The 72089-nt window shown below is 32.3% G+C and overlaps 2 long non-coding RNA genes and 1 pseudogene across 5 annotated transcripts; 2 read left to right on the forward strand and 1 right to left on the reverse strand.

Moving 5' to 3' along the window:
- Window positions 1-21084: 21084 nt before the first annotated feature.
- Window positions 21085-30213, forward strand: LOC105767522 (uncharacterized). 4 transcript variants are annotated; one of them, XR_001125500.2, is made up of 3 exons: window positions 21085-21134; window positions 21599-21665; window positions 29917-30213. It is a non-coding gene; the product is annotated as an uncharacterized LOC105767522 (long non-coding RNA). The 4 variants fall into 4 exon arrangements; XR_008196023.1 differs by lacking the exon at window positions 21599-21665 and adding an exon at window positions 28028-28094; XR_008196024.1 differs by lacking the exon at window positions 29917-30213 and adding an exon at window positions 23480-23814.
- Window positions 30214-40785: 10572 nt separating this feature from the next.
- On the forward strand, window positions 40786-42534 carry LOC128040991 (uncharacterized). The gene is made up of 2 exons (XR_008195784.1): window positions 40786-40917; window positions 42321-42534. It is a non-coding gene; the product is annotated as an uncharacterized LOC128040991 (long non-coding RNA).
- A 3201-nt stretch (window positions 42535-45735) lies between these two features.
- LOC105766970 (laccase-12-like) lies at window positions 45736-53268 on the reverse strand (annotated as a pseudogene).
- Between the last annotated feature and the right edge of the window lie 18821 nt (window positions 53269-72089).

Raw genomic sequence — 72089 nt, forward strand, 5'->3', positions numbered from 1 at the left:
TTTGTTCAAAGTGTCGATTTCTTCTCTTGGGAAAGAGGTTCTCATAAGCCATTGTTGAGAAGAAATTAAAGCATTCATAATCCACCTTGATAGCCGAGGACAACGGAGAATCAAGAACGGAGAAATCAGTCAAGCCACAGAGAAACACTGGATTTGCTTCTTGTTCCTTATCTCTTTAAATTTCGTTGTTGTTTTGACAAGCATGTTTATGAATATTTCTGCTATTGAAATGGTTATTTTAATCAATCTAGCTTGAATTTAATCCGTGTTAGGTTGATTATATTTTGCCTGCTTGAATTATTGAAATTGTGTTTGTAGGCCTTGGAAAGATGCTTGATTAAGTAAAATCATGCCTAAGTTATTCTTGCAATATTAATTATTAGATAACTAATGAATTAATTATTAAATCGTATTGAAATTGTAATTAATAGATACAATACTTAATCAATGCATGTTTATTCTTCTAAGGTAGCTGAAGTTAATTTAGCATTGTATTTGGCGATACATATGCCTTGCATAACTTGCAAGATTATTGTTATTAAACTGTTTTAAGGTAGAAATACTCTGTTACCTCACTTGATCTTTTATATGCTTGTGAAGGTTGATTAATCGCTTGAATTGAGATTGAAAAATGTTCAAGAGATTGATTAATTTAATAAGTATGTATGAGCAGTAGTTACCAAATTACCGAGTTGCATGAATTTGTTCGTAGCAGTATAAACATAAGTTTAGTAATTCTAAGTTAAAGGAATGTAATTAATCCAACACAATTATATCATCTTAATTAAACCTTATTTGAAACCGTGCAATAGAACCTTTTTATTTTTAATTTTTTTTACTTAGTTTTTAACCCTTAGTTTTTAATCATCTTTAAACCAAAATATTTTCCATCACCAAAGTGTTTTAAAATTAATTTCATAAATATTCTTTTTTACAGTTCTTGTGGGTACAATAACTCGACATTTACTTGTCACTTTATTACATGTTGCAATTGTGTACACTTGCACATTTTCGTCGTTCCACTTACCTTACATGAAATATAAAATAAGAATATTACACACATGGAAGTATGAAGGAACTCACCAAAAATCCAACAAAGTCTAGATGGCAGGACCTTTGCCTTTGTCACACGGACCTTTTATAATGCCTTGAGCTAAAATATGGATAATTAAACTTATTAGATCATTACACTATTGAATACAAACATGCATGTAAGAATCATTAACACATAACCCAGAATCAAGAAGTTTCCTTCCTTACATATAAATCTAACACTTATGCATGTAGAACTAACAACACATATATACTATGAAAAATAACCTAGGGTTCATCAATATTTACCAGAGAATTAAAAAAGAGCATGGGAGTTGGTTGAGTACAGCAAACCCAACTTCAGAAAGATTTCTGGACTTAAGCTTTTCAAAGCGAGTGCAGAGAAAATCAAGAAAAGGATGAATACAAAGAAAACACAAAGTGTAACGACCCGAAAGTCAGTAGTGTAAAAAATGGTAGTTTCAAAACCTCGTTCTCTATTGATCAAGTTCGTTAATATTATTTAATAATATTTATGAGTTAATTATAATATTATATTGAACATTGGTCTGATGAATTTGTTAATTAGATAATTAGTTAGGGTACAAGTGTAACAACTCGATTTTAGTAGGATCGGCAATGGCAATTTTAGTACCCTAAAATCTGATAATCGAGTCTGTAAATATTATTCAACAATATTTATGAGTCTACCATAAAGTTAAATTGAATTTAGATATGATAAAATATCTAATTAGAACCACTTGTACTTAACTAACTGTCTAATTAGATATTTTTCTCTTTTCAACTCAAAATTTCGAAGCAAAGTAGGGAGAAAGGAAGAAGAACATTTTGGGTTCTTTGATTTCAAGCTTCAATTGGTTAGTTCAATTTAGTAATTTTCTTGTAATTTTTATATTTTCAAAACCTCGATAATATAAGCTACCTAACCCATATAGTATTTTTCGTTATTGTTCAAGATTGAAGATGTTGCCATTGTTAAATAATTGAATTTTGAATTGTTATTTTGGTAGATTTTAAGTTTAGTATTGAAAAAGGACTAAATTGTAAAGTTAATTAATGATTTTGTGCAATAGGGACTAAATTGCACAAATTTCAAAAATTAGGATAGAAATGAGAAATAGGAAGTTAAATTAGGCCTGAGTGAAATTGGTATAAAAATCAGTGCTTAAATTTGAAAGTTATGTTAGTCCCGATTTTAAAGACCAAACTGAATAAAATGCAAAATTTGTATAAAATAGAAATTGATTGTGAAAATTGTTGTGTATTGATAATTTTATATGTTTATGCCAATCTATAGCTAACATTGACCCGAATTCTTCGAAAAGGAAAGGAAAAGACAAAGCCGTCAACGAATAGCTCGGAGTTTACAGTTTGTATTTCTATAACCCGAACCTTTTCAAGTGATGCATTCACAACCTGTGTACCATGTTAATAACTTAAGGTAAGCTGGAAATGATAGGACGAGCTGAGTTGAACTGATTAAAATTAGTTTTTTGTGATAAGGACTAAATTGAATACATTTGAAAATATGATATATTGTTATAATTGTGCAATTGAGTTCAATTAGTGATGAATTATGCTGTCAGATATGTGATTTAATGATTGGTTGGTGAAATTATATTGTAGAACTAAGAAATTGAGCATAAATGAAATTGAAACAAGGGTGGATAATGAATATCGGTTTATAAGCTCAAAATTATGGATTTGATATTGTACGATTTAGTCAATTCTATTGAGATAGGGAAAATGTATATGCTGCAACTATGATAGCTCGGTTTAATATATGTAAATAGATTTAATAATTAGGTGATGTAATAGGACTTGTAGATTGACATGTTAAAATGCATTATAGAATTTATATTATGTTTTAATATTTGATTATAGAAATACCACTGAGTTATACTCATTTTACGGTTATGTTTTATGTATGCAGGTTAGGTACTTTACAATTTTCTCGTCGACTTAGCATCCAGTGGCAAATTCCAAACTCACACGTTGGTGATGTGTTCATTTTGGTATTGGTATGTACCTAGGATGTCTTATGTTTGTATAATGTTTATATGGATTGTGTTGGTATTTTGAGAAATTATATATATACATATATATATATGTATAAGTAATGACAATGATCATGTTAATGGTATTTGGTTGGGTAGTTGGATTGAATAGTTCATAGCTTAATTTGTAACTAGGTAAGGTGTTATAAAATAAATGTGCAAAAAGTGAATCTTATGCCCATATTATGCTAGAAATAGTTTGGTCTTTTTGGTGCAAATAGAATGAAGTTGAATAGGAGTCAATTGGAGATTGTTTCAAATGGTTATTTTGGTGTTAATTGAATCAGAGTTTGAGGTGCCTTTGAGGGCATATTGAAATGGTATGCACATAATGTTTTAGTTTATTTTGGATTATTGATTGAGGTGTCAATTGTGGCATATTGGTTAGGCACATATGTTGGTTGTTATAAATGATTATTTTGGTTTGAATTTGATGCTTTTGAATTGGTTTTGATATGATTAAATGATTGTTTGTTGCTTAAGTGAATGTAGGTTGAATGGATTGAATTGGAAGGTATTTTTCAGGTACACAGAGCTTGGCACACAATTGTGTACCCTACACGACTTAAGACACGACCGTGTGGCCTATAGGTTTTGGTTGATTTTTGCTAGTTTGTTACACGGCCCAGAGACATGGTCGTGTGATAGTTTTTTTGAATATTCACACTTTTGACTGAGATAGCTACGACCATTTCACACTGTCAGGGAAGACGACCGTGTGACCCCTATTTTTAAATGTTTCTTAACTTATTGTTTGTGATTCAAATTGATCCTTGTTTAATACCAAATTGTTTTTAAGGTTCTGTATGCTCAATATAAACCCGAAATAGATTGAATAGCTATGTGATGCATTGATACTTATTTGAGATTTTGATAAATAAATTGCATGTAATTGTTTGAAATTTGTTCGTAGCATTCTATTACTCGGGTTCAACGACCGAATCGAGTAAGGGTTACTACACAAAGTTTATCGGTAAAGACACCAATAACCTTATATACATAAGCACAGAAATAAGGTTTAGTGGAATATTCAGATTATTCCACTAACACCCTTGATTCTCATGATTAAGTGTGCTTATCATAATTTAAGTCTTACCAACTACTGTATCATAGTTCCATTCTAACCAATTCTCACTGGACTAACTAAATAATCTTACTAAAATAATAAACAGATTTATTAAACTATGGATTTAGCGACTTCGCCAAAACATATGGGGTGGCATAAACACAATAGAAGAATTCGCCAAAACACAGAATTCACCAATTGACACATATTGTGAATCCTATACTTAGTCATAACTAATACTTTACTTACTCAAAAGTACACTTAGTACAATAAAAAATAACCAAATATAGAGACTTCGCCAAGTGGGCTGTTATATATACAACAAAACTTTAGACCTGCTAGATCTGGGATGCTATACCAAATCCAGAAACGATTTTAAGATCTATTCTACTTGGGTACTATCTAATTTACTGTCAATCCAATCCGTCATATTTAGGTGTCTATATTTTAGGAGTTATTTGTTCTAATGCTCAAGACAAAGCATCTCACTAATTGGACTTAGTAGACAACATATTAATCTTTTTATCGGTTGCTCATTTCTAATTAGACTAATGACATCTTTAGTTTCATCTACTAATATAAGTTGTCTTCTCGTATTACGACTCAACCACATTATAACACCCCAAACCCAACCTAGGAGTTATGGCCAAATCTGGCGATGTCACATTGAGGTGTTTAGCGTAAAACTTGTTGTCATTGAAATCTTTAAAATCAATTAATAATTTTGTTATTAAACGGTGATTCCAAAATGGGTTGTTCATTTCCAAGCATGCATCATTAAAAGCTAATCACTTTTAAAACGTTATAAATTTTCCAAAATCTCATTTATTGCGAAAGTTTTTTTTTTTGGAAATGTTGCGAAAACGTGGTGTCTTTGAAAACAATTGCCTTTTGAAAACCCGTCTTTTTCTACAACTAGCAGTTTATATCAGAGTAATTAAATAAAGACCTCAATTTAAAGTTTATAACTTTAAAGAGGCCTTTTTACATAAAAATACCCAAATTCAGTTACTTATAAATCAGAAGCTAAAAACGAAAGCTGATGCGTTTGTGTGGCCATCATCGAGTACCTTGCAACACCGACCCACCTACAACTGGGGATTACCTGTACAGTTAAACAGAGGGGTGAGTTTATGAAAACTCAGTCTATAATCCCCAAACAAGCAAATAGTCAATTAAACAGTAGATAAATGTAGTTTGGGCCTGAGCCCATTACAATAACAGTCCAACTTAGTGTGGGCCTAAGCCATTTCCCGTAATAGTAAACGATTGGGCTTGAGTCTATCACAATGCCAATAATCAGTAGGTCATTTGCCCAATTTCAGTAATAGTATCAGTGAGGCCTTGGCCCATAGCAAGAATGAGATATCACCATGCAAAGGAATAAAGATGTAATATCATTAATCGATGTAGTAATAGTACAAAATCATTAATCAGTACAAATATGCAATTAGAAATCCTACCCAATCCAGCCTCTACACACCACTCTGTCCCGCCAAACACACCATGTGGGGATAAAATCGACCCACCCAGCCAGACACACCAAGATTAGCACCGGTTGCAGCACTAAACAGTATTGCATTAAAACTGCCAGTAAAATAAATGGCATATAGCCACCAGTAGGTCCACAGTCGTCTTGGGAGACCCGTGCAACCTTATCAGTATGGTACACTTCCTCCAAATATAACAACCCATCCCATAAAATATATCATGACATAATATCATACGTGTATACAAAATGTCATGCTCAATCATAGTCATACATATCATTGAGCAAATCAGTCATACATAATATAAGACCATAACAATCATTTCATCTCCTAGGGGTATAAAAGTCATTTTACCCTATGGGGGTATTTCGATCATTTTACCTTATGGGGGTATTTTGGTCATTTTACCCTATGGGGGTATTTCGGTCATTTTACCTTATGAGGGCATTTCACTCATTTTACCCTATGGGGGTGTTTCGGTCATTTTACCCTATGAGGGTATTTCGATCATTTTACCCTATGGGATATTTCGATCATTTTACCCTATAGGGGTATTTTGGTCATTTTACCTATTTTAGGGTTTCGGTACAGATATCGACCTCTCAAAAGGTCCGTAGTCACCTCAAGCGACTCAGGTAACCTAAATGGTTATAATAGTGTAAATGGGCCCAAGGCCCATTACTTGGCCCAAGTGGGCCCACACGCTCGTGTAGCCCGTTCAGCCAAGATTTCACCATGGCTATGAGATCTACATATCCCAGTCCAATATTTGCCATAAATCGTGGATTTTATCCGTGTGGGGTCCACGAGCCCATTAAGCCCACACGGCCCATTTCGGCCCAACGTGACCTATTACGGCCTAAGCCCATGAAAATGCTCATGGAGGCCTCCACAGCCTATCGCCCATGATTTGTGGGTTTGGCTTTTGTAACACCCCGACTCATGTCCGTCGCCGGATTTGAGTTACGAGGCATTACCGATCAAAAATCCAACTCATAATTTTTTTTAAAAATTATACCAACTCAACCACGAAAATCTCATTCCATATATATATGTTTAATCACATAACCAATTAAAATCAACTTGCATCATTAATCAAATTTTATATACTAACCATATCATTATCATTTACCTAATCAAAATTTAATATCATTCAAATTCTTAAAACATTTCCAAACATATATTATTAAATATCATAAATCAAGCATATATCCAAACATTTATTTGTACACATATTTCATTTCAATTTACTAACTATACTATATATTACAACATAGGCAATCTACCCTATCTTGGACAGCCCTTATATGTCAATATGGACAAGATTTTTATACCAAACTAAACAAACAATTTCACACCAAAATTTGGACAAGATATATACAACAATTTAGGCAAGATATATACAACATATTGAGCAAAGATTTTTGCACCAAAATTGGACAACTTATACACAACAAATTGGACAGCAATTACACAACAAATTGAGCAGCATTTTTTTACACCAAAAATTGGACAGCTTATATAAAACAAATTGGCAGCAAATATACAATAAATTGAGCAGCATTTTTACACCAAAAATTAGACAGCTTATATAAAACAAATTGGCAGCAAATATACAATAAATTGAGCAGCATTTTTACACCAAAAATTGGACAGCTTATATACAACAAATTGGCAGCAAATATACAACAAATTGAGCAGCATTTTTACACCAAAAATTGGACAGCTTATATACAACAAATTGAGCAGCATTTTTACACCAAAAATTGGACAGCTTATATACAACAAATTGGCAGCAAATATACAACGAATTGAGCAGCATTTTTGCACCAAAATTGGACAGCTTATACACAACAAATTGGACAGCAATTACACAACAAATTGAGCAGCATTTAAGCATAAAAATAACATGAACATATACCACATTTTAGACCATTAAAGCATATGCATTAATACCGAATTCAAACCAAAAGAGATAAGCCAATTTTTTTTTTTGCATGACTTTTCAATACATATACACATTGGTTCCAAAATCAATATTTTAACTATGCTATACATGCCATATATTTGAAAACGATTTACCGAAGTACCAAAAGAAAATATCGATAGTGTGATGAGCTTAGCTGATGATCCCCGAACACGTAGCATTCACCAAAACCTATACATCAAAACAATTATCCAACACATTGTAAGCTAATTTAGCTTAGTAAGTTATAAGCAAATAAACACTACTATTTAACCCGATATCTCAAATAATATTCAACAAATCCATACTACTAAATCATCTTACCTTTAGTTTACCATATCATAAGATAAATATTCACTTATTACTATGATTTAACTAAAATCAATATAATTACACAACCATAAACATTTCTTAAAATTTAAACACAAGGCCAAATACTTTATGCATTTCCTCATCATGTAATATAAAGAATCATCTTATATATATATATGATTCCAAATAAAATCACCACATAGGTTTAATACCTACAAAGCTTAACCTTATATACGACCATAATGGTTATTACTCAAGAATTCCAAGTATTTACTCATTTTCTAATCATGATTTCTCAATAAGACAAAATACTCAATGCTAATAGTTATTCGAAAATATTTAATAAGTTCGCACACTTAGTGCTCAATAATCAAACTCGCACACTTAGTGCTTCTCCATTAAACTCGCACACTTAGTGCTTTACAATTAAACTCGCACACTTAGTGCTTTCCAATTAAACTCGCACACTTAGTGTCGAAAGTCAACAACTCAATACATCTTATTTCAATAATTTTATCACTACATGTATATATATATATATATCATTTAATTCAGCGTAATTACATAAATACTAAGCTGATTTAAAACGATACGAATATATATATGCTTAATAACTTACCTCGGATGTCGTCGACTAATAGATCGGCTACTCAACTACTTTCGATTTCCCCCGATCTAAATCTGATTTCTTGGTTTCTTGATCTAAACATATTCAAATAAATCTCATTTAAACATATTTTCATTCAATTTAGTCTAAGAACACATAAATGGGCAAATTAAATTTTTACCCCTAATATTTCACATTTTCACAATTTAGCCCTTTTGCTCAAAACACAAAATACACAAAATTTGACTACACTCCTTAAGGACCTAATATTCCTAGTGTCCATACAAGCCCAAAAATTTCATTTATTTCACATTTTAATCCTTCAAAATTTTATTTTTTTACAATTTAACCTAATTACTCAAATTCATCAAAAATTCAAAGACAAAACATGTTAATCTTTCACATATCTTTCATATTTCATCATCAACTATCACAAAGCTTAAGAATTCATCAATGGCATTTCTCAAAATCATCAACAATTCACAAAATTAAGACATGGGTTTTGAAATATTCAAAGCAACGATCTCAAAAACGTAAAAATTATCAAAAACCGAACAAAAACTAACCTTGAATTAAGCTTCAAAATGGCTGAATATTTGAAGCTTTCAAAATTTTTTTTTTCTTTTCTACTTTCGGTGAAAAAGATGAACATAAAATGGTGGGTTTTAAATGTTTTGTTTTATTATAACATATATTATTATATTATTATTATTATTTTAACTTTTATTATAAATATATATATATCACATATTATCATGATGCCATCCACTACCTATTACTATTGGCTAAATTACAACATAAGGCCTCCAACTTATAAAGACAACAACAATTAGGCACTTTCATATTTAACCACTAAATTTTCATTTTACGCGATTAAACCCTTTTCTCAAATTAAACACTCAAACAATAAAATTAATTCACGAAACTTTTACACATGTAAATTCACACATAATAAACACATAATAAAATATTTAAATATTTTTCAGACTCGGATGTGTGGTCCCGAAACCACTATTCCGATTAGGGTCAACAATCGGGCTGTTACAGCTTTCCACACGAGCGATCGCACACTGGTGTGGTCTCAAACGCCGTATTTTCGGCTTCTCAGCTTTTACCGTTCTACAGTTATAATGGGGTGTTTACACACTTGATGCGATTTGTAGATTCCCTTTGTTCCGAACACTCTTATTCTAAAAATCAATGATCATCGCACCCTTGGTTCCCAGGCAATGTGCTAATCAACCTCGACCACCACCTACACAAAAGTCACCATCTTTATATTAGATTCATACTTGACAAACCATCTCAAATGCACCCCACTTACCACTCAATACTATTTGTCAAAAAGTAACAGATGACTCATTACCATACCATAACCACTTACCAACAACAATAAAACAGATTACAGATTAGAGATGTAGCGTACAAAGAACCGAGGATCGGGATTAATCTATCAGTATTCGGCCAATGGAGAGCACTTGAGGGAGAGGAAGAGAAAAACAGTGCGCTCCCAATTGATCAATGAACCCTTGCTAAAGCCGAGAGCTATTGAGAAGATCTTAAAAAAAGAATAAGGGAGAATTGACTAGGAGAGAAAACCGAAAAGAAAAATGGTGAGGGAGGAGAGAAGCTGCATTCAGCCAAGGTTGAAAGAAAAGGAATGAAACCCGACTTCTAACTCTCATGAAATCGGTAACAACCCCAAATCCCAAAAGTCCCTCCTCCAATTCGGCTACATAGTCTCCATCCACTTCCTATCCCTTAATTTTCTACTATTATCTCTCCACAACAACAACCTCCCCAAATCCCAATATTCTCTCCTCAAATCTCTCCAAATATCCCTCCTCAATTCTCTCTATGACCAGTTCAAACTCCATTTAGCAGTATTTCAATCCAACTCTACAACCCACACAAATTAGGCAGCAAAATAAATACTCCCTTTTTGGTGTGCCACCACTCGAACCTTAGACCCTATGTACACTCCACACACCCTTTACCACTAGACCAACAACTCCTTTGTATCATATTTTAACCACAATAATTTAAGAACCTACTATCTAGATCCAAGGATTTTATTCACTTAAATTAAAACATTTGCATAAGCCAAGGCTTGAACCCCTAACTTCTCAGACACTTCCAAACACTCCTAAATCACTTACCACTGAAGCAGACATTCATTTATGTCACTTCCTTGCACAACTAAATATTTATGTGCAGTCTCCTAATTGTTCCCTTGTTCAAAACCTATTTCTTCTCGGCCCAAAATTCGGGGTGTTACACACATAGTACCGCTTAGTATTAGTTAAACATTAGATAATCAATGAGCTAATATTATCTTCTATTTTGCTTTGCATAAAAAAACCACATGAGGATAGCATACAAAAGGTATTAATGTAATTCATGAATAATTTTATTAAACCAATCTGTTCGAAAAAATTACAAGTGTGCATTAACGAATATACTACACTTAGGGCACCAGATCCAAAACTTGGGCCTTATCCAATGTACTATCAATCCAGTCAGTCACATCTATAACGCCCCAAAGTTTCTAATTTCGTTATTGTAAAAAAAATATGACACAAATATTCGTTTGCTTCAGTGGTTAAGTGTTCTGGGTGTGTGTAAGAGGTCCCAAGTTCAAGCCTTGACTTGGGAAAATTTTGGTATTTTTATGAATAAAGCCTTATCTCTCGTTAATAGGCTTATAGTTAAAAGTTGGTAAAAATATATCAGAATGGGCCTGTTGGTCTGGTGGCTAAGGTGTGTGTTGGCGGGTGGGAGGTCTAGAGTTCAAGTCCCTACGTGAGCAAGGGAATTAATTTTTGTTGCTTGGCCGTGTGGCGTGGTGGAGTCCTAGTCAAATTGAAATTTCGAGTAGTGGAGTTGTTGTGGGAGGTTAGGGAGAGAAGTAAGGAGATGAGTTACCAATTTTTTTAGGCATTATCTTTTTGTTTAGTTTTTTTTTCAAATTTTAGACTCTTGTCCACCTTTCTGATGTTTTCTCTCTTCTCTCTTCTCTCTCACTCTTAATTTTTAGTTTTCCTCTTTTTTCTAAATAATAAATCCTTGCTGCTGAATTTCCTCTGAATTCCCCTTCCGTTTTCGTTGTCTTTCTTTATCTTTTCCCCTTCGTGCAATCTTGCAATTGTGTTGTACGATAAGTTTCCGTTTTATTAAACTCGAATGTTACTCTAGATAAGGGATTAAGGGGTGTTTTGTTGACTGTTTAGGAGTCGGTCGTGAGGCTGGAATTAACATTCGTCGATTTGACTTGAAGTGGTGATCGTTTGGTAAGCGCATAAGGTATGCGTTTTCTTGTGTTGTTTGGGCGAATGGTTTTGGCTTTGAATTCGTTCTTAACTTTTTGAACTCTTCGTTAATGAGGAATGGTTAGTTTTACAGCAGCGAATCATTTCGGTTGCTATCTCCCTCGTGTTAAGTAGTGGTGGAATTGTGTGAAGTTAGAAGGTTTTTGGTGATCTCGGGATTACGTAGTGAAAATGATACAGGTGTGTACCCGAAACACACAAAATGAGATTCGGCAAAAAGTTGAAATTGCTTGCTATCGAGAAATAAGAGAAATAAGAGAAAATGATGAGAAAAATTGTAGAGAAAGGAACTAAGGGTGTTATAATCTTGGAAATCAACATTTTGCACTAAAATAGTTTTGGACAGCAGCAGTAGTCTAAATTTGAAAAATCATCTAAAATACTGGAAATTTAGTTAGAGGTTGAATAAAATATGAAATTAAATTTTTTTTAGTCTAGTTTTTCATGGAAGAAACAGTGTAAGCAATAAAGTTGTAAGTTATGAGATATAATGAATTTTGTGAGATAAGGTTAGAATGGTTTCGGGTTCCCCTGTTCTGACTTCGGAAAATCATCAAAAAATTTTAAAAAATAATTAAGGGCTTAAATTTATATTTTTAAATCCTTAACAAGTCTATTTTCAGGAAAAATAAATGGAAACAACATTCAAATTTCATACTAAGAGATAAACAATTTTTAGTAAGGAAAGGTTGAAGCTATCAAACAGAAAAATCGAGATAGATTTCAAGATTTTACTGTACTTATTTGATGAACTATAATATCTGAAAATTTTATGGTAGAAAGGTATTTGAGTCTTGTTTCGAAAACATCAACCGGATCTTAATTTGGAATTATGTAGCTTAAGATATAAATAATTTACTGACAATGACTCAAGTAGACATCTTTGAATGAACATATAAGTAAGTAGTGAAAACATATATGAATATTTAGCTAGCATGGGCTACATTAAAAATGGATCACATGGCCAAGGCCAATTTTGGCCGAGTGGGCCACACGGGCACACACGGGCGTGTGGGCCCATTTTTACCGGAATGTTTCTAAGGTTACACGGGTCGCCCAAGTCGACTGTGAACCTACTGTAAGGTCGATAAGCGCTACTTAGACCCCTAAATGTGTGAAATTGACTGAATGATATTTGTACTGAGCATGTTAATATCTTAACTGAATATATGTACTGAAATTGCATAATAGCATATCCTTCATAGTATGTTGCATTGTATTGGGTTGGGGGTTGTTATTCGGAGGAAGTGTACTGAAAGGCTTTAAGCCTAATTTACTGGCAGCTCAGCTGCAAACTACTATTTTGTGCCGCATTCGGTACTACTTGAAGTGTAGGGATGGGTTGGTTGATTGTATCCCCACATGGAGTGTAGGGTTAGATGGAGATGGCGTGTAAAGGTTGGTTGGGTAGGATTTTGCTATTGCATAGTTGTTACTGCTACTGATACTGTGATGGGCTAAGGCCCTACTGCATTCTTTTTGACACTATACTGAGATAGGCTAAGGCCCAAACTATCACTGATACTGAAAAGGGCTTAGGTCCAAGACTGTTCAACTGTGCACTGTGAATACTGATTGTTTGTTTGTTTCTGCGGGATTACACACTGAGTTTACGTAAACTCACCCTTTTTGTTTAATGTGCACAAGTAATCCCCAGACTTAGATGGTTCGGTGCGACGGAGGACTCAGCGGTGACCATAGTAATTTTTGGACTACATGGTTTTCAATTTACAATTTATCATTCTATTATTATTGATTATTTGGGTTGTAATTTAAGGGCTATCTGGGACTTTAGTTTTAAATTTTGGGTTTTTATTTATTTATTTTACTTTGTGGATTTATATCTGCTGGTCATGGGAAATTCAGTTTTCAAAAAGTTAAAGTATTTTCTAAACGAATGATCACTTAGATTGTTTTATTAAAGCTTTCGCAACGAGAAATGTTTCAAAACAAATGTTTTAAATGAATAAAGGTGACTTCCTAAGTTCTAACAAAGGTTTACTAAAAATAATAGCATGAAATGTTTTCATCGTAACAATGAGGTTTCAAAAACACTATCGTGTGACATTGCCAGATACAGCCATAATGTCTAGGCTGGGTTTGGGGTGTTACAACATCTATGTCTCTATCTTCAGGGAGTTAACTACTCTGATGCTCAAGACAAAGTATCTCTTCAATTGGACTTGATAGACGACATAATAACCTTTCAATCAGTTTGTTCTTTTCCGATTAGACTAAGGACATGTTTAGGTTCATCTATTAATATAAGTTTTCTTTCATTATTACGATTTGACCACATATTACTACTTAGTATTAGTTAAAATTTAATTAACTAGTGAGCCAATATTTTCTTTCATCTTTCTTTGCGTGCAAAAACCATTGAGGACAATAGATAAGGGTATTATTGTAATTTATGGATAATTGCATTAAACTAATTTGTTTGAAAAATACTTGTACATAGACAAAAATACTACTCTTAGGGCACCAGATCCAACATTTGTATTATTACCATATCCCAAACGTCATGAGGAGGGGTTTCAAAAGCTGCAAACCCATAGTCTATGTTTTCGATTGGTGTATGTCAAAGACCAATAATGAGATGATTGTAGTAGCATACTTATTTACCTCATTTACTAATGAAGACATTGTCATTATTATTTTCCTTCATTATTTTTTTTGCATTAAATAAACTAATTAATAATAATGTTATGAGAATAATGTAGTTATTCTTAAAGCTTCATCAGTCAAGTATTATTTTGAGCTTCGACAGTAATAATACATTGAAACTAATGTGTTGTTGATTGATGAAAACATGTTGTCATATATAAGAGATATTAAGTCAACACATGGGTATATGCCCGTAGAATAGTTTACTAGACTGACCCACCATTAGAATGTTTCTTGGATTATTATGTAATAATTACAAAAGTTCTCATAGTGACAATGGTGTATATGACCCTTATACTCGAGGTCATCATAATTCCAATATAGGGAGTTGTATACTTTGACACAGTCAAATGTTTTCCGTAAGTGGTTGTACTATAAATATTTTTTTCTTTTTCTGAGGGTCTCCTAGATCGTTTCTTAACAACCATCCACGGCTTATAATTCTCACATTCAAACAGACATGACCACTACTCCTTCCTTACTGGCTCATTTTGCAGCATCTTGTTAATCCCTTTTGGTGGTGGTACCATCGGACCATAAGTACCATAATGGAAGAAAATGTATGACAATTTTTCATATTCAACCCTTTGTAATAAAGTATCAACCTTCATTTTGGAAACTAGTAGCTTTCTATAGGCACTGCCAATATTGCAAGTTGGCCTCTCATTCCAATATTCATCTTAATATAACTTGTATAACCTTACCAATAGTCTCCCTAATGGTTCTTGACAAGCTTTTTGTAATATAACTCACCAAGTAGAGTTAGTAATTTGATCCAAGTAATCACGTTGTGAGGGCATGGTTGCAATGTAGAGAATCTTGGACACCATGGTTGAACACAATTAGGTAATGGCCACAAATCACCCAAGACCCCTCTAATAAGACATTATATAATCATCCATCGAATTGAATTACGCCATGAAGTGGTTCTTTTCAATGTCCATAACCTGCACTGATTGTATAGGCTTCCACAACGTTAAAATTCTATTCAAGAATGTGTTAGAACCTATTCTCCTACTCAATAACAACTATCCAAGACATGCTTATTTCTACCAAAGAATGAACTCGTTCAGAAAACCGGATCGATGTCCATTAGAATTGAATTCATTAGTGCATCCTTGAAAGATGCCTTCTCACCCTCCAAAAGTATCATTGTTGAATCTCCATCATCAAGGGGATTCACCACTCATTTCTCAATCTTTTTTGTAGCCTTATCGATACTCCTTATAGAAATTGTCTCCCTCCCGGAATCATAAGCAGCCTTCCGTCACCATTTTACTATTTTTCCTTTCTACTCCAACCCTAAATTCAATTTGGTTCTTAAATATGTCTTAGGTTGTTGTTAACTTAGTGTTTAGGTAGTGTTTGGAAAATTGCTAGTAATTGGATTTGAGTGTAATTGCTTTTAATTACACATGAGTGACATGTTTATGTAATCACTGTAATTGGTGGATCCCATTGAATTTGGGTGTAATTAGAGTACCCTGATTACAGTTTCCAATTTTTCGGGGAGGGTGAGAATTGGAGTAATTATGTAGGTAATTACACGCAAATTCAATTTTAAAAAATATTTTTATACAAGTTTAAGTTATTAGTATTTGGGATAGTTATGGCCAAAAATTATTATATTATAAATTTTTAAAAAATAATTTAGGTGTATTTTATAACGTTATAATAAAAAATGGTATTATTTAAATCTTAATTCCTTTTTAACGTTATGGCAAAAAATTATTATAAAAATAATTTATATGTTATAAAAATATTATAATATATTTATTTTAAAAGTTATAATTTTTTTATAAATGCTGTATATTATAAATTATATATATTATAAAATTATTTCTTCAATTTAAGTTTATTTAAGCTTTTATGATTAAAGGTACATACTATTTGCACCGTGAACTTAGATATTACATGGTAGATGTTAGTTATGCAAACTAAAAAGGTTTTCTTGCACTATATATTGGGGTATGATACTATTTGAGAGAATAAAACTAGAAACAAGAACTAGAGACGGCTCGCGAACACTTTAATTTGAGACATTCAAGATTTCAAAATGTAACTGAGAGGACATTTGTTATTCTAAAAAAACATTTTCTATATTAATAACATCACCTTAGTATAGCATTAAAAAAAACAAAGTTGGATCGTATTAGCATATTGCATACTTTATAGCTTCATTCATTGGTGGATTTGGGATGATCCATACTTCGAAGAGTACATAGATGAAAGAGATCTTGATAATCTTAGTAATACTGATTCAAATGATGAATTTGACAACATTTGATGAAAATGAGCTTATGTTAAATGTTAAAGAGAGAATAACCTAACAAATATGGAACACTAGCACAATTAAATATAATTGCTTATGGTGTTTGTTTTTCTTGTTATTTTTATGAGTAATTATATTATCAACTACTTTTTGGACCAACATAATAAATATGATGATTTGATTTTAATTTTTGTTACATGTTTAGAAATTTTTCTTATTGTGCTAATAATTTTTTTATAATAACCAATATTTTAAAAAAATATAAATTATGTAAGTGTTTAATTACAATTTGTACTACCAAACATGACATAAGAAATTACAATGTAATTACAGTTTGACAACCAAACATGTCCAAAGAATTACAATTCTTTGTAATTATAAGAAAATATAATTACATTTGTAATTACACTTTCATTCAATTACTTGATGTTTTTCAAATATATGTTAAATAGTTTGTTCCTATTAAAAAAGAAAATAAATATTACCATATGTAGATATCACAACTTCTTATATGAGCTAGCCAATTATAAACAAGCTAATAGCCGAGTTGACTATTAATAGCTATATATAATACAGATCGATCTATCCTCAAAATACCCGGTCAAGCAAATGAATCTAGTAGGGTCTAGTTCCCAAGGAAAAGAGATGGTAGGTTATTAATTTGGACAAGTTGGGATATAATATAATATAGAAGGATTGTGTTAATGGAATCTTGTATTCCTACTAAATTTAAGTTATTATTTTATGGGTAATTGTCTGCTCAGTTTATGGTTTACATGCTTTGAACCAAAACAAAGGAAAGAAAAATGAAAGAGTTGGTTACATTCCAGGTTCCAGCCGTCGTCAGCCACACACCCGCACCCATGCATGGTTTTGACGTTTAACAATTCCGAATCTCTTTCTTTGTGATTTCTTTGACAAAACTTCAACTTTTACTGTTGCATTTTCTTTGACATACTAATGAACCCCGAAAAATAATACTTGTGCACATTAATTATTTTCATTTCAGCTGACACCAATTCCATGTCCACTTTGATGGAAACATTGACTAGGGCTTAGCTATCTTATTCAATTCTAATATTATTTACTATATTTTTGGTTCATTTAATTGAAATATAAAATATTCTTTTGTATAATTGATTAATTTTAAGATTATTTAAAAATATATTTTACAAATTGTCTTTATTATAGAATTTGCACTTTATCTTTTTAGCATTTATAAAGTTAAGAAGTTAAAACATTTTCAAAAAAATCATCAACATACTAATTAATCATATGCATATATTAGTCATGCATAAAGGTGCGTATGTACCGGGCCGGGCTTATGTAAGGTATTTATATCACTTTTTGAAGCTTGGGCTCAGTTCGACTCAAAAAATAGGCATATTTTTTTGTCCAAGCTCCCGATTTAAGAAAAGTAAACACGGATTCGACCCAGTCCGATCATATTTTATTTTTTAGATTAATTTTTATTTAAAATTGATTTTTTTAAAATATATATAATACACTAAATCCACTAAAAATGCTAAAATAAAAATTTTCTAGCACATTAAAAAGTATTTATATTAAAAATACTACCATAAATATAATAAATGTCTTATTATTTTAAAACACAAATAAATATAATAAATATTTTATTGTATTAAATATAATTTTTATATTTTGGGTCGGGTTATTTGGTTGGGTAAGTTATTTTAGGATTTGGGCAACGGATTTAATCATTATTAGATTGGTGATTTAATATAAATATAAATATATATATAATTATTATTTAACATATATAATTAATATAATATTGTTTTATAACATAATATTTAGGCTGGGATAGGGCTAAAAAACCCATATAGAAAATGAGTCTTAAAATTTACCGAAGCCCATTTTTCAAGCAGGCCTTCGAGTTTGAGCGAGTGACCCAACCACTAAGTAAGTTTAATCATACGCACATATTATATTATCGGGTACAAATTGCATTTAAATTAAATAAATTTAGTTTTTGTAAAATTTAAAAGATCAAAATTACTTTAAATAATATGAACTCAAGATATATGAGGTATGCATGTGATACATAATTTTGAGATTGTCATAAATAAGAATAATTTGAGCACATTTAAGCTACAAAAGCTATTTTAGCATTATAAAATAAAATGGTTTAGTGTTGTCTAGAAATAAAGCTGGATGACTTAACTAAATCAAAATTTTGATACTAATCATCATCCATAATTAATGAATGAAATGCAATTAATGATTGTAATTACATGGACCATATAGATATTTTAAATTTATCTCAATTATTTGAAAATTTATAATATTTATACGATGATAATTGTAGTGAAAACTGTTATAACGGAAACTAAAATATTTTTAGCTATGAGATCAAAATATTTTTTTAAATCCTAAATTTATCATTTAGCTATCTCATTAAAATAAAATAACTAACACTCAATTTTCTATTACAGCGCGAATAATGAAGAACAGATAAAAAAATTCAGAAAATGAAAGGATAAAATGAATTTCACAACTGTATTCAATTTCCTGTATAAGAAAAGTTCCATGAAACAATTCAATATATTGGACATATATCCAGTATATGTCCTATTAATTGTAGGTGACTTTTTACTAACGCAAAACATTTTAATCGTTTCGGTGACTTTTCAAACAGTCGAGATATTCAATATATGAAATTGAATAATTATTTTCCATGAAAATTCGGCATACACATTAATTTCAATATTTATATTTGTGGAGTTATCTATCTTATTTTTGATTTTTTCTTCCCAGTTAAATTATGTTTGTAGCTTTCCACTTAAACTTTAATTAATGTAAGTTTTTTAATATTAGTTTCTCACAAACTCTTATCAGTGTAAGTTATTTTAATATTATTTGACCTACGAATTTAACCTATAAATAGACCCTCTTTCACCCTAGAAAAGTAGCCCATTACACATTTAGGTATTAACTTTTACAAGCTTTCAGAGAATTTTGTATTTATGTTTTTTAGGGTTCTTATTTCGGGTTTCAGGGTTTAATTTTATCTCCATATTTTGTACTCTTCGTTTTTTCCGTTTTGGCGAATTTATTTTTTCCCGTGATTTTTTATCCTCTTTGGAGGGGTTTTTCCACGTAAAATATTTGTGTTCGATCTTCTCAATTTCTTCTTTATTTTACTTGTTTGTTGTTTAATCGGGTTTATCCTCAACAAACTGGTATTAGAGCTAGTTCGATTTCCGCATTCAACCTATTCAGAGATGAAAACAACAATGTTTGATATTGATAAGTTCGATGACTTCACAAATTTCAATCTGTGGCAAGTTCAAATACCAACAATTTTGATTCAGAGCAATCTTGAGAAAGTTTTTATAGAGAAGAAGGCTGCATACATTGATAAATCAAAATGTGATAGGTTAGATAAAAAAAACTTTATTCATGATTCAATTATATCGAACAAATAATGTGTTGCAAAAGGTTTTGATGGAGAAAACGATATTCACCTTATGGAAAAAGTTAGAAACCATCTATGCGAAGAAGTTTCTAGCTAATCGATTGGTGTTGAAACAATGTCTATACACATTCTGCATGGACGGATGTGAGCACCTTAGAGGTTACAACAACCAATTTATTACTTTTTTGAATGATTTAAAAAATGTTGAGGTTCAGATTGACGACGAAGATCAGACTATGCTATTATTGTGCTCTTTACCCCCTTTATACAAGTCTCCATGGTAGAGATAATCTCTTATTTGAGGACGTGAAAGGTCATCTGTTAAGTAAAGACAAACTCGACAATGGGTTTGGTTCAGATAGGCAAGCCTTGATTTTGGTAGCATCAAGGAAGTGAGACAAAAGATGTCACTTGTAACAGCCCAAAATAGGGCCTAGTCGGAACAGTAGTTTCAAGACCAAAAAAAAAAAACGAAGTAGAAATATTTAATTTATAATTATTTTAGAGTCTATGATATGTTTGGGTGATGGTGTGCAAATTTTGTTAAGAAATTTTATCGATTAAGTGCCCAATTTTATTATTGGGATCCAATTGTATTAATTGCAAAATATGAGTTCTAGAACATACGTACTTGTTTTAATGGGGGTTTAAATTAGAGGTCTTTAAATGACAAATAGACCATCATATTTCGTTATGGACAAAACTAGTCATGGAAGGGTAAAAATTGAAGGTATAGTAAAAAGGGCATTTTTGTCATTTGGGTGTTTTAAGGCATAAAAGACAAAATTGAAACCCAAAATCTGCTCATTCTCTTCTCCATGCTGCCAAACTTTCAGCAAGCCATGTCTAGGGTTTCAAGCTTTTCAAAGTTCAATTGTAAGTGCATATGAGCCCTGCTTTTAATGTTCTTCGATTTTGAGATCCTGAAGCTTAACCTTTCTATTTTTACTATTTATTTGCATGAAAATGAAGTTTAAAATTGACCCATGCTAGATATTTGTGCATTTTGATGTTTAATGATAGAATATGGGTGCACGAGGTTAGGAGAACGATTTTTGCTAAGTGATTTTCGTTGAAAATGGTTAAAACGGGTTAATTAGTAAAAGTTGTAAATGCTCCTAAAAGTTGTTAATAATAAGAATTTGAGGTTGCTTTAGAAGAGAAAAGGGTTTGGCTGACCTTGAATGTTATGGAAATTGAATAAAAATCATATTACGAGCCTAGGGGCAAAATTGTAATTATGAGAAAGTTTAGGGGCAAAATTGTAAATTTTTCGTAGTATGATTTTTGTATTAAAATGAGGAATGTGAGTGATAATTAAGTGAAATGTGACATTATAGATCAAAGAAATCGAGATTTGGACCAAATACGGGGAAATGTCAATCAAAATAATCGACTCGCGTTGAGGTAAGTTCGTACGCGTTAATCATTGTTACAATTATGCTTTTAATGATTTGTTATTTCATAAATTGTATACACGAGAATACAGTCACGTTTAACGATAAATCGGCTATGTTTAGCACTTAATATGAAATTGAGATAGCTTCACTATTTATGGCACTTAGTTGTGCGATTTGGAATAGCTTCTGCTATTTATGACACTTAGTGTGCGAGACCGAGATAGCTTCGCTATGTAAGGCACTTAGTGTGCGAGATTATGATAGCTTCACTATACGATGGCAATTAGTGTATGAAACATTGAGTATCCGATAATGTTACGAGAATGTGTAAGTTCGTATAGTAAGTTTATAAGCAATTAGATGTTAAATTCTGAATGAATGTTAATTATATATATGTGAAATGAAATATGCAAATATATATATAGCTAAATGCGTTTTAGTTCGGAAAGTAAAAATAGATGTGAATGCGATTTATCGATGTTTAGCACTAAGTGTGCGGGTATGAAATAGCTATGACTATATGAACGGCACTAAGTGTGCAAAATTAAAATAATGATGTTGGATAATGGGCACTAAGTGTGCGAAATTAAAATGATGATGTTGTATAACGGGCACTAAGTGTGCGATACCGAGAGCAACTTGGTTAGATGAGAAAGAGCACTAATTGTGCAACTTCATTATGGCATCGGCTCGAGATGAGTTTTGAGTGCCAGTGTAAGACCACGTCTGGGACATGGCATCGGCACCGACATGTGATCCCATGTGAAACCATATTTGGGATATGGCATTGGTGTCCTACCAGGTGTACGAGATATCCCAAACATCCCTAATATTACAAGTAGTTCAACGGGAAATTCAAGGAGTATGCCCAAGATAAGTAAGAGTAGGATATGTGAGTATTATGACTAGGCACAGGCATGTATATGAGATTCATAAATAATGTGCTCAGATTATGATGCATTATTGATAAGGATGCAAACAAGTAAGATGTGTCTATGATCACTTGATTGTTGTGTGCCAAGACATAATATGCTTTGGTGTAAGTGTATATAAATGAAAGTGGACACAAAGAATTAATGAATGAGTGAAATTGACCTTAAAACAGTTGTGGGCAGCAGCATTAGTATAATTTTGAAAAATCACCAAAAATGGTGGAAATTGAATTAAAGTCTGGGTGAGATATGAAATTAAATATTAATGAGTCTATTTTTCCATAAAAGAAACAGAGTAAGCAAAAGAAGTGTGAATTATGAGGTATTTGAATTTTAGTGAGATAGGGTCAGAATGAGTTTCGGAATCACCTGTTCCAACTTTGAAAAATCAGTAAAAATTGTACAAAAGTAAATATGGAGTATAATTTATATTTTTGAAATCCTTATTATGTCTATTTTCAATTGAAATAAACAAGAACATCATATGAATTTTGTACGGGGAGAAAATTGATTCGTTGTGAAGAAGTGTCAGAATTGTTGGACAGCGAAACAGGGGTAAATTTAATGAATAAAATGTATTAATTGGCTAGACCAAAAATTCTTAAATTTCTATGGTAAGAAATTATGTGAGTCTAGTTTCAGGGAAAATTTACGGTTCTTCATTTGGAGTTCTGTAGCTCGAGAAATAAATAATTTAGTAACAGTGACTCAAGTAGACAGATTAATGTGAATATTAGTAATAAAGTGTAAGCATGTGATATAATGATTATATCATCATAAGAAATTATTAGAGGATTTGTCCACACAAGTTTAATAATTTCTTATTATTTTCATATGAACTTACTAAGCATTTATGCTTACTTCCCTTCTCTTTTCCTTTGCCTTATAGTATCGCCAAGTTAGCTCGGGAATCGGTGGACGCTTGAGATTTGCTCACACTATCAATTAGAACACTTGGTATATCTAGATACATAAATTTTTGGGTTACGGCATGTTTAGTAGGTTTGGTCGTTTTGTCATATATGTCATATTTCTTATGGCCTAAAATGTTGACCCTTATTTAATAAATGTTCTTTTTGATTAAGGCTATTTGGAGATGGCCAATACGCCTATGATATGGTTATTCATGTATGTGGTAATTGTATAATTGAATGTTGTGGAGGTGGTTTACAAATGATTTCATGAATGACGATGTGTATGGGAATGTGAATGTAAAATTGGATATTCGGATGTCCAATTATAGTGTGATACATGTTGACGAAATTTTATGACACGGTTTTAGATGTTCAAGAAATTTTAAGTCCCAGAACGCCTGCACTGCTGTTCCTAAGATTGGATACGGGTAAGGGGTGTTAAATTTAGTGGTATCAGAGCTACGGTTTAGTCGGTTCTAGGACCGAAAGTAGCATATGTGTGTCTAGCTATACATGCCATGTTATTACTCGTGATGGTGTGATATCTCCGGGCTCTAAAGAAATTGTTTTGTTAAGACAAAGATGATTTTGAACCAAGCCATTTTCGATAATGCTGAAAATGATATTGAGATAAATGAAATATGCTCACGTTATGTTAGAATTTGGAAAGGTAAGAATAGAAATTTGTGATATGTATGTGTTCATGTAAAAAAAAATGAAAGTTTATGTTGTGATAAGCTCATCCAAGTATGTTAGTGATCATATGATGTTATGTGCTCAATATATTTGGTTAAGTGAATATGGAAACAAAATTTACTTAAACAGATGGAATGTGTGTTTATGTATATTTGCTTGAATAAGTGAAATTGGTACGTTCATATGACAGAATCTTATGTTTAATTGTTAAATTAGAGGTAATATGATATTTTGTTTTGTGTATTTATTATTGAATTATGAATATTATAATGGTATGAAAATTGAATTGGAAGATCAAATTGAGTAGAACGCAGGAATGAGCACTTTCGTTTAGTGATATGTGATAAATTGACGGAAAATACCATGATTTGACCATGGCAACATGTGAAAATGTGATTATGTGATTCCCGTGTAAGATCATATCTGGGATATGGCATCGGTAAGTGATATGTGATTCCGTATAAGACCATAGCTGGGCTATGGCATCGGTATGTGATAAGTGATTATGTGTAAGACCACAGTTGGACTACGGCATCGAGAAAACGAAGTACTCAATTCTGTAAGATGTTCTCTAATTTGACAAATTGTGGTAAGTGTTAAGTAAATTTTATGTGATAAAACATATTGAACAGTGAGATTGAGCTCAATTATGCGATCTCACCATTCAGAGATTATGTTTGACAAGTTATGTTAATAAATTATGTGTATGTGAATTTAAGTGACAGAAGTTAAACAGGTAATGATATTGAGCTCATTTACATAAATCTGTCATTTGAAATTGTGATTGACAAGAAGAAATAGTGATCTGCATGCTTATGTATGGTTATATGTATTTATCTGAAATACAAGAAAATGATGATTATTGATATGGCTATAAAGTGAACAAGTGGTGAAGTTAAAAGATCAAATGGGTGAGAAATAAAGCTTGGAAAAATAGCCCGATTTTTGTCCATACGGGTAGACACACCAGGCGCAGGACCCTATATGTGAGAAAATATATGAATGAACTAAGTGGTTATGATGATATTACATTGATGATGAATGTTAAGTCTTATATATATATATATATGTATTTATGAGAGTAAGTTAGAGGTTTTACAACCTCACCCCCTTGCTAATGAGGTAAATCATAATTGATTTCAAGAGATTCATGTCAAATGTGTTCATAAGTGAGAGGTCAAAGAGTTCAAGGACAGGTTGATTGAAAATGTGATTGAAGTTAAAAAAAAAAAAAGATTTGACAATTAATTACAGTCACAGAAGAAATGCCGGGTTATTATGAAAATTATCCGAGTTTCGCAATGTTACAGTTAAGGAAAAAGTTAATGTTGACTAATCGACTCGTTAGGGGTTCTTATCATATGAGAATGCTAGTTGATTTCAGTGATAAATGAAAGTAGTGTTAATCTGTCTGGGCCGTGATCGATATTATTCTATCTTTTCTGGTATTCTATTAAAATGAGTTGATAGAAAAGTGACAGTAAAGTTCATATGATGTTGAAATTCAGTTTCCATTGATTGTTATTCTGTGAAATGTGTATATGAAGACTATGTTGCTTCTGTTATTGCTCAATGCTTATAAATATTATTTTTCCTGCTGGAAATTTTCTGAGAATTGTTGAAGTCAATATTATTTCTCTTATGAGCTATATTCTCAGGCTTCTAGTATAGTATCGAATCTTGGATATCTTTATCTTAGATTTCTTATCGACTTTATTTTGTGAATTGTGCAAGAGATATTCCATTATTGGAAGTAATCATACTTTTGTGATTATGAAATCTAGTTTGATAGTGAATGTTTTAATGTTACTATTGTCAGATGTGTAAAGATTGTGCTTTTGCATTGGTTAAAATATTGTTTATTGGTGTGACTGAGATGTTAGACTTGAAATGGCGCTACGATTTCAATAGTCAAAGAAATGAAATTCCAATGTGGTTCAGTATCTTGAGAATTAATAGTAAAAAATAAATTTTATTAGATGTGATCTATCTTTGGGAAAGGAATCAACATTGATAAAAGAGTAAACAGTGAATGATTGAGCTGGAATCCGCGCTATGGTTGTTATTTCTGAGTAACTTGATATATCTCAAAGAGTTAAAACGAGATTGTTATGTATCATTGAAACTATATAGTTCATTTAAGGATCATTGATTCGTATCCAGAAAGAATTGCAATAGGATACATGTCTGAGTTATCATGGCAACCAGATGAAAATGGTTCCTTTAGAAGGGTACTGTGAAACAGTCAAGACCAATTCAATTATTCAGTCTGAATAGTTTATTGGTTTAAAGTGTATTTTGATACAAGAACGTGAAAATAGTAGCTTATGCTAGCACTCAGTTAATACTGCATGAAAAGAATCTTATGATGTGAATTAGAAATTGATTATTATTCAGAAATAATGATGCTTATTCCATGATTTTGTGAAACTTAGAATTTTGTCAGTAAATAGTAAGCTAGAAGTGTTCGATAGGAACTAACTTTTGATTTATAACTCCAAGTAGGAAACCGACCATTTATTTGTTATTTCGAGACAAATACAGAATCGAAAGGTAAGAGTATTGAAACTTAGATAAGTGACAGGTGCTTCTGAAAGTATGCTAGTGACTGAATTTTTTTTATTTGGTAAGTAAAGAAAAGTGAGTTACGGTTCATCGAAGAGTATAAGAATATTGATAGGATGAGGCCAGTTACTTATCAGTGTGTATTTCATCAGAACTTGAGAAAATTCAGTGATGTAGTTCTTCTGTCCATGATAAGAAAGTAAAGTTCAGAATCTTAGTTTAAGAAGTGAGATGCCGAAGCTGTCTGAGAATTTGACAGTGTTTTGCGAAATAAATCCTAAGTTTATCTTTTGCTAAGATTTTCGGGGACGAAAATCCCTAAGGGGGGGAGGATTGTAACAGCCCAAAATAGGGCCTAGTCGGAACAGTAGTTTCAAGACCAAAAAAAAAAATCGAAGTAGAAATATTTAATTTATAATTATTTTAGAGTCTATGATATGTTTGGGTGATGGTGTGCAAATTTTGTTAAGAAATTTTATCGATTAAGTGCCCAATTTTATTATTGGGATCCAATTGTATTAATTGCAAAATATGAGTTCTAGAACATAAGTACTTGTTTTAAATGGGGGTTTAAATTAGAGGTCTTTAAATGACAAATAGACCATCATATTTCGTTATGGACAAAACTAGTCATGGAAGGGTAAAATTGAAGGTATAGTAAAAGGGCATTTTGTCATTTGGGTGTTTTAAGGCATAAAAGACAAAATTGAAACCCAAAATCTGCTCATTCTCTTCTCCATGCTGCCAAACTTTCAGCAAGCCATGTCTAGGGTTTCAAGCTTTTCAAAGTTCAATTGTAAGTGCATATGAGCCCGCTTTTAATGTTCTTCGTATTTTGAGATCCTGAAGCTTAACCTTTCTATTTTTACTATTTATTTGCATGAAAAATGAAGTTTAAAAATTGACCCATGCTAGATATTTGTGCATTTTGATGTTTAATGATAGAATATGGGTGCACGAGGTTAGGAGAACGATTTTTGCTAAGTGATTTTCGTTGAAAATGGTTAAAACGGGTTAATTAGTAAAAGTTGTAAATGCTCCTAAAAGTTGTTAATAATAAGAATTTGAGGTTGCTTTAGAAGAGAAAAGGGTTTGGCTGACCTTGAATGTTATGGAAATTGAATAAAAATCATATTACGAGCCTAGGGGCAAAATTGTAATTATGAGAAAGTTTAGGGGCAAAATTGTAAATTTTTCGTAGTATGATTTTTGTATTAAAATGAGTAATGTGAGTGATAATTAAGTGAAATGTGACATTATAGATCAAAGAAATCGAGATTTGGACCAAATACGGGGAAATGTCAATCAAAATAATCGACTCGCGTTGAGGTAAGTTTGTACGCGTTAATCATTGTTACAATTATGCTTTTAATGCTTTGTTATTTCATAAATTGTATACACGAGAATACAGTCACGTTTAACGATAAATCGGCTATGTTTAGCACTTAATATGAAATTCGGGATAGCTTCAGCTATTTATGGCACTTAGTTGTGCGATTTGGAATAGCTTCGGCTATTTATGACACTTAGTGTGCGAGACTGAGATAGCTTCGGCTATGTAAGGCACTTAGTGTGCGAGATTATGATAGCTTCAGCTATACGATGGCAATTAGTGTATGAAACATTGAGTATTCGATAATGTTACGAGAATGTGTACGTTCGTATAGTAAGTTTATAAGCAATTAGATGTTAAATTCTGAATGAATGTTAATTATATATATGCTGAAATGAAATATGCAAATATATATATATAGCTAAATGCGTTTTAGTTCGGAAAGTAAAAATAGATGTGAATGCGATTTATCGATGTTTAGCACTAAGTGTGCGGGTATGAAATAGCTATGACTATCTGAACGGCACTAAGTGTGAGAAATTAAAATAATGATGTTGGATAATGGGCACTAAGTGTGCGAAATTAAAATGATGATGTTGTATAACGGGCACTAAGTGTGCGATACCGAGAGCAACTTGGTTAGATGAGAAAGAGCACTAATTGTGCAACTTCATTATGGCATCGGCTCGAGATGAGTTTTGAGTGCCAGTGTAAGACCACGTCTGGGACATGGCATCGGCACCGACATGTGATCCCATGTGAGACCATATCTGGGATATGGCATTGGTGTCCTACCAGGTGTACGAGATATCCCAAACATCCCTAATATTACAAGTAGTTCAACGGGAAATTCAAGGAGTATGCCCAAGATGAGTAAGAGTAGGATATGTGAGTATTATGACTAGGCACAGGTATGTATATGAGATTCATAAATAATGTGCTCAGATTATGATGCATTATTGATAAGGATGCAAACAAGTAAGATGTGTCTATGATCACTTGATTGTTGTGTGCCAAGAGATAATATGCTTTGGTGTAAGTGTATATAAATGAAAGTGGACACAAAGAATTAATGAATGAGTGAAATTGACCTTAAAACAGTTGTGGGCAGCAGCATTAGTATAACTTTGAAAAATCACCAAAAATGGTGGAAATTGAATTAAAGTCTGGGTGAGATATGAAATTAAATATTAATGAGTCTATTTTTCCATAAAAGAAACAGAGTAAGCAAAAGAAGTGTGAATTATGAGGGATTTGAATTTTAGTGAGACAGGGTCAGAATGAGTTTCGAAATCACCTGTTCCAACTTTGAAAAATCAGTAAAAATTGTACAAAAGTAAATATGGAGTATAATTTATATGTTTGAAATCCTTATTATGTCTATTTTCAAGTGAAATAAACGAGAACATCATATGAATTTTGTACGGGGAGAAAATTGATTCGTTGTGAAGAAGTGTCAGAATTGTTGGACAGCGAAACAGGGGTAAATTTAATGAATAAAATGTATTAATTGGCTAGACCAAAAATTCTTAAATTTCTATGGTAAGAAATTATGTGAGTCTAGTTTCAAGGAAAATTTACGTTTCTTCATTTGGAGTTTTGTAGCTCGAGAAATAAATAATTTAGTAACAGTGACTCAAGTAGACAGATTAATGTGAATATTAGTAATAAAGTGTAAGCATGTGATATAATGATTATATCATCATAAGAAATTATTGCAAGGATTTGTCCACACAAGTTTAATAATTTCTTATTATTTTCATATGAACTTACTAAGCATTTATGCTTACTTCCCTTCTCTTTTCCTTTGCCTTATAGTATCGCCAAGTTAGCTCGGGAATCGGTGGACGTCTGAGATTTGCTCACACTATCAATTAGAACACTTGGTATATCTAGATACATAAATTTTTGGGTTACGGCATGTTTAGTAGGTTTGCTCGTTTTGTCATATATGTCATATTTCTTATGGCCTAAAATGTTGACCCTTATTTAATAAATGTTCTTTTTGATTAAGGCTATTTGGAGATGGCCAATACGCCTATGATATGGTTATTCATGTATGTGGTAATTGTATAATTGAATGTTGTGGAGGTGGTTTACAAATGATTTCATGAATGAAGATGTGTATGGGAATGTGAATGTAAAATTGGATATTCGGATGTCCAATTATAGTGTGATACATGTTGACGAAAGTTTATGACACGGTTTTAGATGTTCAAGAAATTTTAAGTCCGGTAACGCCTCGTACCCTGTTCCGGTATTGGATACGGGTAAGGGGTGTTACATCACTATTGTAAGAAGCTAGGTCACGTCAATGCAGATTATTACAAACTATGAAATAAAATGGTTGTTGAGAGCAACGAGGAAGTTTAGCTGGTGCTAATTTGGCCAATGACAAGAGTGATGATTTCTTGTTGGTGTCAACAAGTGAAAGCTTCAAGCTTACGTCTGAGTGAATCCTAGATTCAAGGTGTTCTTTCAATATGTGTCCCAACAAGGACTGGTTCTCCATATACAGTTCAGTTGAAGGTGAAGTTGTGTGCATAGGAAATGGTTCACCCAATAAGGTAACAGCTATTGGTATTGTTTAGATTAGGATGCACGACGAGACAATTAGGAAACTGTCAGATGTCAAGCATGTGCAATACTTAAAGAAAAATCTAACCTCCTTGGAAAATTTAGACTCGAAGGGTTGTAGAATTAACATCGAGTCAAGCGACATTAAGGTATCTCGTGGGGCTTTCATTTTGATGAAAGGTAAAAAGATTAACAATTTTTATGGTCTGGAAGGATCAATGGTGATTGGTGAAATTGGACGTCCCTCGTCCGTTAAGGAGTTGACCCGTTTAATGCGAAGACAACTTGGTCATAAGAAGGAAAAATGTATGATCATTTCACATAAGAGAGGTTCTCTTTTGGATGCAAGTTTTGAAAAAATAGGATACTGTGTTCGTTGAAATCAGACCTGGGTCAATTTTGATTTGGCAATGCACAAGTCGAAGACTAGAAGTCTTTCAACTTCTAAGCACAACTTCAACTCAGTTAATAACCTACATAGTTCGAGATACGCCTGTGACGGGCTTTGGCAAAGAAGACATTGTGAAGATACGAGTCAATGTGGAGATTTGTGGAGTTATACCCCATACTTTTCGGTTTTTCTTCTCCCAGTTAAATTATGTTTTTAGTTTCTCACTTAAACTCTGATTAGTATAAGTTGTTTTAATATTGGTTTCCCACTTAAACTATGATTAGTGTAGGTTATTTTAATATTATTTGACCTACAAATTTAGCCTATAAATAGACCTTTTTCCACCTTAAAAAAGTAACACATTACATATTTAGGTATTAGCTTTTACAAACTTTTAGAGGATTTTATGTTTACGATTTTAGGGTTCTTATTTTGGGGTTTGAAGTTTAATTTTATCTCCATCTTTTGTACTCTTCGTTTTTTTCCGTTTTAGTGAAATTATCTTTGCCCATGGTTTTTTATCCTCTTCGGAAGGATTTTTCATGTAAAATATATGTGTTTGATTTTTTCAATTTCTTCATTATTTTACTTATTTGTTGTTTAATTGGGTTTATCCTCAACAATATTTTTATATAGGAATTGAATATAAAAATCGAGTGCTAGGTATTTTATTTTAGTAAGATATGATAAATGATAAATTTAAAGCTTAGGAACATCTATTATAATCTAATGGTTAAAAATATTTTAATTCTCATGTAATGATTGAGAATATTTTAATTTTCATAATTTTATAAGCACTCTTGTTTAATTATCACCTATTTATATAATATAAGTTTTTTAAAAACATAAAATAAAACATAATATTTTATTTAGTTTCATGGGTAAGGCTGACAAAAATTATGAAAAGGAATGTTAAAATTGTCAAAGAAAATGAAGATTATCCCATAATTTTATTACCCAGAAAGATGTGGTATTTGAAATTATTTCTTATATTTCAAAATTTTGATATAAATGAAAATGTTAATTCTCAAAGTAAAATTTGAACATAAAAATATTATACTAAAATCTCTCATTACTCATAAAAATTTTACTAGGTTTTGCGGTCCAACCAAACTTAATTAGTCTTGAATTTAATTTAGATCGGTCCAACGATCATTTTCATTAATATGTATTTTGATAAAATATTTTAATATTAAAAATATTTTATTAAAATATGACATAATTTTTATATTTTTAGAAATTTAAAATTTAGTTTTTATATTTTTATTTTCAAGAATTAATTTCTCTACTTTTTATATTTCAAAATCCAGGTCTACTTATGAACATTGTTAACATTTTTGTTAAATTTGTTAATGTGGTAATTTGAAATAAAAAGGGTAAGCTACAACAGTAGTCACCCAATTATGAAAAGTTACAAAATGGCCTGCCACCTATTCAATTTTGTCTTTTTTTCTCACCAGCCGACTAATGGTGGTAGCTTTTAAAATTGGCATAATAGTAACTTTAACCATCAACATTTATATATTGTGTCAATTTCTTAATTCTAAAAAAATATAATGCTCAACATTTACAAACGGCGTAATTTGGTCTTTTTTGCAGTTTTGTTTTTCTTTGTGACTCACCTAAAAAGATAAAAAAATAATTACACAATGTCAAAATATCCAATGTCACAAAAACAAAAAGAAAAAATTACACAATGTGTAAATGTTGAAGGTTAATTTTTTTAGATGCAAGACTAAATTGACATAATTTATAAATGTTGAAGGTTAAAAGGACTATTATGTCAATTTTAAAAGTTGCCACCATTAGCCAAACTGCTAGCCAAAAAAGACAAAATTGAATAGTTGGCTGACCATTTTGTAAATTGATATAATTAGGTGACCAAAAAAGAAATTTTCTATTGGATGATCATTTTGTAACTTGTCATAGTTGGTTAACCAAAAAAAGAAATTTACTAATAGTTGGATAACTACTAATATAATTTACTCTAAAAAAATACTCATTTGATACTCATGTAACTAAAAAATTGATTTTGTAATGAACTTGAATTCAACAAAATAATATTAACAATGAATTTTAAAATCTGAAAAATGTAAATTTCAAATTCTATCATTTTAAAAAATACACTAAAATATTTGTAAGAAAATTTAAATCTTTTAAATATTTAAATCAAATTTTGTACGGGTCAAAGTCATCAATACGACGAATCATGGACAATTCTAAAAGTACAGAAAATGGTGAGTACGGAAGTGGTATGACTCAAAAGGATAGGACGGAATTTGTCGTCTTCGATTTGGAGCAATCATCGGCCCACGTTATCGGTCGGGTACTTCTAACCCCTATCAAAATCCGAAACCTAAATTTTATCTACACAATCAATTAGTAAAAATCAATCTGTTACCAAACGGAAAATTAAGCTAAAATCAATGTTAGTTTTTCTTATAATTTTAAGATTTAGCATCATTATTCATTCTTAAGGAATGCAAAAAAATTAATATTATAGGATTGTAATGTAATTTAATCGCATCTTTCAAATCTATCCTCCTATATCAACTCCTTATATGTCTATAACAGTTAAAATTGGAATGATAGCCTCGTGTGTTTAATTTTTGTTTTGTCCGCGATAACTCGGTTTTTGAGTTGGTTGTTAGTTGTATTTCTTCAATACTAATCTGTAATTTTTCTTTTGTTTTTAATTCAATACACACTTTCGTGATTTTTTATTTTGTTCACTCTTTTCTTTTTCTTTTTTTGAAATCAGTGTAGTTTTAATTTTTAGTTCCTATAATGTTATGGTGTTTATATGAGATTTACCAATGTAAGGGTATCACTAAATCTATTGAGAATCATTTTTAGATAGACTTATCATGATAGAGCACACAGTGATGATGTTTCTAAAATTGAAATATGAGATGAGGAATAAGAGGATAGACCATATGAACTTGACATTATTGATGCAATGTATTTCTTGGGGCTCTTGGTAGTGATTTCTTTGATAACCGAAGATCACCGTAAGATTTATCAGATTATGGTGAGCTAGGATGCAATTTTCAGCGGTTTCATCAAGGTGATGCATCTCTAATTTGTTTCAAAAGTTCATCAATGTTGCGATTATATTATTTTATAGACATGACATTTGTGCATCAATTTATAGTGTGTTATTTATCACTTGCATTATTTGTTATGTCTTTTTATATTCTTATTATCCATCATTTTATCAATAATAATATTTTCTTAAAATTGAAATAATATTTTACAAATACATTGTAGTTTTGATTGCATAGATTGATGAGTGTTGTCATATCTTATCAACAAATCATTTCATCAAGATCATTAGATGTTTTGATGTTATATTGTTTATTTCTTTTCTAACCTCTTATATCTTTTCCTTTAAAATTCCACTCAATCTAAAAAGATGGCTAATCAATTTAAATACATGAAGTCCAAATAAAACAAATATCTCAAATTGTTATGATAAAATTAAAGCATTAAAAGAAATCAACTGTTCAAAAACTATTGTAATTCTAAAAAGAAAAATTAGCTCATGATAGTCATTGAGAACAAAAAAAAGTCTAACCATCATCAACCATACAAGAAAAATAAAGAGAATTAAAAAGAAATAAAACATTAAGGTTTATTTTAGTATTAAGAAACATATGTTTTTTTTTGAAAAGTAGAAAACATTGAAAACATGTATAGTTGAATTTTTAAAATTTAAAATATATGAAAATTAAAAAATTGAGTTTCACCATCATCAACCATACAAGAAAATAGAAAGAATTAAAGAAGAATTACAAATTTAAGGTTTTTCTTATTGCAGGAAAAATATATTATTTTTAAACGTAGAAATCATTGAAAAACGTTTTTGATTGAAAGTTTTTAAAATGTTTTTTTAAAATATTATATAAAAATTAGAAAATAATAAAAAATTGTTTTTATTGTTTTTATTAAAAATTTATAAGACTCAAAAATTGAAAATAAAGGTTTTAGATTTAAATAAATTAACTCTAATTCAAAATCAAAAATACAAAAGTATTCAACTTTTCAATAATTTAATATTAAATTTGACCTAGGCTCAAATTCATATAAATATAATTATTTTATTTTATTTTATTTTTTATGTTTCTGTTATAGGAAGATAGGTACCAAGCATGTTTTAGCCTGGCTCATTTTCGGTTAAATTTGTTTGTGAGTTGTAATGTGTTGATTCTACTTTATGGTTGCTCAGACATATACTTGTGTTAGAAAAACATGTTGTATGGTTTGTTTTTACTTTAATAAATGAAATTACTGTGAGAACTGGGAATACTATTTACAAGAATATTTGACTAGTGTTACAAGTAGTGCCAACTGCTTCAAGGACTGTTGATGAACAAAGATGAACACAATAGTATATTTATGTAGTTTGGTTTTTCTACATCTGTGAGGCCTAATCTAGAGAGATAATCCACTTTCTTAACATCTTGTACAACAAGTGATCCAACTTTTAACATTCATCAATTTGGCCACCTCACTTTTGCACATAAGATCTAGATCTCTCTCCTCGAAGTTCACCCTGAAAACTTCAGTTCCAAACCAAGTAATTCACTTGTGTTCACACTCAATATACTCTCAATTACAACTTCCTTACTGAACTAATAATTGCTAAAATTCTTAGTACAAAACCTATACAAATCTCAAGTATAAAAATTGCTTTCAATTTGCTAACTTACTCGATCAATTACAATAAATCTACCTATCAAAGTAGCAAGATAATTAGCACGAAGAATTTCTTCAGTAAGTCTAGGATACATCTTGATGCGTCGCGAAACTAACTAAAAATTTGACTAAGACAAGTGCACCTATCAAATAATAATATAGCTACGGTGAGCAAAGATATCGTTCCCACGAAGACTAAAAGTACTCGTAATTACTATTTTTCTATTATTTAACTGAATAAATCGAGTGATTGGTTAAAAGTTAAAATCAACTAAATCAATTACCAAACGACCACGACAAATAACAAAACACGAAAATGATCGAGTAAAAATCAAGAAGCGAAACAATATTCAAGAAAGATTTCACCTAGATTTCATTTGTCATTATCAATCTAACTTACACAGTTTCTTTACTTAGTATCTTGATTCATACAAATCTATGAATTATGCAAATATCTCTTTCGAAAGTAAGAACAATTGACTCTAAGTTGATTAATTGAAATTTCTTTCTAATTAAAACACCTATTATTGCATTAACTCGATCTATGGATTTCCCTATTATATTTTACCCTAATCCAATAGATTTATGTCATCTTATTTCTAGGATTGCATACAACTCCACTAATTACGCAAGATCTACTATTAAATAGGGTTTATTCCTACTCTGATTTAAGCACATCAAATATAGATCAATAATCTAGAAATATCAAACCAAGAATTAAGCACACATAATTGAGAACAAGATCTAAGTATTTATTGCGTAAAATAAAAATCAAACGACAAAATCCATCATAGGATTCATCTCTAGAAAATTATTTCATGCTTGAAAATAAAAACATCCAAGACACAGTATAACCGAAAGAAATAAAGAAACTCATGATAATCTCCTAAGAAATCAACTGGGAATCTTCAATCTTGACGGAAATATGCTTCAGAGTCGACTTCAATGGCATTTTTTGAGTTGTTTTCTTGAATATTCTATGAAGGTTCACTCCTATCTTCTTATTTTTGTCATATATACATCTTAGAATGCCCAAAAAACCTAAAAATTGTGTTTTTCGGCTATTCAGAGTGCAAGTTCGCGAAATCGACACGGCTTGCCACATGGTCGTGTGGCTCATATGGCCATGTGTCCTAGCTGTGTGGAAAGGGTTAGACTGTGTGGCTCTTGTACCTTTGATACGATCCGCCTCGGTGTTGAGTCGAGTCATATTTGAGTTGCCCGATCATCGACGAGGAAGTTTCGTTCAGTTTCAAAAATGGATGAATTTTGGTTAAGTATGAAATTGTATGTTGGAATAAGTTCAAGGTGGCTAATAGATGGATTTTAGATGGAATATCTTTGGATGGGCTCGGTTTAACAAAGAAGTAGGATAGAAAAAGTAAGTGATGGAGATGAATAATAGAACTTAAACATCAAGAAAGATTCGATACTATAACGAGTATCGCCCCAAATCTTATATGGTTTAAGGTTACAGTTGGGAATAGGTTGATGGACCTCAACTCGTTACTTAGCAAAGTAGGAACCGTAGGTATATTTAGATGGATGAACGCTACACCAGGGTTGGTGATAAGTTCAGAAACAAGTTCAGGATGATGCCACTAGCTCGCTAGATAAGTCACTCGAGACTCGTACGGAATTGGAGAGGAAGTTAACCTCACAGAAACAAAGTTTCATTAAAAAAATTGGCAAAAGTTTAGCAAAAATCCATTACAAAATCTGATTTCACCTATTTATAGTGCTAAAATAGGATAGTCAAATAGTCACAAGAATTCAACTTAATGTGCCATTTAAAAAAAACTGAAATAAAACTCAAGTCTTTTCACATTCTTAAGCCAAATAACTCCATTTTTAAATTCACTTCAATTCAGCTGAATGAATGACTTTAATTGCTTGAAAAACGACTCTTGAGTTAGTCCTTGGCCAGCCAAATAGACACCAGCTCATTAATGGTATCTGAATGCTTGAATTAACCTCCTTTGTAACAGCCCCTTTACTTTGTAACCGAAAATGACTTGAACAGCCACTTTATTTAATTTGTAACAGCCTTGAATTGTAATGGTTATGACTTGAAAAGACTCCTGCAATAAACACATTAAAATGAGCTTATTAAACACATGTAAGCACTTATTAAACATAACACACATAATACTTAACTTAAGTTAATGAACTAAAACATATGCATCAATTATTCCAGCAACTAGTTAATTAAAGAAGCATAATTAAATGAACTTAACTCATGCATCAATAAATAGTCCTAGTAACTAGATTAATTAAGAGCAACACTTATTAAATAAAGTTCAACAAAAACACTTATTAATTATTAAAATAAGATGAGTTGAATAAATGTCTAGCAACTCATTTATTTAAACTAAGATGCTTAAATGCATGGTTTGAAATGCAAACTTCACTAACATGAAAGTTACATAATTAAACTACATTACTTAATTAAATGATGCAAACTTAACTAACATGAAAGTTGCATAATGCATGACTTTATTAAATGTAGAACACATATTAATGATGTGCAAACTATGACATAATTAAAATCACAAACTAAAATAACTAAAAATTAATGAATCAAAGTCCTTATTTTCCAGCGGCCAAATTGACAAACTGAAATTAAAAGCTTCATTTTGCACTTGGGCCACTCGAGTTTGGGCCAATCTTGGTGGCATCGAGTTGTGTCGTAACATGTTGCGGCCAGGATCACATCAACCTTGCTCCGATTTTTTTTCACTATTTTTGCTCTCAAATGCTCTCCTAAGTATAAAAACATGAATTTAAAGGATTGGGAGAATAAAATTCACCATTAACATCAAATAATCACCCAAAAACACATTAAGAATGAGACTAAAACATGTTACTTTTAACACTTATCACATTTTTAAATATTTAAGAATGTTACCAATTTACTTGATTTGATCCAATCTCTTTAAAATAAGAAAGTTGATGTACTTGATCTAATCCAAACCAATCTTATAGATATGTTTCTATAAAAAGTATGGTCTTCAGATATGGGCTTACACACATCCAAAATATCAAGAAATACTTTAGCCCAAAGATATTGTTTCCTAAGATTGTCAACTTTAAAAATCGCAAGGTATGAGGTTAAGTAGTACTAGACTTGGTGGGCGCTACTCATGGCACTTCTCTTGACACTCTTCTCATAACTGCCTCAACAATATCTCCTTTTGGTAATTTTTTTGAATAGAACAAAAACAGAGAGACATATACATCAACAAAAATAATCTCCATATAGAAAGTTGCCCTTAAGAAACTTCCCCTTAATCAATCAAACTAAACTACAAACATATGCATTAACAATCAAAGTACTTAAATTATATTATAACAAATTGAAAGATAAATGTTCAAATAAACACCTACCACATTAAGTAAGTTCATCAATGAAAAACCTCCCCAAGTAAACTCTGAAACATCAACAACAAAAGAATGCATCAAAAGCACCATGTCATCATCATTAGAGTTTTTGTCATTCAAGTCCCCTTTTTTGTTCAAACAAATAAGCCATGGTGCTATATGAATTTCTAAGCCAAAAGATCATTCCCAGAGCCTTGTCACACTGAACATTGGCCTTTAGTTGAGAAATGACCTTTTCTTGAGAAGCAATCTTAGCATCTAAATGGTGAAGTTGTAGGAAAACTTCGATTAAGAAAGCAATTTATTGTAACAATGGTAGTTTAACTCTTTTTTTTTTAAATCAAGCCAACTTGTGATATTTATAATAATAAACTTTTACTGAAAATTACTTGTGATTTGTGTAAAATGGATTTGAATCAATCTTGGCTTTCAACCGAACGATCTTCTCTGCTATCATCATTCCCAGAATTGCACCAAGTGTGGGCTTGAGCAACATGAACCAAACACAAAACAAGAAATGACTTTTTTACTTTCAGCGAAAAAGTGATTCTCTCCATAGAAATCGGTAAAAATCGTAAATCCCCGAAAATAGAATTTATTCTAAGAAAATAAATTATCACTACTTTCTAGTAGAATAACGATATACTAAAATTTTGTTAATAGCTCTACCATTTTCATATATTTATAGGGAGAGATAGGAGAATCCTGGTTGAATAGCACTTATACAAATAATATTTATTTAATAGAAAATGCACTCCTACTGTAACAGCCCGATTCTGGGCCTAGTCGGAATAGTGGTTTCGGGACCACAAATCCGACGAGGGAAAATATGGTTATTATTATATTTTTATGGTCTACAATTTCACGGAAAATTTTCGTAAAAATTTCGTTCGAAAATTTCGACGTTTAGCACTCAATTTAGTCAAAAGGACTAAATTGTAAATAGTGCAAAAGTTGAGTTCTACATCTTAGGGGTGTCTAATTGTTATGAAATTTTAAATTGGAGGTCTTTATGTGGTAATTAGACCATTAGTTAGTTGATGGACAAAAATAGACATAAGAAATGGGTGAAATAGATTTTTTTTAAATGGGGCATTTTAGTCATTTGGTTATTAAATAGAATTAAATGGGAAAAAGATGGCAAAATATGCTCATCTTCTTCATGGTGAACGAAATCAGCAAGGGGAAGCCATATTTAGGGTTTTAAGCTTTCAAGCTCCATAGTAAGTGATTCTAAGCCCGCTTTTAATGTTCTTCGTATTTTGGAGTCCCTTAACTTGGTTTAGCTTATTCTACCATTAATTCGTGTTAGGGTTCATATTTGGAAAAATATCCATAGGTGAAATGTGTTTATTTTGCTGTTTTATGGTGGAATATGAAGCTAGAGATTATGTTAAACAACTTTTGCTAAGCAATTTTAAGCTTAAAACTGTAAATAGACATAATCGGTAAAAATAATTAATATTCAAAAGTATGTGTTGGAGTGGGAATTTGATGTTGCCATAGAAGGGAAAAATGTTCAGCATGTTATAAAACTTAAGAATAAGTGATGAAGTTTAATTTCCGAGCTTGGGGACAAAAGTGTAATTATGCAAAAGTTTGGGGGCAAAATTGTAATTTTCAAAAGTTGGGTGGTGGATTATTTTAATAAATGTGAATAATAAACGAGTTAAATTTGCTATTATAGATCAAGAAAGACGTGAAGAGTATATCAAACGGGGAAAAGAAAAGATAGTGGAGTAAAGTGCAAAATTACGATATTTTGCACCGAGGTAAGTAAACACGTGACTTAATGTATTATTTTGATATTATTTGATATATGTTGAGATTTATTTGGAATTAAAATAAATGTTTGGCAATATCCTAAAATGTTGTTAACCGGAAAGGTGATAAAGGGTTGCAATATATGGGTTATGGGTTGAACACTCGGAATAAGTTGGAGTATGTTGTATATAAAAGGGGTTGCTGTGTGCTGATTCCCCGATTTATGGGTGGTGCTATGTGCGTGATCCACCATATCTTTGAAATGTGAAAGGGGGTTGCTATGTGCTGATTCCCCCGAGGGGTTGCTAAGTGCTGATTCCCCGATTTCATTGGTGGTGCTAAGTGCGATATCCACCATATCTTTGAAATGAAAAGGGGGGTTGCTATGTGCTGATTCCCCCGAGGGGTTGCTAAGTGCTGATTCCCCGATTCATTGGTGGTGCTAAGTGCGATATCCACCATATCTTTGAAATAAAAAGGGGGTTGCTATGTGCTGATTCCCCCGAGGGGTTGCTAAGTGCTGATTCCCCGATTCAAGGTGGTGCTAAGTGGGATCCACCAATAACGGCTAACATTCCAGTGTTCAACGAAAAAGTGTGGAAGATGAATATTGCCATATGGTGGAAAATTTTATGGGGTAAATATTGAGTTGAATACTAAATCGACCCATGTATGAGATGGGAGAAAATATCAAAAACGCAAAAGGAACGATTTAATTATAAACTGTGTTGAACAACAGCAATTGGGTAACTTTGAAAAAATCACCATAAATGGTGGAAAATGAATGGGAAGCTGAATAATATATGAAATTGAAGTTGAATGTATCTATTCTCATATGAAAGAAATAGAATAAGCAAAGGAGTTGTATTTTGGAGATATCTGAATTTTACTGAAACAGGGCTGGATTGATTTCGAGATCCCTGTTCTGACTTTGGAAAATTACCAAAATTGAAAAAAATAATTATGGCATGAAATTTATATCCCTGGAATCCTTATTGAGTCTATTTTTATTAGAAATAAGCGAAACCATTTTTCAAATTTTTTACAGAGAGTTAAGTGAATTTTAGTGAGTAAGGGTCAGAACCGTTGGGCAGTGAAACAGGGGAAGGTTTAATGAATAAACTGTACTAATTGGCTGGGTTAAAAATTCTGAAATTTTTATGGTGAAATGGTATATGAGTCTAGTTTCAGGGAAAGTTTACAGAACTCAATTTGGAGCCCTGTAGCTCCAGATAAAAATAAATTAGCGACTATGACGCAGAAAAACAGCTTGCTGGAAATTGCCTAAACAATAAAGTTATTCATGAATAAGTTTATATTTTGGTGTAGTTATGGGAGTAATTACTTATTTATCATGTGTTTACTTACTAAGCTATATGCTTACTCGATTTTATTTTTCTCTTGGTTATAGTGACTTCCAACAACTCGGAAATTGGAACGAAGTCAGACAATCATCTACACTATCCTTCACATTTGGGGTATTTTACTACTAGTGTTCCGAAATTTTATGGCATGTATAGACAATTTATGTAATGTGGGATCATCATGTAAATATATGTTATGGTTCCCTTTTAAATGTAGTGTTTATTAATAGTTAAACTATATGTGTGTTTATACAAATGAAATTGGTTGGTATATTGGAATGTGTTCTAAATTTGCAGGAGGTTTAAGCAAAAATAAGTAGGAATGCTGTCGAAATTTTTTAAAAATTTAGTAATACCTCATACTCTGTTCCGGTAAGGAATACGGGTAAGGGGTGTTACACCTACTCCAACTGAAGAAGGGGTGGATGACACACCCTAGTAAAAACTACTAGTGTTATCTCCCCTCTTATCTTGAATGAGGGGATTTGGACCTTAATTGTATTGGGTCTAATTATATGTGCTTCTTAGATTTTTAACCCAACACATTATAATTTAATCCAACTCAATACTTGTTTTCTATTTCCCAAAATAAATATTATTTATTCTAGTAATTTAATTAACTAAATTAATTTCTAACTAAATAATTTTTTCAAACAAATTCTAATTTTGTTAAAGTCATAAAAATTTACCATAAAAGAATCTATGAGGAAATATATTTAATTTCCTTATTCGATGGATTCATAATGACTAATTAATTTAATTCTAATTTTAAACTTCAATTATTTAATTATAATTACTTAAGTAATAATTCAAACCTTAAATTAATTCTCAAGTGATTTTTATACTTAGTGAGAAAGCACTTTCATTTATAAATATGAGCAATTTCTTAACTTCATCATTTCCATTCATTTTTGTTCATTTGGTTCTAGATGCAATTCATTTTTGTTTCAACATGCTAGTGGAGACACCAATTGGACATATATAACTAGGGCTCAAATAATAATTTATAGCTAAGTTTCAGCTTTTCTACTATTAATTATAAACTTATTTAGTCACGAAGTCATTCCACTATAATATTGTGACTGAGCTCTTTATAATTACATACCATTACGAAAGCTACTTAATAAGTGATCGTCCAATGACCTTGTTATAAGTGTGTTACCCTCATAGAATATCTTTAATCTATTTTGGGTAAATCATTTCTTCCAATATAATCTCATTCTATCTCATAGAAACCATTACATTTTCTTTAATGAAAAGTCAATTACTATCAAATAGTAATAAAGCCTTTTATCACAAAGACAAACGACCCATGATCACATTTACTTTTCATCTATCATGTAATGCCAATGAGAGGATATCATTTACCCATTAGTTGGGTTATGAATTCCACTATTGTGAATTATGCTACATATTGCAAAAGTTATATACCCAATGCACTAGCTTTCAGTTCCTTATCTATTTGAACTTAGGCTTTTACTTACATCAAAGTATACGAGTTATGCATACATAGTCCATCATCCACTTAGGATTAAGGTATGTCATGCTATGAACGTCCCAAGTGAATAAATATATAAACGGATCTAGGTCAGTTGGGCCGTATGGGGCAAATAGGTGTGTTGGCCCAAATTCTAAATTTTTTTTCCCTTGGGTCATATTCGTCATGCGAATCGAATTAGCCCTTATGTAAGGTACAAACTGGTATATAAATCATTATTTCTGATGCTCTGTTAGTTATGATTCATGAACACCTAAGTAGTATGTTATATATGATAGCATGATCTGTTATATGTTAATATTATCTTAATCTGATGTGTAAAGCATGTATGTCATACACGTATCCATTATCTGTTTAGTTCTGTATGTACATTAAGGTGGGATTGTAATTATGGAGGAAGAGTGGGTAGTTCAATTTATCTGTCGTATTTGGTGGCTCAACCACATATTTCTGCTTCAAGCGGGTTACTGCATTTTGATCTGGCAGCTAGTCTACATTTATTCTGTAAAGTGATATATGATCACATAGCAGTGTGTGGGGTTGGATGGGTAGTTAATACCCTAATTGGTGTGTAAGGGTGGTCAGTGATGGTGTGTAGCGGATAGGGGTAGGGTCTGAATCTGTATCTGTTATGCATTGATGTATGTATCAATTCTGTAATCTATTTAAACATGTTATCTGATTTATTGTGTGTAATGAGTTACACACTGAGCTCATAAGCTCAGTTTTTTTTTGGTTCTCAGGTAATCCTCAAACATAGGACGAATTGGTGTGACGGGAGCTCAGTTTTACGCATTTGCTTTGCATTTCCTTAAATTTCATTCAGTTTAGTCTATTTTCATTCCGTGGGATTGTTTTGGACTTTTGGGACTATTTTAAAATCTGATTTTATTTTTATTTTTCATTTAAAGCCGTTTAAACGTTTTAGATGACACCATATCTTTTTGCAAATGTTGGATTTCAAAATCAACTCGTGTTTTCCAAAACTTTACTTAACTAAGAAATTACGTTGCGAAACTAAGTGATTTTACTAGTGATCATCGGCAAAACTAATAAATTATTTAAAATGAAGTTTTTCTCATATAAACTAGAGTTTTATTCACTGTATGTTGACTTAAATTATTTTTCTATTTCGAAATGGGTTCTGGATTTTCGAATGAATTTAGATAACACCTCTAGATTCGGTCATAATGTCTAGGTCGGGTTTTGGGTGTTACACAAATTTTAAATGCTACAATTAAATCAATGTAAACAATAGTTGATTCGGTTTTAATTTTATTGGCACAATTACTACTATAACAATAAAGAAGACTTGGATTTAAACTCGATGGAATACATCTTCCCTCTAATTTTAGGCTTTGAGAGATTTATGAATCAAAGTAGTTATTGTATAAAAAAAGAGAGTAAATAACCATTTCTATAAAACATTACTAATAATCCAAAATTATATTTTATCATTTTATTAAGAAATTTATTATTTGACGTTTTAATTTTATTAATTTCATAGGTAACAAATACCCCAAAATTTTGATTATGTATAATATGTTTAATCGCAATATTATATTCTCACATTGTCGTGACAATGACAATTATATTTGAATATAAAAACATTAATTCTAAAGTCACAATTACATTATCCAAGGACTCAATCTTACAATGATTATTACTTTTAATCTCACGGGAATAATACCCCTGCCCACGGCACATTAATCTTTGTTTTTAACACAAATTTATTTTGAACATTAGCTGTAGGGAAAAGAATACAACTAGAATCAACAAACATGGCAGGTCTCGAATCTAACTAAAATCACATGGCACAATTAAGTTTTGACCACAGCACCATCTTTCATGACACCTGCTTTATTTATCCGAACGAAACAATCAGATGAATAATCTCATTCCAAATTGCGTTTCTTATAATGACCTTATGCATTTCAACAATTCTTAAACTTATGTTATGAATCCTAACATAAAGGCAAATCCGACGGTGGTGCTGGAAGAGACTGTAATTCTCCAACTCCATTCTCAACCAGGAAAGCCATAGCCAAACCCCATGTGATGTGAACATCCAAGTGACAATGCATTAGCCACACACCTGTTAGCAAAAGAGTTTAGATTCAACTATCAAATGAAGGATTCATTAAGAGACCATTTGAAAGAATCTGAATACCTATTTAGTACCATTATTACCTGGGTTATCAGCAACAAATCTAATGACCGCCCATCCATTCGCAGGGACTGCAACCTTATTCCTTAGAGGTGGATCAACAAGGTTGAACTTAGATGTATCTCTTTTGGGATTGAAGTTTCCAAAACCTTCTGCAATGATGTAGAAATCGTATCCGTGAAGATGAACAGGTGGTTCTTCTTAAGTGTAAACTCATTTCCATTCATCAGCAAGAAACATACACATGGTATTTAATGAGCAGTACATTAGCAGCAGTTATTAACTGAATATTAACTGCCTAACAACTAACTTCCTTAGTTAACAACTTTCTTATTCCTAACATGGCCCATGCATCTTGACTTTCTCCATTCCTGTAAGAGACTTTTTTTTCCTTACTTCTGTACAACATCTCTTTCCATGGAAATTACTCTAAGTTTTCTTCTGAACTTGTCAAATAACCCTGCTGACAAAGGTTTGGTCAAAATATCAGCCACTTGCTCCTGTCCAGAGATGTGACCAACTTGCAGCGAGCCATTCACCGCCTTTTCCCTTACAAAAAAACAAGTCTAACTCCACTTGTTTGAATTTAGAATGCATGACTGGATTGTTTGCTACAGCAATGGCAGTAGAACTATCAGACCAAACCAATGTCTTGCTGTGAATCTCAACACCAAGTTCTGTCAGCAACGATCGAATCCATTCTATTTCTGCAGTGACATGAGCTAAGCTATGATATTCGACCTCTGTTGTGGATCTTGATACTACCTATTGCTTCCTGGAGCTCCAAGAAATTGGATTCCCACCAAAGAAAACACAAAAACCAGATGTTGATCGTCGGTCATCAATGTCAGACCCCCAACTTGCATCTGAATAGCCTTCGAGAAGAAGTTTGGAGTTGCTAGTGAACTGTAATCCATACTCTAGTGTTCCTTGTAGGTATCGCAGAATCCTTTTTACAACTTTGAAGTGTGTATCGAGAGGCTTGTGCATGTACTGACATACCTTGTTGACTGAAAAGGCAATATCTGGCCTTGTTATAACCACATATTTTAGGGCTCCCAGAATACTCCTGAACATACTTTCATCCTCTATTTGATTACCTTCATGAACAGACAACTGACATGTAGTCAGTATCGGGGTAGGAGAGGCTTTGGACATGTCCATGGACGCTCGTCGAAGTAGCTCCAGAATGTACTTTTGGCTGAGCAAAATACCATTCGAAGTGTATGTTACTTCGATCCCAAGAAAGTAATTCAAGTGACCTAAATCTTTCAAGGAAAATTGAATATCAAGACTTTTTACAAACTCATCAATAGCAGGAGAGTTGGTGCCAGTGATTATTATATCATCAACATATATGAGGACATATAGAACTTGAGATCCTTCTCGTCAAATAAAGAGAGAACTGTCAGCCTTAGACGCAACAAAATTAACAGCCACCAAGAACTCTCGTAGCTTATGAAACCACGCACGAGGGGCCTGTTTCAATCCATAGAGGGCCTTTCGCAATCTACAAACGAGTGATCGACCATCAGCTGAGTGTTGCTCAAATCCTGGTGGTTGAGTCATGTAAATCTCTTCATTTAGGTCCCCATTCAGAAACGCATTGTTAACATCTACTTGTCTGAGAGGCCACCCTCGAGACACAGCGAGAGACAAGATCACCCTGATCATCGTTGGCTTGATCACCGAACTGAAGGTTTCGAAAAAATCAACACCTGCTTCCTGTAAGTAACCTTTGATAACCAATCGGCCCTTGTAACGAGCGACTGTCCCATCAGCATGTCGTTTAACTTTGAAAATCCATTTACACCCCACTGCTCGACGCCCTTCAGGTAATGTTACAAGGTTCCATGTTTTGTTTGCTAGCAAGGCTTGATACTCTGCTTGTGCAGCTGTAGTCTAGGCAGTGCTTTTAAAAGCCTTAACAATAGTAACTGGTTCCTTCTCCTCTATGACAGTGGAAAACACTTTTGGCTTAAAAAATCCATTCTTTGACCGAGTGCACATGGGGTGTCTGGTAACAATAGGATGCACTTGTGCAATAGGTGGAGACACTCGTGAGGATAGGTCTGGATTACGGTGTGTAGGTGAATTGATCACATTGTCCGAACCCCTTGGTACAGAACTAGAACTGGACGATTGGTGACACCCTGAAGAGTGTGTGGACGTGGAACCAGGAGGAGCTTCAGGTGTACACAATGGTCTTGAGACCAACTGTCCATTCGAGTCAACTACTGGGACAGAGGACTGTTGGTGACAAAATCTGGCACTAGTGTTGATCTTTGATAAGGTAAACCCATTTTGAAATGGAAACAGTGTCTCGTTGAACACAACATATCTTGAGACAAAAACTCGGCCATTTGGAGTCAGACACTCGTACCCCTTCTGGTTAGAACTCAGTCCAAGAAAAACGCATTGTTGAGACCGAAACTGGAGCTTATGTTGCTGGAAAGGTCTTAGGTATGGAAAACAAGCGCTCCTAAATACCTTTAGCTGATAGTAATCTGGTTTAGCTTTAAACAGTTTTTCATAGGGGGTTTTACGCTTCAAAACAGGTGTTGGTAACCTGTTGATAATATGAGCCGCTTGAGAGAAGGCAGACACCCAGTATCCTAATAGCATTGAAGCACGAGCTAGTAACGCAAGTCCTATATCAACTATATGACAGTGTCTGCATTCAGCTACCCCGTTCTATTCTGATGTGTGCGGGCATGTTACCCGATGTTGAATTCCCAGACTAGCAAGGGTGTTAGACAAGGACCTATACTCACCCCCTCCATATGTCTGCAACATTCTGATGGATGTCCCAAATTGTACTTGAACCATCTTGTGAAAATGAAGAAAACATTGAAACACTTCATTCTTTGATTTGAGAAAATACAACCAAGTAAACCGACTGTACATATCTACAAAGGACACATAGTAAGCAAATCCATTTGAAGTCACATGGGAGGGTCCCCAAACATCAGACACTACTAACTCAAAATGGACTGAATATACTGTTCGAGAGGCACTAAACGATAGTTTGTGAGCCTTGCCCATCTGACAAGGTGTACAGACAAAGTGTAAGTTGTTGTGCTTGAATGGAACATCGCAAGACTTCAAGACACGTGCAAGAGTATTGGAGCACGGATGTCCAAGCCTGTCATGCCAAATTTTAACAGAGGAGGTCGTCTGAACATTGCACACGCGAGGAGACTCGAATCTTTTGGTAGAGGGAAGCCTTTGTGAAGTGGAAGAAGAAACATCAAATTTGTACAATGAATTATGCATGTGGCCCTCCAGTAATATCATCCCTGTCTGTATGTCCTTCACAAAGCATAGAAAAGGATGAAACTCAAAATAGACTGCATTATCTCTTGCAAATTGTCCTACAGAAATTAAGTTTTTACAGACTGAGGGAACACGCAGTACGTTCTTTAGATGCAACAACCTAGAACTAGCTACAAAGGTTGAAGAACCAATATTAGCAATGAACAATAACTCATCATTACCCATGGATACCTTGTTGGTACCTGTGTAAGTTGAAGCATTTTGAAGACCAGTTACATTCGGGGTGATATGGTTGGTTGCACTAGAATCTGGGTACCACATTTGATTAGGCACTTGCAGAAGAAGATGGACATGCTTTACAACAGCTCTGGGAGGGGCAACAGTTTGCAGGAGTATCATGGAATTGATGATAGTTAACAGCCACCGATGAACTTGAATCAGGACGAGAAAAGTTTTCATCAAAACGATGATAACATGTTTGCACCAAATGTCCTATTTTACCACACAACTGGCATTGTGGTTTTAACCGAGACCACCCTCGACCCGAGCCCTAAGCACGACCACGAGACCACCCACGGCCTGGACCCCTTTGTCCATGATTGGAGTCACGACTGGAATCTGAACTCGACTTCAAGGTTTCAGAAGTACCTTGTTGTGTACTAGATACCAAATTGGCTTGTAAAGGTGCATCAGATAACTGACTTAACTGACGTTCTTCGCAATCGAGGAGCATTTCAGTGATAAGATTAAGGCTCAAGGAAGTAGCAGCAGCAAGAACCCGAATAGGATCAAACTCAACAGGAAGACCAGCCAGGATAACACTGATCTATTCTTGTTCAGAAACTGGACTCCCTGCAGTAGTTAGATTATCACTTAGAGTTTTGACCTTGGAAAGATAATCTTTAACTGAAAGACCGACTTTCTTGATCGAATATAGAGCATACCTCAAACTAGATAACTTGATGTTGGACTTAGCACCAAATCGTCTGTCAATAGTAGTCTAAATATCGAAACTGGTTTTAGCTGCGGTTAAGTGTGTCAATATATCATCAGAAACTGTGGATAAAAGCCATGATGCCAAGAACTTATCTTGTTTGTGATGAATAAGAAAAGCTGGGTTTGTCACAAGCTGACCATCAGAATCTGAAATTAATGCAGGTGGAGGGAATGTGGTGCCTAGCACAAACCCTTCCAGGCCATACCCTTCGAGAATCAATAACAATTGATGTTTCCATAGCAAGAAGTTCTGATTGCTGAGTTTAATGGTGTCATGCTTGGAAAAGTATTGAACAGTAGTTGAACTTGAACCTCCAGAATCTGGTGGATGAATTGCTGCACCAGAGTTGCTAGAGTGGCGAGGCGTATCATCTGCAAGAATACCATCCGTAGCCATGCACACAGTCAACAGAAAAAAAAATTATACCAGAAACACTATGGCTCTTGATACCATGTTGAGTGTAAACTCATTTCCATTCATCAGTAAGAAACATACACAGGGTATTTAATGAGCAGTACATTAGCAGCAGTTATTAACTGAATATTAATTACCTAACAACTAACTTCCTTATTTAACAACTTTCTTATTCCTAACAGTTCTCAGGTGCGATAATGCTTGTGCCTTGAAGCACAACCTGTAACCTTGAACTGAACTTCAATTTGTACAATTTAGTTTCGGTAATAGGTTGGAAGAGAGTTCAGCTCACATTCCCAATATAATCAAATTTCACTGGTGGGCTCCTGGAACATTGTTGGGGATGAGGAGGAGCAAAGGAAGAAAACAGAGAGCACAGAACAATGAAGCAAGATGCAAGAAATTTTTTTACTTGCTCACAAATGTGCAGCAAGGGAGCTTATGGCTGATAGCTCATTTTGCTCATTCATTCAACTAGAAAAAACAATACATTTATAGCCAAATACATCACCAAATACTATCCACTACCACTAATCATACTTTGAAACAAGTAAAACTTAACTTGCACACAAGCTGATTATGTCAATCAGCACCTAAAAACATAAAAAAAAATACCAACTTAGTTTATTTTCAACTAAGTAGCTTAACAAAGTAACTAAATAACCTTGTCACACAACAAGCATACGTCTCAAAAGATGTTTACAAGCTGCATGCACTTAACCAAAAATATAACAGCAGCATGGTTGGCCAATTTTCAACAAAAATCTGTGGTGAACACCCCTGGAATTCACTGTTGGTGAGCTTGTAACAGTGAGATGCTCGGAGGGAGCATGAATGAGGCATTGTTCATGCTAGCAGCCAAATGTGTACCGTTTGGTCCTTGGCAGCGACTTTTACGAAAATTTGGTGGGTAGTTGTTGAGTCCTAAATCAACTGTGAAGAAGAGACTTTCGTCGATCTCAGTTGGGACTTAGACCTTTCGGGGACTTCTGAAGCTTCGGCTGAAGGCTGTAACGGTGTTGGTATCATTGTAGGCTGGCAGAGAAGGCATAATTAGTTTGGGTGCATTGCCCTTTTTGGAAGACTTGTATTTAAGAATGGCTATTGTAGTAGGGTTGTCGAAGGGTACGTTTTGGACGCTTTGGTAGGCTCGGGCTGCCATGTAATATCTAGTCGGTCGCTGGTCTGCTTTGATCAGTACATCAGTGGTTTGACCTGCACCTAGCATGAGTACTGAAGTGGTGAAGGGTTTGATGTAAGTGGCATCAGCACCAACAACAGTGAGCGTATGGTTTGCCACTGCAAAGAAAAGCGGTTGGTTCAGGGCTGCATTGATGACTCTCAGGAGGTTGGTCTCACTGGCGTCTATGGGGATAATTGTGGCGTCTGCAAAAAAAAAAAAAGAAAAGCATGTCAATCTTATGGGAAATCATATCATATATATATGGAACTCAAGTTCGCAATTTGAAGAAGCAAACCTTTGCTGGAGCATTTGTAAAGATCACCAGGTTGAGCATTGATGGTGTAAGCATCAGAGACATTTGGAGCTGCCCCTGTCCTTGTTGCTTCCCTCACAACATCAATGGGGTTTGCATCCCACCATTCACCTTGTAGTCATAATCAACAATAATTAAATTCATTCAATCTAGGCATAACCCTCATAATCAATTATCATTTCTCCAGCCTGGTTGCTAATTAGGACTCATCATGTTGTTTATAAGTAATTAAAAGCTTATATATTAATTAATTACCGAGTACAATTGGTGTTTCGAGGTTTGGCTTAGGAAAATGGTAGGATTCGCCTAGTCTGGGACGGATGATAAGAGCTCCATAAATAGTGGCTTTAAGCCATGAGCTGTGAGCATGCCACCACAATGTTCCTTCTTGTCCTTGAATCGTGAACCTATAGGTGTAACTTCCACCTGGTCTAATTGGGCATTGAGTAACGAATTCTGGTCCATCTGCCCATCCGATTCTCATTTGCCGAACACCATGCCTATAAATAAAAGTGGTTATGGTAATTCAAAATATATACATACCAGCGGCAGATACAAATGTGTAAATGAGTATATATATGTTTATAGACTTAATTAGTGCTACAATAAATTATATAGTTAACCATTTTCATGATATGAAAATTTATAGTAATATTTCCTGTTAAAATATTAATTTCGAAACCAATACTTAGGCTATACTATATTATGTATTATTGAATGTGCAATAATTGAAATACCAGTGAATGGTGACACTGTATCTGGCTTTGTTAACAACTTTAAATTCAAAGGAGTCTCCATTCCTGACCTCCAAGGTAGGTCCAGGAAACATGCCATTTACAGTGATCCTGTTGTGAGTGTTGCATAGCCTCTTCACTGGTGTTGCTTGGATCTGTTTCATTCATAATTTAGTTAACTAATCAAATTAAAAGACAAGAAAGACTCGCTAGAAAATATAAAGAAATAACAAAGAAACAAGTAAAACCACTTGATAAACTAGCTAGGAAACGAGAGGATCAAAGAATAAGTAAAAGAAAACACACGACAAATTGATGTCGTCGAATTTCTCCACTTGTTAAGGAAATAATGCAGAAGAAATGAGAAGGAAAAGGCCGAGGAACATGATGGAAAAGTTCTTGAGATTCTCCATATGTAGCTAGCTAAGTAGCTAGATCAAAATAATTGCCTATTTTGTTTGAGGATAAGTTGCTCACAGAGATAGGTGCTTTTTATAGGAAGATACGTTGTTTGAACAAAATGGTTCCAGGCAAATATAGTCAAGTGATCGACCCCGGCTTAAGTGGTTGTTGCACCCACTAGCTTGTGTATTAAAAGTGAATAATTAGTTTCATGAATGGAGCCTTTGCTTTCTTCACAAACTATTTTTTTACTGTTCCTGTAAATCAGAACTTTTAATTAGTCAATTAATTAAAATCAGCTGGTTCTCGATTAGTAATATTTTCCATCTATATTCTAACGCACCACCCGTTACATGATACAACTAGAAAAGCTTCAACATTAGTGAACTGGAAACATATACAGCATGTTTGGTTGAAGGTAATGGCAGCCTATTACAAGCTTATTCTGCTTCCCACTTAAACAGAGGTTTGGTTGAAGGGAATACCCTATTACGGGTGTATTCCATTCCGGCCTTAACCAAAAAAAATTTGAGGATTTCTATTCACTTCCCTCTTCACCGTTTACCCATTCCGTCCCAAATCAACCCTATTTTACCCTCACAAATTCTCACCTCAAAAACACTCAATGGCAACCATTTCATGCTTCCTCCGACTCTGGCATTCCTCCCCTTCATCCAAGGTCAGGTGAATATTTTTTGGCTTTCACCATCTTTATCTTCATCTTCCTTCTAGTTGAACCTCCTTATTTACAGTAAGTGCCTTTGATTCCTTAATCGACAACATTTCTAGTTGAACTCTCAAAAGCCCTCACTCTTATAAACCCTTTGGCTATCGCAGTCTCCCAAATCAGTCTACTCTGATTTTCTCTTCTTTTGCCAAACAAACGCAAGATTTGTAGATTTATTTCTCGTCTATCTGCTTCCGAATCAATGGTGAGCCCCTTGCTCTTTCTTTTCTTTTTTTGTTGTTCTCGATTTCTTAACTATAATATAAGGTTATTTTGTAAGAATAAAATTAGGAAGGGACCGTGCATATGTTTGTATGTGATATAACCCTTGTTGTTTGAGCCTTTCACTTAGAATAGTGTTGTTTATCCTCATTTATACTAATTAAATCATGGAATTTTGCATTCACTATGTACTAGTCTTCTAAAATCAAATATTTTGCAATCATTATGTTTGAGTCTAAAATTTTACTTTTTATTAAGGGATAATGATATATTTTGCAATCATTATGGACCTGGGCAACTAGTTACAAGAAGGTGTATGCGTGGACACCTTTCTACAAAGATCTGAGCAGACACTATGTACTGTGCTTTGCTTCCTGAGCAGACACCTTTCTACAAAGATCTGGTATCTTTCATTTGAATTTTGTATTATCTCATCCTAGTTATGTGGATTGGGAAATGTAGCATTGACAAATGTTACAGCCTGCTGTGGCTGTTCAAGCAGGTGTATGCGTGGACATTTTGCTGTTACAAATGAGTATACAGATTTGGCATCTCTTAAATTTCTTAGCATAGAAAGTGATGGCTCTTTGTTCTTATATGCAAATACAGATGATTCAACACTTCCTCAGGACACGTTAGTACTATAAGTTCCTCAGATTTATTCTTTCTTAAAGATGATAAAGTATATGTTTATATGGATACGTCATATCTACTTGAGTTAATTATATGGATATTCCATTTGAGTGCTGTTATTGATCTTACTTTGCAGGTACCGAATGCTAAGTCAACCAGATGCTTTTACTTACGTACTAAGATTGAGGACATCTACTGACTTCAAGCCTGGCCATTCTGTAAGTTTTCCTCTTTCTACTTTCAAATTTTCTTACTGGGGAAATATCATCTAATAATTTTTGATTTCTCACTTCATTCAATCCCACCTTTTGTAGTATGGTCACTTCTTCCCAGATCCACAATATGAAAATGTTCAGCACATCATTTGTTGTGATTTTTTTTTCAACATATGCTTATGATTTTGATTTCGCTAATAATGTTGGATTTTATAGATATTAATTACTCATTACAATTTCTTCTTTGGCTGCCACAGTCAATATTACTAGTATTTTTTATTGTTGAATCTGATGGACAAACATTCTGGACTATTTTGCTCTAGAATGCAGGGACTTCATCTGGCGTAGAATCTTATAGCTTAGTATTCTACTTTCTTTGAGTTCTCTTTATTCAATAAAATATATTCATTATGCTCAGATTTGTAATATGTAAATTGTTGATTATACAATGTTATTATGATTATATTTTTTTTCTCATTGTATTAGTTTCTTGCCTGCACCAGATGGGCCCACCTAAATGCTTGAAACATGCTCCCTTTAAGTGTTTTGTGGTTGTGCTACCTTTTTTTGTTGATAGCAATTTGTGGAGCATTACTGTTATATTATTTAGATATTTTAATCTCCTTTTTCCCTTGCAGACATTCTTCTGAACTACCTATAGTGCAGATTGCATTTCAGTACACTGTTGTTGTGCCCCCTGAGGAACTCTCGAGTTTAGGATTGGTGTCTTCTAGTATGACTTAACAAAAGGTCCGTGTTACATGGATCATTGTACATATTCCCTTGTTCTTTACAAATTCCAGTACTCCCCAAACCAAATGGTTGGAGTTGGTATTAGAGTTTAATTTGTAAAATATAGATAGATGTAGGCATTGAGAAACCATTTTTTTGGTTAGAACATCAAATATATATGTCACTTTTTGTTAATGTATGAATATTATATTTGGATGTGAAATATAATTCTCAAGTTATTTATTACTTCTAGTATTTTGTTTTTATTGTAGAATAATTAAATTATTTGTTTCACTAATGATATTTTAGCACATTAAATATATATTACAGTTTAAAAATAATAAAGTAGATTATATATTATTTTTATAGTATTATATATTATGATTTTAGTAAATTCATATAATAATAAATATATTAAGAATTTTATTAAATTATATATTTTTTATTAAATTATATTTAATAATAATTATGTTAAAATATGGTTAAATTATTTATTATTTTTATTAAATTATTTTTAATAATAATCTTATTAAAATTTAATAACAATAACAATAATCATCTACTTAAAAAAAATTCTGCTAAGGGTATTCTAGTCATTTTAGTTTTTTTCCTTATGCTATTACAATATCATTCCATTCAACCAAACACAAGAATACTATTACACTTCTATTCCATTTCATTCAACCAAACAATTGATTACTGATTACAGCTTTATTCCATTACAGCTCTATTCAATTACAGTTCTATTCCATTACAGTGAACCAAACGTATCCATAATATTCTTCTTACTTGGATTTCAAAAATCTAGGTAATGTTTCCTAAGCCATGGAGAGAATGTTCTTGAATTTCAGAAATTAAAAGTGTTCAAGACTTGGCTATTACCGATTCTTTTAAAAAGCTATTTGCTCAAAATCGACCTAGGATGATCTTGAGTAAATATTTATTTAATAATTCAAGATGATCTTGAGTAAATATTTATTTTAAATTGTGGTTTCTCTCGGTATTCAAAAAATAATGAATTTATTTAATAATTCGTTATAAGCCAACTCAACTATACCTAAAAAAAATTAATAAGAATTAATATCTTATAACTTAATTAATAAATGTTTTACTTAATTCAAGCTAAAATGTGTAAAGATCTTTGAAGATTTGAGGATGAAAACTTAATTAATCTTTAAAATTGAACGAGGATTTTGCATTTGGAGAGCTGGAAAATAAAAAAGAAATAACTAATTTCGAAAGAAAAACATTAATTTGGTGTTTGGCAAAATTTTTAAAAGACATGTAGAATGGGAGGGAAGGAAACGGTGGGTTGTTTAAATAACCAGTCAAATTTTAAAAAATTGGGTTTTTCCCCCTTTGACCACCTACAGTTTCTTCCCTTCTCCAAATTGGTCTTTTTTTTCAATTAAAACCATTTTCAAAATTATTTTCAAATCAAATCTCGTTTTTAAAATTAGTTTTAACCAAATTAATTCTCGAGCTCTTAATTTTAACCTCTTAACCTAAAATTTTTAATTCTAATTATTTTAATATTTTATTTAATTATTCCTAATTATTTAATTATCTAACTTAATTAAGGCTTCTGGTTCACTAACCCCCGGTTCACTAACACAATTTTTGGGATGTAACATGTTTATAAGTCAGGATGTATATAGCTCATAAGAGTAAGATCTCCTCCGAAATACACAATCATATAATCCATCGTTCTCTGTAAATAGTTGAGTATATTCTTAACTGGTTGCTAGTGTCTTGGATCGGGGTTTGCCTGATATCGACTCACCAACCCTACTGCAACATAAATATCTAAACGTATGCATAACATAGAATACATGAGACTTCCTACTACTGAAGCATAAAGAACCTTTCCCATGTATTCTCTTTCTTCCACCGTCTTAGGACAATATTCTAAAGAAAGATGAACGCTCGATACAGAGGGTTGAGTTCCCTTCTTTGAATCAGTCATTACATAACGTTCCAATATCTTGTCTATGTATGAAGCTTGTGATAATGCTACACCTTGTTATTTTGATCAAAAGTTTGTTTCTCCCAAGTCATTCATGCTAAATTATTGAGTTAACCATAGTTTAACTGATGACATTGTCAATACATCATTTTCAATGAGTAGAATCTCATTGACATATAAAATGAGAAATACCACCATTTCATTCCCAATATGCCATCGACATATGAATCGCTTAATCAAATCTTTGATTCCATAAGCGGGATGCTTGCTTAAGCCTGTATATGATATAAGATGTTAATCTTTTTTAGCTATATATTTGTCGGATTGCATCATATAAACGTTCTCTTCAAAATAGCTGTTCTAGAATGTTGTATTGACATTCATTTGTCAAATCTCATAATTAAGAGTCAACACAATGGATAATAATATGCGGATCGAATTGAGCATGTCAACTAGAGAGAAGATTTCTTCATAATTGATACTTTCTTTCTTAGTGTATCTTTTTGCTACAAGTCTAGCCTTTATAAGTTTCGACTTTTCCACTTGCATTTCTTTTCTTCTTGTAGATCCATTTACACCCTATGGGTTTTATCCCTTCTTGTAAGTCTACAAGTTCCCAGACTAAGTTGGATTTCATCGAATCTATCTCATCCTTCATATCTATTTCCAGAGCTTAAAGTCAACTCTTTGCATCACTTCATCAAATGTAAGTGGGTCATCATCTTCTTGTTCGACAAACTTAGTGTTTAAAGTACTTTTTTTAGATTAGAAGAACTCAGGCCTATGAGAGATCCTCCCACTACGATGAAGCTCCCTATGTTGTTGACCGTTTACAGGTCTACTATTAGTAGTTGGTTCCAGAACCGTTACTGTAGAGTTTTGTGTATTTCCTGGGAGTTCCTCAAGTACTTCTTTACTTTGAGGTTTAAAGTTGTTCATGCCACTCTCCTCAAGGAAGGTAGTATGAGTCAACATTATAATTGTTTGCCTTTTCGAGTTATAAAACTAACCACCTCGTGTTTCCTTAGAATATCCCACAAACATGCACAATTATTTCCATGAATCCAACTTCCTCACATATTTATCCAATACGTGTGTAACATCTTAGAATTTGGGGTTAGAAGTTTTGAGGTTTATGGTTAGGGTCGGTGAGCAGGTTGAGCAATTGGGTTTGTTTTTGTGTTTTAATGTCAGAATAAGCCTATTGGTTCAGTGGTAGTGGGTGTGTTAGTTTACTTTTAAGTCCCGGGTTCGAATCCTTAGGTGTGTTTTGAGGAATTAATTTTATTTTAGATTTGTTTTTCAGTTTTAAAATACTCATTTATTTTTAATTTATTTTTGAAGTAGGCCTAAAATCTCTCTCACGTTCTCCCTCTTCCACACTCCACTGTTGCATCATTTTCTTTTGTATTTCTTTTTCATCTTGTTTCTTCCCCTTGTATTCTGCAATTTTTCTTTTGGGTTTCAAATTATGGTTGCTAGTTACTGCTTTTCAAAGTTGATCTTTGTTGTACCAGGTAAGTGTCATCCATTGGGTTTATTGACTGATTTATTTTTGTTGTTGCTTTCAAATTCGTTAGCCAAATTCTTATAAATTAGTATGTTTGTGGAATTGAGGTTTCTGTTTGGTAGATGGTGACGTTTTGATTATTTTGGGCGTTTTAATTCGTGAATTCAGGTGTGTGTTCTGAAACTGACTAATTTTGATATTGAACTGGGTGAAATTTTGTGTTTTGGTATATTTCTAAGTTACCAAAGGTTGGGGTCTATTCGTTGCCAAAAGCACATTTTTTTAGCCTGTTTCAGTGTGATTTCGTGACCACACAGGTGGCCACACGGTGTGTGCCGCACACGGGCGATTCACACGGCCGTGTGACTTTGAAAATTAAGGTTTTTAGGCAATTTTGATGCCACACGATCTGGCCACATGGTTGTGTGGCTACAATTTGGGAATTTTTGTCAATTTGCACATATGCGTGCTCCTTGAGACGCACGGCCGTGTCCCTTAGCCACACGGGCGTGTGGGATTCCACACAGTCGTGTCTACTCTGCACCTTTTTTGTTACTTTTAGACAGAGAATTACATGGGTTGCTCACACGGGCATGTAACTCGGTCACACGGGCGTGCGTCTCCTCCACACGAGTGTGTGTGGCCTGCACACAGGCGTGTAGACCACCACACGGGTCTATAGACCTTCACATAGCCTAGGCACTTCCATACAGCGGGGGCACACTGCGTGTGGCCCTGTTTCGCAATTTTTTTGCTATGTCATAAATTGACTCATTTTATGTTTCTGTGTATTCTGAGCCTCGGTTAGGCCTTAGTAATGGTGTTTGGGACCCCGTTTTAACTTAGACTTGTGCGTTATTCGTAATTATAGAATTAATTTAACGGTTTGTTTAAGTGTTAAGGTGACTTGTTAATTGGATTTGAGATGTTACCTAGTAATTGAACACGGGTATAACTGATTCTGAATCTGATTGATCAAGTATGTGCATTTATATTTCTGTATGATTGTTTGCATGTAGTGTGCATTTTGCATTTGCATGAAAACTTTGAAAGTGACCAACTGAATATGAGTTTTCGTATCTGCGAGATTGTAGTGTTTGGTGTGTATTCATACATTTGCATAAAATTGGGGTTTTTGGTTGCGAAAAGTAGGGAGTCTGATTTGACAGTCCAACTGTAATATATTTTTATAGCGGTTTACCACATGATTCTATACATATGTCAGCTCTGCTGCATAACGTTACTTGAGTGGCTTAGTTCCACAATATGTGGCGTGTAAGGTGGATGGGCCTACCATGGTCCTATGTGGTGTGCAGGTTGGTTGAAGTGGTGTTTGGATGGTTGGGGTGGGTTTTGACTCGCTACATACATTACGCATCTGGTTATATGTCTAAATATATGTGTCTGATTATGCGAGTATTGAGATGTTCGTGATATGGTAACTAGGAAATGATGTGTTTTTGTTAATACGCGTTTTGGGATGTTTTGGAAACACCTTGTTAATTGGCTTATCAGTTGGGTTTTTCGCTTATAATTTGTGTTCATATACTGTTTTCGAATTATTTTCGTGCTACTCCACTTTCCGCCATTTATTTATGTTTCGGACTCACATTGAGCTCGCATAGCTCACCCCTTTAATTTTTACCCTTTCAGGTACTCTCGTGTTTTAAAGATGGACTTGGCATGCCGGAGGTCTTGGAGTGATACGTTTTGAATTGGGCCAATAAAGTTTTTTTTCAATTCTTAATTTATTAGACTGTTTTGGTCCATAAATGTTTTATATGAACCGTGGTATAAATCTTATGTTGGTCTGAATTTTAGAAACTATGGATTTATATTTGTGAATGTTTTTAACGTAACTTAAATTACTGTTTTGAATCCTAAATTGTTAAACAGACTAGTTCAAATTTAGCAAATTGTGTTCGAAATGAGATTTTAACAATTCTTTTGTAAAATTGATTTTAGATCACTTCGGTGATCAATGTAGCCTCTGAGATCCGGTCAAAACTTCTAAGCCAGGTTTTGGGGTGTTACAACGTGGGTTAGACATCCCCAAATCCTGAAATGCTTTAAGCTTGGCTTCATACTGTACCACAATTCGCATGGAGTTTTAGGTGCAGCCTTAATTGGTATATCATCGATCAACTGTGAATAACTTAACATCGATCAAACTATATCTAACAAAGTTTAATTCATTCTCTCTACCACGCCATTCTATTGTGGAGTTCTTGGTATGGTTAATTAGGATAATATCTCATTCTTTATGAACTATCCTAAGAATTCATCTGATAAGTATTCCTCAACTCTATCAAATTGAAGTGTATTTATGGATAAACCTAGTTGTTTTTCCACCTCCACACAAAAATTTTTGAATTTATCAAAGATTTCACTTTTGTGGTGCATTAGGTACACATACCCATATTTGGAAAAGTCATCTATATAGGTCATGTAATAATTATAGTCACCTCGTGCACTGATGTTCATAGGGCCACATACATCAATGTGCATAAGTTCTAAGGGTTTAGCAGCCCTCGTTCTTTTTGCATTAAAAGATCACTTAGTCATCTTACCTTCCAAGCAAGATTCACATCGTGGAAGATCAACTTCCTCAAGCAAACTTAAAGATGTCATCTTTCGCAAGTCTAGTGATTCTTTATTGGTTAATATGATCAAGTCTTAAATGCCAAAGATACACCTCATTAGAGTGAGAAGTCTTAAGCCTTTTATTCATTTATTTAGTAGAGATTATTTGACATTCATCCATTATAGATAAGAATATGATTTCTAAAAATTGCAATACTATTATTAAAAGTCATGGTCAATCCGTCTTTAAATAAATTTGCAACAAAAATTAAGTTTCTCTTGAAACTAGGTACATAAAAAATTTCTTTAAAATAATCTTCTTAAAATTATCAAAATAAATATGTACATCTCTCACTACTTTAGCTGCCACACTTTTCCCATCTCTGCCCGCAATTATAGACCCTTATCTCTAAGATCTTTATTTCCTTTAACCTCTATAGAGAAACACACACATGGTTAGTGACTCTAAAATCAATGACCTAGTGCTCTATCAAATTTTCCACTAAAAAAATTTCTATCACAAAGAGTTTTATACCTTTGCCCTTAACTGCTAGGTAAGGCTTCCACTCTTTTGCAGTTGGATTTGAAGTTTCATTTCTTATTGTAGAAGAAACACTTAGATAAGTTTTTAGGCTTATTTGTTATCTTCCTTTCCCCTTTAGGTGGCCAAAAGGAATTATTGTTTCTTTTAGCATGTTCTTCCTTCCATTTAGAGGAAGAAGCAACGCTAAGTTTGCTTTTGCTTCTTGGACCGATTGACCTCCATTGTAATAACTCGATTTCTAGTGGTTTCAGAAAATATGATTTTGAGACCTTATTTTGATAAACCAAGTCTGTAAATAATAAATTAGGATATTTACAGAGTTAGTGTATAAATGAATTTAAATTATATTAAGTAATTTAGTCAAAATTATGGTTAATTAAGGCCCAGGGACTAAATTGTAAAAGTTTAATCGCTATAGATTTTTAATTAGGAAAAGGCTTGAGGACTTAAATAAAAATTATCCAAAGGGACAAAATGCTAAATAAACCAATTTTAAATAGTGGATAGTGAATGATGATAGGCATCATTAAATTTAAGTAATGGTTGATTAAAACTAATTAAATATGATTAGATTAATTAATTAAGTTTAATTAAATACTAATGTAACTATATAAGATAGAAGTTAGTGGAAAAGATGATAAAATAATCTTCTTCTTCCTTCCTTTGTCATATTCCATAATAGAAGAAAAAAGCTTTTGTTTAACATTTGGCCACCAATAAGGTAAAAATTTCAAGTCATTTTCTTGTAATTTTATAGATTTATGATCATGGGAGCTTGATTTAGCTAGCTCGTGTACTAATTTGTAAAATTGTTGAAATTTTTAAAGTTTTCATTGTTGAAAATTGAATGAAATTGGTGTGAAATTGTTATAAATTAAGCTTAGTACATAAAAAGGACTAAATTGTAAAAATTAGTTGTTAGTTTCAGCACATTAGAGGCAAATTTGAATAAAATTCAAAACTATGATGAATTGTTAGTAGGAATAGAAAATAGAAGGTCCCTAATGAGTTTTGATGAAATCAGATTTTAATCTGAGGCTCTAAATTGAAAGCTATCCTTATTCTAATTTTAGGGACTAAATTTGAATAATTTTCAATTTTTTTGAAATTTGGTATTTGATTTCGATTTGGTTGGAATTTGATAATGTGATATGTTTTATGATTATTTGTATTTGACAACAACACCAAACTGTCGAGAGGGAAAGGAAAAGCAAAAATCGCCAACGAGTGACGCGTGAATCTCGGTTTATACATTTATGATTTAAAGCCATTTTAATTAATTACATTTACATGTTTTTTGCATGCGAGAGTGTGAAGGTGAGTATTTAGTGATAAATTGAACTATTGGATTGAGTTTGAATATTAATTACTGAAATAGAGAACTAAAGTGAATAAAATGTAAAATAGCATGAATAGCTTGAAATATGATATGTGTTGTGGAATTGAGTGAAAATAGCTATTGAATGATATGAATTTACATATGACATGTTAATGATTTGAGTTATGATAATGAATATGTTTGATAAATGGTAATTGTAATAAATTGTAATGAGTTGAACATGTTACCCTATTAGTTGTTCGGGTTGTGTCAAATATAGTTAACATGCTATAAGATTGGATTGAGTACAAGATTATGTGCTTATGCAACAAGGTGCACCTCATATGTCAGGATGCACTTCGTATGCCATATATGTGCTTTGTGGCACTTAAGTGCCAATTTACCCTATTTCGGTTTATTCGATGATGAACTTCAGTGCCAATTTGGCTTATTGGTTGGACGATACGAGCATTCGTCTAAGTTAAATTAATAAGGGTTATGAATCATAATTTAGTAAATAATCTGGATATGGTAATATTCAATACTATTTGAGCCAAACTTGTAACTATACCTAAAAGAATAATTCAAAAAATAATAATTTTATTTAAATTTCATTATAAGCCAACTCAACTATACCTAAAAGAAATTAATAAGAATTAATATCTTAAATTTTAATTAATAAATATTTTACTTAATCTTTTGAATACTTTATTTTTATTATCATAATTACTAATTTATATTTTTTAAGAATCCAACAATTCAATCCATTCAACCAATTCAATTTATTGATTGAGAACATTGCTTTTCATTTTACAAACGTATCTATGTCAATTAGTAAAAGAAAATCTTAACAGACAAGTATTACATGTAATGATAAACTACATTTCACTTTTTTTTAAAAAAATTAAATTTTAAAAATAATATTATTTAAAAAGATACATACAAACTTCGAAATAAAAACTCATCAACAATAAAACAAGTATAAATTATTATTAGTCATTTAAAAAAGGGTAAACTACACCCATGGTCACTTTTGTTTACCTCAGGTTACATTTTAGCCACTTATGTTTGAAATGTTATGCTTTAGTCACTTATGTTATCGCGTTGTAACATTTTAGTCACGGAGTCGTTAATTGTTGTTAACGGTATACCAGTAAGCTGACGTGGCACATTAAATTATCATTTCAAACAAAAATTTTACAATTGGTCCCCATATTTTTTTGCTTTGAACAATTTAATTTTTTTTCTTTTATGTTCTTTTAACTTTTCCTTTTTCTTTTTAATTCTCTTATGTTTCTCCCTCTATTTTCCTACATTCTCCATTTCTTTTAACATATCAAGAAGTCGAATTGGCAGTGAAGAAAGAAGCATGGTATGGGTTTATGGGTTTTGATTTTAGGCAATGATGACTTGTGACTTTTTACTTCATTTTTCACTGCCAATTCGACTTCCTGATATGTTGAAAAAAATGGAGAAGGTAGGAAAATAGAGGGAGAAACAAAAGAGAATGGAAAATAAATAAATAAATAAAGGAAAGTTTAAAGAACATAAAAAAAAATTAAATTGCTCAAAACAAAAAAAATATGGGGATCGATTGTATAATTTAACTTATATTTTTTGTTTGAAATGATTATTTAACGTGCCACGTCAACTTACTGTTACACCGTTTAACGGCAATTAACGACTCAGTGACTAAAATGTTACAACACGATAACGTAAGTGGCTAAAACGTAACATTTCAAACATGAATGACTAAAATGTAACCTAAGGTAAACAAAAGTGACCATGGGTGTAGTTTATCCTTTAAAAAAATATTAAAATCTTAACATCTTGGTTTCTATTTCTTTATTGGCCAGTTGTCATCTTCATATTAAATAATGAGAAAAAAAGTAATAAATAAAACTCATTAATGGCACAGTAGAAATGTCAAACTACATAATTGGTTACGTTGGAACTAGAGGTGTCCATGGGCCGGGCGGCTTGGCTCGGCCTGACAGCCCGCCCGAAATATGAGAGGGTTCGGGTAAAAATATAGGCCCGAAATATGGGTTTGGGCAAAAAAATGAGGTCCGTTTAGAAAACAGGCTGGGCCTTTGGCACCACTTTTTTGGCCCAGTCCCGGCCCGGCCCGAATATAATAAATATTTATTTTTTATTTTTTAATTTGAAATATTTTTAAAATACTTTTTTTATTATTTTTAAAATAAATTTTTTTATTATTTTTAAAATATTTCGGGCCTGGTTGGGCCCGAGCCTAGGTTGCGGGCCAAAATTTTTTCTGGGCTCAACCCGGCCCGGCCCATGGACACCTCTAGTTGGAACCAAAGATAAAACATTAGCAAATTGGCATCGCGGTTAACAATTATTTTCATTTTAATCATTTAATTTTAATAAATTTTCATATGATTACTCGGTAATTAAGCTTTCATTTTAGTTATTTTTTAAAAAATACTTTTATTTTAAAAAAATTGAATTTTACAAAAATTGAATTATTCAGTTGTGAAAATGAAACCTAATTTGTTTTCTCTCTAACTCAATTCTCTGTAAAACTTGAGTTTTCTTAAGAAAACCCGAGTTTCTTCCTTGAAGAAACCTATGTTTTTCCCTTCCTTATTTGAAAAAGTAAAAATTAATTCGAAAAAATTAAAAATAAAATAATTTTTCCTATAAAACCAAAATAATTTTTACTAAACCTCATAGTTAAAATAAATTAAAAAATAAAGGAATTAAAAATAAATTAATTTTTCTTATAAAAGCATAAATAAACTTATATTTTCCTCATAAAATCTTAGTTTTTATCCTTTAACTAGGAAAAAAACTAAAATTAATTTTAAGAAAAAGAAAAATAAAGGAAATTAACGACACGTTTGGCTCATTGGAATTGAATAGGGCTATAATGGAATAGAGCTGTAATCAGTAATTCAATTGTTTGGTCAAATGAAATGGAATAGAATCGTAATAGTATTCTTATGTTTGGTTGAATGGAATAGATGTTGTAATAGCAAAAGGAAAAAAACTGAACTGACAAAAGTACTCTTAGCAAAGTTTTTTATTATTATTATTATTGTTATTGTTATTAAATTTTAATAAGATTATTATTAAATATAATTTAATAAAAATAAAAATAAATAATTTAATCATACTTTAATATAATTATTATTAAATTATATTTAATAATATATAAATTAATTACCTTCTTAATATATTTTTATATTAAATTATTTCAAATATATTATTTTTATATTTTCGAGTCTAAGTTTTAAATGACTAATCTAGAAATTAATCTTGTTTTGTTATTCAATGTTGCATGGAATAGCCATTCTTTAGTTATACCAAACAATAACTATTATGGAAGGACAAGTAATATGGAAGTAATAGTCATTCCATTGAATGAGTATTACGTTCGACCAAATAAAGGAATGGTTTACCATTCAATGAATAAAGGGGGAATGCTATTCCATTCCCCCCAACCAAACATGGTGTAAAAAGATAAAATAAAGCTTCCCTATAAAAATTTAAGGTCTTCCTATAAAACCTTGGGTAAATTCCTTATAAAATCCCAAGTTTTTTTCTTTTATTGAAAAAACTAAAATTAATTCTAAAATTATATTTTTAAATAATATAAAATGAGTGGCCAAAATAAAAACTTATTAAAGTTGAGTGACTAAAATGAGTGTACAATAACACTAAATTAACGATGGTTAACCAAAATTAAAACTTATTTAAGTTAAGCAACTAAAATGAAAACGAAGTTTTTAATGATAATGCTAAATTTACAAAAAGAAAAAATTCGGTGCCCAAAATAAAAACTTATGAAAGATGGGTGATCAACTGTATAGTTTACCCCATTAGAAAATATGAAGGACAAAATATAAATCTATAATATATATATATATATATATATATATATATATATATATATATATATATATATATATATATATATATCAAAGCGTGAGTTTGGAGAATGAGTTTAAAGAAACTTTTGAATAGATGAGAATACTCTTTATTGTGTATTATATTCTTAAGTTGACATATTTTTTTAAAATAATAGAGTTTTATTCATTTGAACTATATGGTTGAGTTGAAAGAAAATGATAACGAGAATGATAGATTGAAAAAATATTAAACTAAAAATTAAATATATTTGTAATATTATTAGTATTTATTTTTAAATTATATTTTGTTCTAATTTTTAGGATGTTGGATTATATAATTTTTCTAAATATACTTTTATTTTAGTTACTTTTAGAAAGATGAAGTTTTTAATTTGTTTTAATTTATTTCATACTTCTTTATAATACAATTCAATGATTTATAATCTTAGTAGTTGTTTCAGTTATGAAAATGAACTATTAGAAATTATGAAAATACATTACGATAATCAATTAGATAAGTAGATTTTGAAAAAAAAATGATACGGATTGAAGTGGAAGAATGATCAATTCAAGTTGTTTGACTCAAAAAGGAAATATTTGGATATGATCTAAAAAGAAGAAATAAAAAAATTAGTAATAAAGAAATCAAAAATAGTAAAAGAAGAAATTTGAAAATAAAAAAAATAAAAATCATAAATAAATAAGAAATAGAAATTAAAAAAGAACAAAGTGAAAGATGGACGAGTTGACCGATGGATATGATGGATAGAAGTATAAATGTCCAATTGAACCCTTTGAGATATAGATCCCAACAAACTCAATTAATGGCTCTAATCAATCCTCCAAGAAATAATCATTGGCAAATTGAAAGGTGAAGAATGAATTCCTACGACTCATTGAAGAAAATCGAGAAGAAAACTACTAAAAATCACAAGAAAGAAATCTTGCACAAAGAAACAAACTCCAAGAGTTGAAAACTTTATTAATGAAAACCAAATTGTCTACTTAATAAACAATGAAGAAGCCTTTATATAGGCTAACTAAGTATATCCAAATAAAACTTTAAAGTATACTAAAACTCTAATTACTCTAAACAAGAAGTAGTTTTAAACAAAATTTTCTTGTTAACATAAAACTCCTAAATAACTTAAAATACTTAATAATTGTAAAAAATTTGTAATAAAAAATAATAAAATAATAAGAGCTGATAAATATAATATTGGGCTCATGTATAATAAAAATTAAGCCTAGAACTCGAACCCAATATGAAATGCCTAAGCTTTTAGGATTGATTAGGGTCCTTGAAGTGAAACGCCTAAGCTTGTTAATATTCGCCACATGGGCTTGTCATCATAGATTGAGAGTTTAGGCCCACAAACAAAATTAATTCCTTCTAATTCATCATCGCTCTAAAATCCATCGTCTTGAAGCTTCAACTCTTCTTTTTGAATTTTTTTTGTGATAAAGTCTTGAATGAATAAGTTGAGGTTTGACTTTACCTGCTTGGATTTGTATCTCGTGATTGGGCCTTGAGGGAAACTAAGCCCATCTCTATTATGGCCTTTGAATTGGACCGAGCTGCTCGTATCATTCCCCCCTTCCACAAAAGGATTCATCCTTGAATCTGCAATATCAAAAGGAGAAAGGTCAACGACATTAAAAGTGGCACTAACATTATACTCACCGGGAAGATCAATTTGATATGCATTGTCGTTAATGCACTTGAGCACTTGAAAATGTCTATCACCACATGGGTTTAATTTTATCTTGCGTTTAGTCGATAATCGTTCTTTTCTCATATGGACCCAAACTCAATCACCAGGCTCAAAGTTAACTTGCGCCCCTTGTTAGCTTTGTTGGCATTTGCTTCATTTATTTTAATGATTCATTGTTTGCATTCTCATGCATGGATTTCACCAAATTAGCTTTCTTCTCCCATCTAAATTAGAAATGTTTTCTATAGACAATGACACAAGAGCTCAAATGACGAATAGCCAGTTGTAGAGTGAATAGATCGATTATATCCAAATTCAAAAAATGACAAAAATTCTTCCCAATTTCTAAGGTTCTTACCCACAACAGCTCATAGTAAAGCACCTAAAACTTGGTTGACTACCTCAATTTTTCCATCAGTTTGAGGGTGACATGTAGTACAATATAATAATTTAGTACCAAGCTTACCCCATAACACTTTCCAAAAGTAATTGAGGAAGTCTTTGTTAGATACAATGGTGCGAGGTATCCTACGTAGGCTGTAACATCCCGATTTTGGGCCTAGTCGGAACAGTGGTTTCGAGACCACAAATCAGATGAGGAAAAATTTATTTTTACTATATTTTTATGGCCTACAATTTCACGGAATGATTTCGTGAAAATTTCATTCAAAAATTTTGACGTTTTGGCACTCAATTTAGTCAAAAGGACTAAATTGTAAAAAGTGCAAAAGTTGAGTTTTATATGTTAAAGGTATTTAATTGTTATGGAACTATAAATTAGAGGTCCTTATATGGTAATTAGACCATTAGTTAGTGATGGAAAAAAATGGACATGAGATAAGTGAAATAGGATTATTTTAAGTAAGGGCATTTTAGTCATTTACTAAATAAATAGAATTAAAAGGGAAAAAGATGTAAAAATTGTGTTCATCATCCTTGCTTGCTGCCAAAACTTGAAGGAAGCCATAGCTAGGGTTTCTTCACTTTTTCAAGCTCATAGTAAGTGATTCCAAACCCCGTTTTTAATGTTCTTTACGTTTTTAGAATCCCAGTAGCTTAATTTAGCTTATATTTGCAATAATTTAACCTAGGGTTCATATTTGGAAAAATACCCATAGGTGAAATATGTTTATTTTGATGTTTTATGGTAGAATATGAAGCTAGGAATTATGTTAAATAACTTTTGCTAGTCGATTTTAAGTGAAAACGAGTATATTGACATAATTGGCAAAAATACCTAATGTTCATAAGTAAGTGTTAGAGTAAGAATTTGATGTTGTCATAGTGAGGAAAAATGTTCAGCATGTTATAAAACATAAGAATAAGAGATGAAGTTTAATTTTCGAGCTTTGGGGAAAAAATGTAAATATGTAAAAGTTTAGGGGCAAAATGTAATTTTTCCATAATTGAGTCAAGGACTATTTTGATGAATGTGAGTATTAAATAAGCTAAATTTTCTATTATAGATCAAGAAGAACGAAATCTGAAGCTAGACCGGGGAAAGAAAAAGATTGAGGACTAAAGTGTTAGATTTGATCACATTTTTGTACCGAGGTAAGTTTACGGTAAATAAATGCAATATTTCAATAATTATTATTAATGCTGCTATTTTCCAGCAATTATGTATTTATTTCATGAAATTACTTAATGTTGACTTAAGTATGAGATGACAGAGAATCAGTGATAAAAGCCCCGTTGAAATATTAGGAGTGTATTGGATACAAATGCCATGACATTTGGGTGATGAGATCCCATGTAAGACCATGTTTGGAACATGGCATTGGCATCATTGAGGTTATGAGAGGTCCCATGTAAGACCATGTCTGGGACATGGCGTTGGCACCGAGATGAGAGGTCCCCCGTAAGACCATGTCTGGGACATGGCATGGGCACCGATATGAGAACTCCCATGTAAGACCATATCTGGGATATGGCATTGGAAGTACAAGAAAAATCCCATGTAAGACTATGTCTGGGACATGTCTTTGGCATGTTATTATCAGAAAAGAGACCCAAGTATCCTTATTATTCCAATGTGGCTCAACGGGCTAAAAAAATAGATTATGTTCTATTGGAAGTTCAAGTAAAAGTATAATTAGCAACTTCAGGTGAGTTATAAGAGTTAAGCATATGTTATGATATCAGTGAGAACCAATATTTCAGCAAGAGAAGAGTAAGTTGTAATCTTAAGCTATCTAAATAGGTAAGTAAATAAACAAGTAAATGAGAGTAAGTAAGAGGAAACTTAAGAACATGATACTTGCATATCATTATTTGTGTTAAATGTTGTTATTTATTTACTTGTAAACTTACTAAGCTTTATGCTTACTTCTTTTTATTTTTCTTTCATATAGTATTATCAAGCATAGTCGGGATCTTGAAGACGTCGGAGAGCATTCACACTATCAACCACCACAACTTGGTATTTTAAGACGATAATTGTTTCAAGCTATGGCATGTATAGGGACTTAGTCATTTCGATTGTATATTCTTAAATTATGACCAAAATATGATATGTAAATATTTGATGATGAATAGTTATTAAAATGACTAAGTATGAAGGTGTTTGTTGTTATAAATGTCTAGGTGATAAATTATGCATAGAAATCATGAAAAAGTAAAAATTGGTAGTGAAACAGTTTTGGGACAGCAGCAGTGACGTGACTTTGAAAAATCACCATGGATAGAATAAAATGAATTAGAGAGTGAATGTATATATAATTAAATCTTATTTAGTCTATTTTCATATAAAAATAACATTGTAGACAAAGGAATTATGTATTCTGAGA

The sequence above is a fragment of the Gossypium raimondii genome, chromosome 5 (assembly GCF_025698545.1).
Source record: "Gossypium raimondii isolate GPD5lz chromosome 5, ASM2569854v1, whole genome shotgun sequence".
In the NCBI taxonomy this organism is placed as follows: Eukaryota; Viridiplantae; Streptophyta; class Magnoliopsida; order Malvales; family Malvaceae; genus Gossypium; species Gossypium raimondii.